Raw genomic sequence first — 72,089 nt, 5'->3', positions numbered from 1 at the left:
ACACACGAGGAATGGGAAGGGGGAAACTTTATAGGCTATGCCACCAACATGGCGGCCATCTTGAAAGCCGCCATTTTGGATTCAACTCCAGAATTTCAAATGGGAATGTGGTCACGTGACGTATCAAACAGAGAATTTCACCAGAAAAACAAAGCCGTTGTTATCTTAAACACAGCTTTGTTCATTCTCGGGTTATAGCCAGTTACATGTGGCAGCGGTGGGACGCTCGGCAGCATGTGTGTTATGTGCCGAAGAGACATTATGCCGAAGTTACACAGTCCCGAGAGACCACCATCAGCCATAGGAATGGCTCGATATGTTGTCCATTATTTTGGATTGTTAATGCTATCCTCTGAACCCAGTCCTGATGAACTTTGACCAACACATCTGGCTGAATTTGACCACACGCATCAACAATGTGCTGCTTTTGATCATGCAAATCCTGTATTTTCACAGGATAAACCAGTGCTTTGACGTGACCCCAAAGATAAAAATCCAAAGGAGTCAAATCTGGTGAACATGGTGGCCACTCCACAACACCTCTACGACCAAACCATTTTTTAGGGAAGTGCACATCCAGTTATGCTCGCACATTGTGCCCATAATGTGGTGGGGCTCCATCATGCTGGAAGAATTCCAGAAATGTCCCATCCTCCATTAACAACGAGGGAAACACCTCTTCGTCCAATAACCTCAGATAACCGTTGGCTATTAACGTACCATCAATAAAAAAGGTCCAACGACTTTGGTACCCCACACACCACACCAGACCATCATTTTTTGTGAGTCCACCATTTTGGAAGCATCAGTCCAGTGCGGATTTGTGTCGGACCAGTATCTGTGATTCTGCTTGTTCACCTCACCATTGATAAAGAAATTGACTTCATCACTGAACAGCACCTGGTAGGGTAAACATGGATTTATCTGCAGCTGCTGTGTCACCCATTCTGCGAACTGTACCTGCCGGTCTGGGTCATTCTCGTTCAGGTGTTGGAGCGGCTGAATTTTGTACGGGTGCCATTTGTGCTGCGATAAAATTCGCAGTATGGAGGTATGGCTAACCCCACATTCTTGTGGCAGGCGACGAGTACTCCGTTGCAGACTCTTGCTAAATGATGCCAACACACTCACTGTTGTTGCTTCATCGATGGCGGATTTTGGTCTTCCAGCCTTAGGTTTATCTGCGACAGAACCTGTTGCTCGGAATCTGGCCAAAAGCTTGGCAACTGCACTGTAAGTGATGGGCTGTCTGGTTGGGTGACGACTGTTGAAATCTTCAGCAATGGCCCATGTGCTTCTTTCTCCTGATATCAAGATGATTTCAGTGCGTTCTTCATGTGTTAAGGACATTTTGTAACCTGTAAATAAGGAAACAATGATTAAAACATTAGCATGAGTAAATGATACCTAACAGTTGAACACATGTAACATATCAGGCATGGGATAGTCACTTTGCACCGTTTCAGACTCCATTTTATGACTTCTCAGTACGTAATACTCACGCTGCCAATCGTCCCACTGCTGCCGCATGTAACTGGCTATAACCCGAGAATGAATAAAGCTGTGTTTAAAATACGAACGGCATTGTTTTTCTGGTGAAATTCTCTGTTTGATATGTCACATGACCACATTCCCATTTGAAATTTTGGAGTTGAATCCAAGATGGCGGCTTTCAAGATGGCCGCCATGTTGCTGGCATAGCCTATAAAGTTTCCCCCTTCCCGTTCCTCGTGTGTAGAGACTGTGTTTCCTTGTTTGCTACTCCATTTGGATTTTATCAGGGTGTTTCCGGACTTTTGGACCACCCTGTAGTGTCTTAACGGATCGCTAGAGACCTGGACAGTGATACCTGTGTTAGATTCTGCCTACAGTCTTTGTGGATCTCAGGTGACCAGATGTGTGCAAAGTTTGGCCTGTCATGGAAATACTTCAGCACAGCTGGCCGTAGATGAGCTGGGATGATGAGCAACCATTCATGCATGCATGTCCAAAAGAACATTGCATCATAATTCAGAATAACACAGGGACTGCAATATTGTATTTATCCGCTGGCACCAGGCAAGTGACTTTCAAGTAAAAAGTCTCATATATACAGGAATATACATAATGGATGCATGGTCGACGACTTATAGAGGTCTGGGTCTGGCTACGAGTCTGGCATGGACAGCCAAATGATAAGGCAACTGCTCACAATAATGGGGAAATCGGAGTTCAAGTCCCGACCCAGCATGAATTTTCGTTATTGTCGTTTCATAACAGCTGTAGTCGCCATGTGCATGTCTAAAGGAACATCACATCATAGTTCAGAAGAACACAGGCACTGCAACATCATATTGTACAAGCCTGTTGTATCTGGCGACTCAGTCCAATCCTTACAGCCATTTCATTGGGTCCTAACCAGCATCTCCAGAAAATGCTGATCGGTGCCTGATGTGCAGCTGGCTTATTGCCAGTTTGGAATCCTTCTGCCTTCCAAGTACACGGATCTTGGCAATAATGTACCACTTTATACTCCAGTTCCTATCATGTAGGCCATGGTTTCTGTGTTGCATAACTGGAGCAATGGTGAAGATGATGTTTGAAGTACATACCATACTCACTGAAGAATACCACATGGTAGCCAGACTCAAGCCCAAATCCAAGCCACACAGGATAGCCGTGCGGTCTAAGGTGCCTTGTCGCGGCCTATGCGGCTCCCCCCGTCGGAGGTTCGAGTCCTCCCTCAGGCATGGGTGTGTGTGTTGTCCTTAGCTTAAGTTAGATTATGTAGTGTGTAAGCTTATGGACCGATGACCTCAGCAGTTTGGTCCCATAAGGCCTTACCACAAATTTCCAAATTTTCCCAAATCCAAAAGCAGACTCATCACTGAAATACTACACTTAGTACTGAAATAACATACATACAAACACCATCATACAGGCAAGAACAGAACTGTCCTCCATGGTGGAGAGTCTGCTATTTATACAAACATTGGATATTCAAGAATGCTGGCATTTATTCAAATCTTGAATATTCCAGAATATACAAACATTACAAATATATTTCAAGAACCCTCGAAATGATAAATACTTAATGACAGTTTCTGTTGGTCAGGCTTGAAATTGTGACAGACAACACACTAGACAGACATGCTAACCACTACACCACCCTGCATGCACCACAGCCTGTCGCAATGACATTGTTCACAGGTATGTCAGCAAAGAACGTCAAGGTTTCTTGGGAAGAAAAATTTGATCCCTTGTAATCTATCGAGGACAGTGTGACAGACCCAGACATGAAGTGCTTGAATAATGATTACTGAAACCAACAGCTATATTTTAATCCAACGTTGTCTATTCAAATCATGCTACCAGTTTCAGCACCAAAAAGCGTCATCTTCAGGCCCCAATCGTAATTTGCCATCAGCATAAAAATTGCAATGACAAAGACCGACAGTGCCTTCAGACAGAAACAGTACAACTTATTAAGCATGTATGCCTGCATGTATAACCAAGCGGGGCCAAAACCAACTGGTTTTTGTATCAGTAACAAGCCCACCAAGGGTCAGATGAAAACTCCCCTGTCTGTTGGTGGGTTTGTTACTGATACAGAATCCAGCTGTTTTTGGACCCACCGTGCTCAATTTTGTGGGCTGCACGTGTGGGCTTATATACTTAATAATGAGTTTTACCGTTTCCAAGAAATACTAAATGTTGATATTTGTCATTATTGTTCGTATGTTGATGGCAGATTATGCGTGGTGCCTGAAGATGATGCTTTTTGGTGTGGCATGTTTTGAATAAACGGTGTTGGATTACATACAATACGCCTGTTGGTTTCAATTATCATCATCGTAATACTGAAAGGTTTAATGTCTGACATCGTATTCATTGTTGAACATGTGACCCACAAGCTGATTTTCTCCTGATACACAGCTCATCTCCATACGTGGTTTCGCTGTGGTTGATGTCAGTTGTTACTCTTAGTCACTGTTGTTTGTTATTTTTGTCATTTGTAATAAATTGTTTCATTTCGGTACTTATTTTATTCAAATTTATATTTTATAATAATTGATGAAGGATTAATTGATGTGATGCGGCAGCTGTCTGTAATCTAAGACATTAGTGTACTAAATTACTTGTCCTCTATTGTGTGTATAAAATGGATTTTTATACATACCGATACAGTATTTAATATTTTCCAATTAAATGAACTACATATTGTTGCAAGTGAAAAAAGTAATGTGAGTAGAATAAGGTTAAATATTAGTGAAATTTGTTTGTATGTTGTCAGGCATTTGTAATGTTTGATAAAGAAATGGACTGAAACTTTCAGGCATTGCTAAGATAGCAAAATGTCTTGTGAAAGTAATGTATTAGAATTGTTTGTTTAAAAGCGTGTTTGAAGCAGGCTTATTTGTTTTTAAGTAGCTCTCCGGATTGCGTGTGAAAAATTTTTGCAAGCATCAGCGGTCAATATTTTTGTTTGACTATCTATCTCAAGTAGAAATATGGCACTTGAACTATTTAAATCCAAATACGAGATGAAAGGAAAACCTATAAATCTTAAAGGGAAAGGTATTTGGAGAGAGAGATCACAATTGCAAAAAAATTTGCACTGGACTGACAACTAAACTTAAACCAACTGGTAATGGGATGTAAACAGAGCTCATAACACTGTGTTCCTTTTAGTAATTCTGGGTGCAATTTGGCGTAACAAATGAAAAAATTAGGACTTTCGACGTTCTAAAATATTAATAAAACACAGTATTCTTCCTGTAGACCTGTAGGGTGTCAAATTCCCCTACTATACCCAACAGTGTCATATCTCCGACCGATGCTTTTTTTTTGTGTTACGAACTTCTGTTTTCCTTCTCTAATATACAAGCCATTCGTGCACGCTGCAAATCATTTGAGTCTGACAAATGTACTTTCCGCATACTCCAGCATTCACGTACACGAACTTCCGTGTTCCGTATGTGCACTTTGCGTTTATAAACAGTTGAGAATAGTTTTGCGAAGACCACAATTCGCTTGAAAAAACAGTCGTGGACAGCCATGCGAGCTGAGATCACATGAATTGAATTGACTTGATGAGAGGTGCCATGACGTGATGGGCGGTGTGAATACACCCTAATGTGCTGGTGCCGTGTCAGCCAGTGCGAACTGCCCTTAAAGAATAACCCATGAGGATGGGACAAGCACACTGAATCCTGTTTGGTTTTATATCAGACACAGTTTTTCGCTTAACAGGTGGACCTGGATCCAATAATTTTGTCTTGAAACACGGTCACTGCAAGAGCTACAAACCACAGATAATAATAATCACAGTCTAACAAAGTGGGTTTTACACGAGCATGTTTGTATGTGTCAATTGACTTCAACGTGCACTACTGACAATTTTACACCTACATCATACTCCGCAAGCCACTAATGGTGTGTGGCGGAGGGTACTTTCGGTACCACTATCTGATCCCTCCAATCCTGTTCCACTCACGAATAGTGCGTGGAAAGAATGGTTGTCGGTAAGCCTCTGTATTGGCTCTAATTTCTCGAATTTTCTCCCCGTGGTCAATATGCGAGAAGTATGTGGGGGAAGTAATATGTTGACTGACTCTTCCTGAGAAGTGCTGTCCCGAAATTTCAATAGTAAGCCTTTCCGTGGTGCACAACGTCTCTCTTGTAACGTCTGCCAGCGGAGTTTGTTTAGCATCTCCATAACGTTCTCTCGCCAGCTAAACAATCCCATGACGAAACGCACTGCTCTTCGTTGGATCTTCTCTGTCTCCTCTATCAGTCCTACATGATAGGGATCCCAGACAGATGAACAATACTCAAGAATCAGGTGAACAAGCGCCTTATAAGCCACTTCTTTTGTGGATGAGTTACATTTTCTTAAGATTCTTCCAATGAATCTGAGTATGGTGTCTGCTTTTCCCAGTATCTGTTTCATATGGTCATTCCACTAAAGGTCGCTCTGCATAGTTATGCCTAGATATTTTACTGCAGATGCTGTCTCGAGCTGTTTGTCATCAATAGTGTAGCTGTACAGTAGAAGACATCTTTTCCTATGTATGTGCAGTATGTTACATTTATTTATGTTCAGGGTCAGAGTCTGCACAATTCATTAATTCTCTGCAGGTCGTTCTGCAAATTCTTACTATTTTCTGGCGTTGCTACTTTCGTATAGACAGCAGCATCATCTGCAAATAGCCTTAAAGAGCATCCGACGCCTTCTACTAGGTCATTTATAAATATTGTAAACAGCAACGGTGCTCTCACACTTCCCTGTGGTACTACGGATATTACCTTTACATCTGTCGATTTAGTTCCGTTAAGAGCGACGTGTTGAGTTCTATCTGCAAGAAAGTCTTGAATCCAATCGTAGGTCTGCTCCGATAATCCATAAGCTCGTACTTTTTTCATCAAATGGCAATGCGAGACGGTGTCAAATGCCTTACTGAAATCAAGGAACACGGCATCAACCTGAGCGCCGTTGTCCACTGCGCTGCGGATCTCATGGAGGAACAGAGCCAGCTGAGTTTCGCAGGATCTCTGTCTGCGGAATCCATGTTGATTTTTATAGAGGAGCTGTTCATTTTCGAAGAACATCATAGTTCTTGAGCATAAAATATGTTGCGTAATTCTACAACAGATTGACGTCAACGATATAGGTTTATAATTTTATGGATCTGTCTTACGGCCTTTCTTAAAGACGGGAATGACCTGTGCTTTTTTCCAGTCGTTAGGTACAGTACCTTTCGTTGCTAAGCGATCTATGATAAATCACTGCTAGAAGGGGAGCAAGTTCTTTCGCATAATCTTTGTAGAATCTTATAGGTATCTCATCTGGTCCTGAAGCCTTTCCACGACTGAGCGATTGTAGCTGCTTTTCAACTCCGCGATCGGTTATCACAATATCAGCCATTTCGATGTTCATACGACAATTAAAAGGAGGGACAGTGTTACGATCTTGCACGGTGAAACAACGTCAGAAGACCGAATTCAGTATTTCGCCCTTCTCTCTGTTATCTTCTGTTTTGGTGTCGGTGTGATCACTGAGAGAATGAATAGATGATTTTGACCTCCTTACTGGTTTTACATACGACCAGAATCTCTTAGAGTTTTTACTCAGATCATTTGACAACGTCTTACTTTCAAAATCAATTATCGCTTCTCTTAATTCTCTTCTTACATTCATTTCCGCTTCATTTGGCTTTTGTTTGTCAGCTAGGTTTTTATTTCTCTTGAATCTGAGATGAAGTGCTCTTTGTTTATGTAGCGCTTTTCTAACGTGGATATTAGACCATGGTGGATCTTTCCCATCCCTTAAAACCTTACTTGGAACATACTTGTATAGGGCATATTGAACGATGCTTTGAATTTTTTCCATTTGTTCTCCACATTTTTGTTCTCATCGCCGAATATTTCATATTGACTGCTGAGATATTGTGAAATTTGCATCCTGTCATCCTTGCTGTTCTCCCTACCTTTCTTAAAATTTCTTGTAGAACCCACTGTCATAGATGTTGTCACAGCCTTATGATCACTGATACCTTCCTCTACATTACCTGATTCGATAAGTCCAGGTCTGTTTGTTGATAGGAGGTCTAAGACGTTATCCTCACGATTTGGTTCTCTAACTACACTCCTGGAAATTGAAATAAGAACACCGTGAATTCATTGTCCCAGGAAGGGGAAACTTTATTGACACATTCCTGGGGTCAGATACATCACATGATCACACTGACAGAACCACAGGTACATAGACACAGGCAACAGAGCATGCACAATGTCGGCACTAGTACAGTGTATATCCACCTTTCGCAGCAATGCAGGCTGCTATTCTCCCATGGAGACGATCGTAGAGATGCTGGATGTAGTCCTGTGGAACGGCTTGCCATGCCATTTCCACCTGGCGCCTCAGTTGGACCAGCGTTCGTGCTGGACGTGCAGACCGCGTGAGACGACGCTTCATCCAGTCCCAAACATGCTCAATGGGGGACAGATCCGGAGATCTTGCTGGCCAGGGTAGTTGACTTACACCTTCTAGAGCACGTTGGGTGGCACGGGATACATGCGGACGTGCATTGTCCTGTTGGAACAGCAAGTTCCCTTGCCGGTCTAGGAATGGTAGAACGATGGGTTCGATGACGGTTTGGATGTACCGCGCACTATTCAGTGTCCCCTCGACGATCACCAGTGGTGTACGGCCAGTGTAGGAGATTGCTCCCCACACCATGATGCCGGGTGTTGGCCCTGTGTGCCTCGGTCGTATGCAGTCCTGATTGTGGCGCTCACCTGCACGGCGCCAAACACGCATACGACCATCATTGGCACCAAGGCAGAAGCGACTCTCATCGCTGAAGACGACACGTCTCCATTCGTCCCTCCATTCACGCCTGTCGCGACACCACTGGAGACGGGCTGCACGATGTTGGGGCGTGAGCGGAAGATGGCCTTACGGTGTGCGGGACCGTAGCCCAGCTTCATGGAGACGGTTGCGAATGGTCCTCACCGATACCCCAGGAGCAACAGTGTCGCTAATTTGCTGGGAAGTGGCGGTGCGGTCCCCTACGGCACTGCGTAGGATCCTACGGTCTTGGCGTGCATCCGTGCTTCGCTGCGGTCCGGTCCCAGGTCGACGGGCACGTGCACCTTCCGCCGACCACTGGCGACAACATCGATGTACTGTGGAGACCTCACGCCCCACGTGTTGAGCAATTCGGCGGTACGTCCACCCGGCCTCCCGCATGCCCACTATATGCCCTTGCTCAAAGTCCGTCAACTGCACATACGGTTCATGGCCACGCTGTCGCGGTATGCTACCAGTGTTAAAGACTGCGATGGAGCTCCGTATGCCACGGCAAACTGGCTGACACTGACGGCGGCGGTGCACAAATGCTGCGCAGCTAGCGCCATTCGACGGCCAACACCGCGGTTCCTGGTGTGTCCGCTGTGCCGTGCGTGTGATCATTGCTTGTACAGCCCTCTCACAGTGTCCGGAGCAAGTATGGTGGGTCTGACACACCGGTTTCAATGTGTTCTTTTTTCCATTTCCAGGAGTGTATTTGCTCAAGTTAATTTTTGGACAAGACATCCGGAACAATGTCACACGATTCCCTATCCCTGGCACCAGTTTTGATGGCATAACACTCCCAATCTATACCTTAGAAGTTGCAATCACCCCCTATTACAACGGCATGATCAGGAAAATTGCTAATGATATTCTGTAAGTTCTGTCTGAAGCGCACTACAACTACAGATCTTGAACCAGGTGGTCTATAAAATCATCCAATCAACATTTTTGACCGTTCTTTGATGCTCAGTTTCACCCAGATTAACTCACATTCGGAATCCGTGATAACTTCACTATATTTTATCGACTTTTTTACTGCAATATACACGCCGCCACCACTGGCGACTAACCTATCCTTACGATAAACATTCCAGTCTGAACTTAGGATTTCGTTATCACTGACATCTGGTTTCAACTAGCTTTCTGTTCCCAGTACTATCTGCGCCTTTTAACCATCAGTAAGCGATACTAGGACCTTTCCTTGGATGCTCCTGTAGTTTACTAAAATCATATTAATCTTTTCTATCTCTGATGTACGAGGACCAAGATTCTCTGAGGTCGCTGTGGCTGATTTAACAGACAAATTTTCTTTGCTCCCAAGGGAGAGGTTCTCTAACTTAAAAAAGCCCCAATTGCACGCCACACATACTCCGCTACCCTAGTAGCCGCTTTCTGTGTGTAATGCATGCCTGACCTATTAAGGAGAGCCCTACAGTTCTGCACCCAATAGCGGAGGTCGAGAAATTCGCATCCGATACTGTCGAAGAGCCATCTGAGCCTCTGATTTAGTCCTTCCACTCTGCTCCAAGCCAGAGGACCGCGATCAACCCTGGGTACAATGCTACAAATAGACAGCTTAGCCTGCACCCTGCGTGTGTTCCTAGTTGCCTTCACCAAATCAGCCAGCTGCCAAAAGGAGCCGAGCATGGCCTCAGAACCTAAGCAGCAGACGTCATTCGTGCTGATATGTGCCACTTCATGCAGCCAGTTGCACCCAGTGCACTCGATAGTCGCCAGCAGGGCCTCCTCCACGTCACAGATGAGACCTCCCAGCAAACATGTGCACTGGAATTCTTTCCTGCCTTGCCTGCTATGTCCCTGAGGGGCTCCATCACCACCTAACTTTGGAGCTCCTAATGACTAGCATACCCACCCTCTGTACTTTTCCGGACTGAGCAGGAAAATCGACTGCTGGCCCAGCAGGAGAGTCATCCCGTGCTGGCTCAGAGTTATCGTCAACACTGGGTAGCACCTCGTACCTGTTTTAGACGCAGTGAGCCAGCTGCACTGCCTGTTCCCTCTTTCGTCTTCCGCCCAGTGACTCGTGAACCCACCTCTGCCTGCCACCCACCATGGAGTGAGGATGAACCGGTCAGATGTTGTGTATTGGAAGCCACAGCGATGTTCGGGTCACCAGGGGATTCCAGTGGCACCAAAGGTGTCAGAGGTCTCGTCATTGGGACCCCGACGTCACCTCAACTCTGAGCATTAGCTAGAAGCTTGTTGACGGTAGCCAACGTAGCTACCAGCTGTTTATGGACAGCAGCCAACTGCTCACAACAAGCATAGTCCCTAGCCTTATCGTACTGTGTATAAAACAGATATAAGGTCTCAAATGGCGCTACTGAGTTTGAAAATATACCAAAGGAGAATAAAGAAACACTAAAAATTGCTATGCAGATTTCTCACCGTACTCTGAGACCGCAATCTATTAAACAGAAATTAATTTCTCTATTGAAGTTGATGTATTTACAGATACCTGTTATTAGAAATCCTGTTTGCCGAAAAGTTACTGCACGAGACAAATATTCAAATTATAGTGCACTGATCTAAACTGAGTGCTGCCTACTAGCACAAAATTAAAATCTAGTGGAGTGACGGAGTTTCTGGCGAAGGGAAAATTTACACTAGGAAGCCGCCCTACACAAGGATATTCACAAGACTTATGCAACAAGGAAACTACGATTAATTTTCTAACCTCTAGTATACACTAAAATACACATGTACAGTTAACTTCTTTGCAGAAGCACGTGAACAAAAAACAAAACCATTCACACAGGCTTGGAAATTTTCAATCCAGTCGGGCTCAGTTTAGCTTTTCATCATGGCGACACCTGGATTAATATGTGCCGACTTTCGAGTCGTGGCTTTCATTATAATTCAAAAAGCTATAGGATGGTTTAATAGAAAAAAGAGAAGACGCGGACGTTGGGTTCTACAGTGGATCGCGAAGATAAATGAATTGGGAGAGACTAGAATAGTAATTAGGAAGCTGGAAATTGAGGATAAAGCTTCCTTCGAAAACCATTTTCCAATTTACAGACGTCGTTTTGGACATTTCTAGAGTCTCGTAGGCACTTCAATTAAAAAAATGGCTCTGAGCACTATGGGACTTAACATCTGAGGTCATCACTGTCCCCTAGAACTACTTAAACTTAACTAACCTAAGGATATCACACACACCCATGCCCGAGGCAGATTCTAACCTGGGACCGTAGCGGCCACACCAGCCAGCACTTCAATTTAGAGAAAAGTCGTATCAGGGTATCTTGTTCAGGCGATTCATTTACCTCACTGCTATATATACGTACCGCATCCCTAAGTCTACAATTTCCAAGTTTATGCCCGCACTTCTGGATGAAATATACGTTTCTGTTGCTACTATTATGTTCTTCAAAAGCCGATCAGTAATAGAAAACCACAGCAACGTTGGCTTATAATCTGCGTTTGCTAAAGAACCATTCCCCACTGAACCCTAACCTTGCTGTTCTGTCATTTACGTATTTTGTAAACTTGGGATTTTCGTTTTTACTCCATTTTCATCAATATGTGGTACATTTTCCCACATTCCGTTTACAGTGTCTCCTTTTGCTTCAGCCTTCATATTTCTAAGTATCAAGCTTAATGTTCCACGAACACGAGTGTTCCTCGTAGAGTTCCATAAATTGCATTATATACAATAACGTACACATTTTTGTCACTGTCATTATATTTCAGGCCTCTGAAACAAAACTTGCACGATATCAATTCTTGAACGGACAAAAAAAAGACTGTAAGCAAGAAGCGCCATCTCGCGAAGACGAAGAAAATATGGGGGGGGGGGGGGGGGGGCAACGTGCGCAAGTATGCAGACCCGGCTTCAGATTTAATTTCTACGTTCGCCAGTTGCGACGACGTGAGATTTTGGGTGTTTCACGCACGTCTTTACGTATGTAAGTCTACGTGCTCAAGCGACACGGGCCGTTGTAGATCCCACGATATATAAACTGGCAGTGTTTGATGACAATAGTAAATATCTCAATTGATCGATCTATCGATACTAGCATTATATGTTTGTTGTAGTATCTTTGCAGTAGAGCTTTTAATTGGTTTATTTGGAATGTATGGTGATATTGTTTGTATTTGAATGAGTATAGATTTTTTTTTTTTAGTTAGAGTAAAATTTATAGCTGAAAGTAAGGCATTCTATGAAGGACATCAGCAACACTTCATTTTTCCGTTGTAAGCGTTAAATGCATTATATTTTGACAGCTGCTGTAGCTCGAAGAACGTCGTTGCGGTTTAGAATAGGTAAATAGTAGATCTGTATATAATCTTACGCTATGGAAAGGAATGTGTTAAGTGCATTTATTCAAGCATCGGAAAAAGCAGCTAATATAGCAAGAGCATGTCGACAGAATGCACATTTATTTGAGCTCCTTGTGCAAGAGAAGGTAGACGACGAGAAAAACCCTAGATTTGTACACGATTTCAAGACTTTGGCTGACGTTCTTATACAAGAAACAATAAAACATGATATCGGCGAACAGGTAAACAATATGTGAAATTTGTAAACACACGAAAACATTTGGTTCAGTGTCCGGACATGTCAGCAAATGACAAGCCGGCTTGTCTCTCTTGCAGTTTCCGGAATTAGCGCAGCATATAAAGGGAGAAGAGAGTAATAAATTTCAAAACACTCTGGGTGAAAGTATAACAGTTGAAGTAAAAGCTGACAAAGATTCTACAGCAGCGCTGTTGAGTAAGGTAATGTCAGTACATATTTAATGTTAGTGCCTTTTATTGATAACCAAGCCTTAGGCGAACATATTTAAGTGATTATGAATCAGTTTGTAATGAGTTCTTCAATATAAAGTTTTAAGAAAGTCGTCTGTAATATATGTAAGTTTCATTACTACATTTTACACTCCTCCATGGAATTCATGTAACTTAAATATTTAAATGTAGTTTATTTATAATGTTATTTGTACTATAAGCTGAAGTTGTTAAAATTTGCAATGAAGGTGTACAGAAGTCTACCGAGTCATTCCGTGTCAAATCAACAGACCTATTTTACCTCACCCTCTTAGATTTTGCTGAAAGCTGGTATACTTATAGTGGGCACTGAGACTAAGAAAAATGCTAAATTTCAATTTTTTATCTCAAACCATTCCTGAAATATGCCTATGTAAACTTTTCAAAAACCAGCCAAAAATGTGTGAAGGGACTTTTTTTAAATTGTCCTAGGAGCTGCCGTAATTGAGCTAGAGAACTGGGAAAGGTGTCATTTTGCATGCTCTTTCCAGGGATGTACAACAAAACATAGCTTCTAATTAATAACCTTTTTCAAAATATTAATTAATATTTTGATTTAATTTTTTTACAAAAGTACATAATTGAAAATTTTCAAAATATTTCCATAACTACTTCATACTATTGTAAATCACATGGCAAAATATAAATCTGGGATGATGATGGGTTCATTGTTAAAAAAAAATATTCCGGACCGTTATTTTTCACTAACAGCCCTAGTTTGACCAAACTGACTTTTAACAAACAGGAATTTCTTTAAAATATACTGAAAGGTAAGTAAAAAAAGTATTAGAAATATCAAAACATCACTTTATTAAACCAAAACTAATCAGCATATTTTATAATTAAGTTGATTGCTTATTTTAATTTCATACAACTTCACTAACAGTATATTAACCGATGTAAGTAAAATAAGAAATTGAGCATTTAACTACAAACTGAAATAAAGTATGAATAAGTACAAGTATTTACATAAGAGTTCTGGTCCATGATGTTTGAAATGTAACTATTAAACAAATTAAATACGTAATGCTTGTTTTTGAGTAACAGGTATCTGTACATAGCTAAATTTAACACAATAGGTACTAATAATAATTTTGAAACAACTTTCTATAAAATATACATTAACACTAACCTGAGACAAAAATTAAGTTTTGAGTTGAAAGCAGTTTCCCAATAAATTGTCTTGGAACTTCACATATTACATTTTAATAAAGCTGACTGGGTTTGATTTACATCACTTTCATTAAGAATGTATGTTCTCCCTGTCGGAGTAAATGGATTCACTTTTGTGTGAACATCCACAACTGACACCCACAGGACATCTGCATGTGCAGGGTAAGAGAATGACTTAGCTGGTCCACATGGATGAAGAAAAGTTATTTTCACTTCATCAAGTTCTTCGTTTTTTTCTAAAATGTACCCAAGCCACCAGTTTCTGCCATATACAGTGGTGATATAGTCTGATACATCTTGTAACTTCAGTTTGTCTGGTGATGTAGTTACTTCCCTCTCCCAACTCTGCATATCACCTGAGAAGTATTTGACTATTAATTTTGATGTAGTGTTGGGAATGAAAGCGTGAAATTGCTATGTTCCTTTGATTGTCAATGTCTGTTCAAGTCGGCTTTTTAAGAATATTTCTGAAGCAGTGTAGTCTTCTTGAGTGGAATATGCAAAATCAACATTTGTAATATTATCCACAGCCCACTCAAATAGATCTCGTGCGGTTTGGATCTGATTCTGGTATGGCCTTTGCAAACTTGCATGAGCTGCCAGTCTCTTTACTGAACCCCCTACTCCATCATAAGGCCCTTTCCCATGTGCTGTGGCTGAAAAGTGCCACTCAGCTTTTATGTTGAAGTCTTCCTCATGAAGGCAAAGGTTCAGGAAGTTTTTCTTATTTTTATACTGAGCGGCAGAACCGTCAGAATAATAGTATATCGTTTTTGGAATCTTTTGAAATTTATTTGTTAAGTGTAAACCGCAGTTGTATTGTGCTCCAGGCAATCAGAAAAAATGACAAAGCTCATATGCTCAATTTTATTTTCCTGTTTGTAATATATTACAAAAGGATGAATGGTAATCTGTTGTCTTGTCCAGTGGAAACTCTGAGCTTCATCCTGTAGAACTATACTATAATTTTCTGAAAAATCACATATGACAACAAATTCAGATTCCATAAGGTTTTCTCTTGTTGAGTTAAGGAATGTTCGTTGTTGCTTGGCAATGAAGTCATCCCGAATCAAAGTCGACATCTTACTACAAAATAAATCTATGAATTCTTCAGAAGTTTTCTGAACAATTTCCAGATTACATCGGTCAACTGACATCCACTGTCAGAACTGAACTTGTTCAATTAAGTTTTCATGAAAAGAGTCTTAAAATTTTACGTATGACAGTTTCTCCTGGGCAGTATTCACAGTTTCTCATGTTGCAATCAACTGATTATGGGTTGCAAAGCATTTTTGCAATGCACTCCTTATAATTGTCTAAGCTGCTGTTTGTTACTGTATTTAGTTTGGCATTTTCTATCATTAATTTTATGTTTTGGTGAGTTGTGCACATGCAGACAGTGTGTGTATGCCACTCCGGCCAGCTAATACACAATGTTTTGGTCTCAACTTAGCAAATTTAGAGAAACCTATTTTTATGTTAGGAAACTTGTCTTTAAAATGTTTGTAAGCTTCTTTAAGTTTGCACAAAATAAGTCATTTTGATATTTTTGTTTTACTTCCACAATCTTTAATACTTGGCATTGCCCTGCTAACTTCATCATTTTCATAAAATGAATGTACAGCTTTGACTGTTACTGTTGGTAAACACTTCCCTGGTTTTGGGTTTGGACCTTCTATGAATCCTCTTTCTTTCAAAATTTTTTTGGGCTGCTGAACAATGTAATTAGGAGCATTAAATTCCCTCATTATTTTCCTGACACTCCACTTTTCAGGTAAACTTGTAAGAATCATTAGTTTTTTTGCTCTACTTATAGAATTTTTATAGTTTCTTTTAAGATTTTCAAGAACGGATTCATCAGTATCTGACGAAGAGGTTTCAGGAGCAACAAAAAGTTTACATGTCATTGATGAGATTTTCTTCACTTTCGATTTGGTGCAATGCCTAGATGCTAGTTTTCTCTTGTCATTTGGGGACTCACCTAGTTCTTGAAGTGTTGTGTTAAATGTTTTAACAGCTACTGAAGTTGGAGTGAAGTCAGGGTCTTGGTCTCGGATGATTGTCTCTGATCCAGAAGATTCTTCTTCAACACTTTCATCACTGCTGGGCTCTGGTGTATTTTTCAATTTGGTTACATCTTTTCTACATTTATCACAAATCTTGGCACCACTTGGTATTTGAGGAAATAATTTGGGCATCCATGTTGTGACATTTCTCAGTTTTTTTCTGTCTCTAATAAAATGATTTGACTTCTTCAATGGATTACAACACTGCACTCTTACAGCACTGCACTTTTTACTTGATTCCATATTTATACAAAAACCACTTATAAACTGTCCTTCAATGTATAGATTTACTTGAAAATGAACTATTAAATATAATACAGGGTGATTCAAAAAGAATACCACAACTTTAAAAATGTGTATTTAATGAAAGAAACATAATATAACCTTCTGTTATACATCATTACAAAGAGTATTTAAAAAGGTTTTTTTTTTTCACTCAAAAACAAGTTCAGAGATGTTCAATATGGCCCCCTCCAGACACTCGAGCAATATCAACCCGATACTCCAACTCGTTCCATACTCTCTGTAGCATATCAGGCGTAACAGTTTGGATAGCTGCTGTTATTTCTCGTTTCAAATCATCAATGGTGGCTGGTAGAGGTGGCCGAAACACCATATCCTTAACATACCCCCATAAGAAAAAATCGCAGGAGGTAAGATCAGGGCTTCTTGGAGGCCAGTGATGAAGTGCTCTGTCACGGGCTGCCTGGCGGCCGATCCATCGCCTCGGGTAGTTGACGTTCAGGTTTCATAACTAACCTTTTTCGTAGGACTCTCCATACAGTTGATTGTGGAATTTGCAGCTCTCTGCTAGCTCTGCGAGTCGATTTTCCTGGGCTGTGAACAAATGCTTGCTGGATGCGTGCTACATTTTCATCACTCGTTCTCGGCCGTCCAGAACTTTTCCCTTTGCACAAACACCCATTCTCTGTAAACTGTTTATACCAACGTTTAATACACCACCTATCAGGAGGTTCAACACCATACTTCGTTCGAAATGCACGCTGAACAACTGTCGTCGATTCACTTCTGCTGTACTCAATAACACAAAAAGCTTTCTGTTGAGCGGTCGCCATCTTAGCGTCAACTGACGCTGACACCTAGTCAACAGCGCCTCAAGTGAACAAATGTACAACTAAATGAAGCTTTATAGCTCCCTTAATTTGCCGACAGATAGTGCTTAGCTCTGCCTTTTGTCGTTGCAGAGTTTTAAATTCCTAAAGTTGTGGTATTCTTTTTGAATCACCCTGCAGATGCAGACTGGTCAACACAGAGGTAACAATTGATTTGCACTAAAACCACAGTGCACAATAATGCTGTAGGCACACAAAGCCCTAGAAGGTAACAATGCAGACATCATCATCTCAACAATGGCTCCAGTCTCTGAATTATTGTACAGCCATCAAGCCCTATGTATACAATCCTCTAATGACGTACTACCTTAAAGGTCAGTTTGGTCAAAGTAGTTAGTGAAAAACTGGAGTCTGGAATATTTTTTTTTAACAATGAACCCATCATCATCCCACATTTATATTTTTCCATGTGGTTTACAACAGTATGAAGTAGTTATGGAAATATTTTGAAAATTTTCAATTATGTACTTTTTGTAAAAAAAATTAAATTGAAATATTCATTACCGTTTTGAAAAAGGTTATGAATTGGAAGCTATGTTTTTTTGTCTATCACTGGAAAGAGCATGAAAAATGCTGCAAAATGACACCTTTCCCAGTTCTCTAGCTCAATTAGGGCTGCTCCTAGGGCAGTTTAAAAAAAAGTCCATTCACACATTTTTGGCCAGTTTTTGAAAGGTTTACATGACCATAATTCAGGAATGGTTTGAGGTAAAAAATTGAAATTTGGTATTTTCTTAGTTTCAGCGCCCACTGTAAGTATACCAACTTCCAGCAAAATCTAAGAGGGTGAGGTAAAATTTTTATTTGAAGTGTGTTGATTTGACATGGAATATCTGTACCAGTGCATGCTGCTGATAGGAATTTTTCTGTTTGTCTTAGCAAATTGGGTGATAGCATAGCTAGTCAATGAGAATTGCTGAATCTAATCATATTTCTTTTGCTGCAGTTCGGGGTTTGATTTGTTTCTGAGACGTGGAAGAAAATTAGATTTGCTGACAGATGAACCTGTGGTGAAAGTCAAAGTCTACTTTAGGTTGGAATTTGACAAGTTTGTTGCCAACAGTGTTGATATAAGACATCTATATGTGCTGACAGACAGACCTGTAGCATGCTTGAGACATAGTTTAGGTTGGAATATGTCAGTTTGGCTGTGAATTGCTGAAGCGCAAAAATCTCAGCATGAAAATACATCTGCATACATACTCTGGAAGCCACCACACAGTGTGTGGCGGAGGGTGTGCTGTACAACTACTACTTGATTCCTTTCGTGTTCCACTCGTAGATATAACAAGGGAAAAACGACCGTCTATATGCCTCTGTATGATCCCTAATTCCTCGTATGCAATTGTCATCATAGATTGATGTGTGTCATAGCCCAAGGTAGAGATTCGTCATTGCAAGAATGTACTTGTATCTCTTATGTATGATTTTGCTGAAATCTGAGAGTGTGCCTAAATTCTGACCTAACTAGACAAAATACCAGCTAACTTTATTTATGAACCATATGAAATTATAACCACCCATTCTGATTGGCTACCAACAACTGACTCAAAATTTGTCACACTTACTTCCCTTCACTTATCTTACTAAGAATTACCGTCAGCAGCATGCAACGGAAAGGCCACAGTACACTATAAATGCATTTACCTATGTTTTCAACTCTTGCACTACAGATCAGTTTGTCATCACCTCCTGGCATTTCTACAACTGTAGAAATTAAATCATGGTCAACGTGTCATCTCCCATTAGGGTGTTACAAAAAGATACGGCCAAACTTTCAGGAAACATTCCTCACACACAAAGAAAGAAAATATGTTATGTGGACATGTGTCTGGAAACGCTTACTTTCCATGCTAGAGCTCATTTTATTACTTCTCTTCAAATCACATTAATCATGGAATGGAAACACACAGCAACAGAACGTACCAGCGTGATTTCAAACACTTTGTTACAGGAAATGTTCAAAATGTCCTCCGTTAGCGAGGATACATGCATCCACACTCCATTGCATGGAATCCCTAATGCGCTGATGCAGCCTTGAAGAATGGTGTATTGTGTCACAGCCGTCCACAATACGAGCACGAAGAGTCTCTACATTTGATACCGGGGTTGCGTAGACAAGAGCTTTCAAATGTCCCCATAAATGAAAGTCAAGAGGGTTGAGGTCAGGAGAGCGTGGAGGCCATGGAATCGGTTTGCCTCTACCGATCCATCGGTCACCGAATCTGTTGTTGAGAAGCGTACGAACACTTCGACTTAAATGTGCAGGAGCTCCATCGTGCATGAACCACATGTTGTGTCATACTTGTAAAGGCACATGTTCTAGCAGCACAGGTAGAGTATCCCATATGATATCATGATAACATGCTCCATTGAGCGTAGGTGGAAGAACATGGGGCCCAATCAAGACATCACCAACAATGCCTGCCCAAACGTTCACAGAAAATCTGTGTTGATGACGTGATTGCACAATTGCGTGCGGTTTCTCGTCAGCCCATACATGTTGATTGTGAAAATTTACAATTTTATCACGTTGGAATGAAGCCTCATCCGGAAAGAGAACATTTGCACTGAAATGAGGATTGACATATTGTTGGATGAACCATTTGCAGAAGTGTACCCGTGGAGGCCAATCAGCTGCTGATAGTTCCTGCACACACTGTATATGGTACGGAAACAACTGGTTCTCCCGTAGCACTCTCCATACAGTGACGTGGTCAATGTTACCTTGTACAGCAGCAACTTCTCTGACGCTGACATTAGGGTTATCGTCAACTGCACGAAGAATTGCCTCGTCCGTTGCAGGTGTCCTCGTCGCTCTAGGTCTTCCCCAGTCGCGAGTCGTAGGCTGGAATGTTCCATGCTCCCTAAGACGCCGATCAATTGCTTTGAACGTCTTCTTGTCGGGACACCTTCGTTCTGGAAATCTGTCTCGATACAAACGTACCGCGCCACAGCTATTGCCCCATGCTAATCCATACATCAAATGGGCATCTGCCAACTCCGCATTTGTAAACATTGCACTGACTGCAAAACCACGTTTGTGATGAACACTAACCTGTTGATGTTATGTACTGATGTGCTTGATGCTAGTACTGTAGAGCAATGAGTCGCATGTCAACACAAGCACCGAAGTCAACATTACCTTCCTTCAATTAGGCCAACTGGTGGTGAATCGAGGAAGTATAGTACATACTAACGAAACTAAAATGAGCTCTAACATGGAAATTAAGCGTTTCCGGACACATGTCCACATAACATCTTTTCTTTATATAAAAACAAAGATGATGTGACTTACCAAACAAAAGCGCTGGCAGGTCGATAGACACACAAACATACACACAAAATTCAAGCTTTCGCAACCAACGGTTGCTTCGTCAGGAAAGAGGGAAGGAGAGGGAAAGACGAAAGGATGAGGGGTTTTAAGGGAGAGGGTAAGGAGTCATTCCAATCCCGGGAGCGGAAAGACTTACCTTAGGGGGAAAAAAGGACAGATATACACTCGCGCGCACACACACATATCCATCCCCACATACACAGACACAAGCAGACATTTGGAACTCTTATCCACCACGACCGTAGTACTTGATTGTCGGGAGTATGTGACTGAGGGACTGCGTCAGCTTTCAGACAACACCACGTACAAAGTTTGCCAAGGTAATCCCATTCCTGATGTCCAGGCGGAGCTTCAAGGAATCCTCAGAACCTTAGGCCCCCTACAAAACCTTTCACCTGACCCCACCGACACCCTGCACCCCTACCTTCAGCCTTCTTCCTAAAATTCACAAACCCAATCATCCTGACTTCCCCATTGTAGCTGGTTACCAAGCCCCCACAGAACGTATCCTAAAATTCACAAACCCAATCATCTCGACCGCCCCATTGTAGCTGGTTACCAAGCCTCTACAGAACGTATCTCTGCCTACATAGATCAACACCTTCAACTCATTACATGCAGTCTCCCATCCTTCATCAAAGACACCAACCACTTTCTCGAACGCCTGGAATTCTTACCCAATCTGTTACCCCGGAAACCATCCTTGTAACCATTGATGCCACTTCCTTATACACAAATATTCCGCATGTCCAGGGCCTCGCTGCGATGGAGCACTTCCTTTCACGCCGATCACCTGCCACCCTACCTAAAACCTCTTTCCTCATTACCTTAGCCAGCTTCATCCTGACCCATAACTTCTTCACTTTTGAAGGCCAGACATACCAACAATTAAAGGGAACAGCCATGGGCGCTAGGATGGCCCCCTCGTACGCCAACCTATTCATGGGTCGCTTAGAGGAAGCCTTCTGGGTTACCCAGGCCTGCCAACCCAAAGTTTGGTACAGATTTATTGATGACATCTTCATGATCTGGACTCACAGTGAAGAAGAACTCCAGAATTTCCTCTCCAACCTCAACTCCTTTGGTTCCATCAGATTCACCTGGTCCTACTCCAAATCCCATGCCACTTTCCTTGATGTTGACCTCCATCTGTCCAATGGCCAGCTTCACACATCCGTCCACATCAAACCCACCAACAAGCAACAGTACCTCCATTATGACAGCTGCCACCCATTCCACATCAAACGGTCCCTTCCCTACAGTCTAGGTCTTCGTGGCAAACGAATCTGCTCCAGTCCGGAATCTCTGAACCGTTACACCAACAACCTGAAAACAGCTTTCGCATCCCGCAATTACCCTCCCGACCTGGTACAGAAGCAAATAACCAGAGCCACTTCCTCATCCCCTCAAACGCTCATCCCCTCAAACCCAGAACCTCCCACAGAAGAACCACAAAAGTGCCCCACTTGTGACAGGATACTTTCTGGGACTGGATCAGACTGTGAATGTGGCTCTCCAGCAGGGATATGACTTCCTCAAATCCTGCCCTGAAATGAGATCCATCCTTCATGAAATCCTCCCCACTTCACCAAGAGTGTCTTTCTGCCGTGCACCTAACCTTAGTAACCTCTTAGTTCATCCCTATGAAATCCCCAAACCACCTTCCCTACCCTCTGGCTCCTACCCTTGTAACCGCCCCCGGTATAAAACCTGTCCCATGCACCATCCCACCACCACCTACTCCAGTCCTGTAACCCGGAAGGTGTACACGATCAAAGGCAGAGCCACGTGTGAAAGCACCCACATGATTTACCAACTGACCTGCCTACACTGTGAAGCTCTCTATGTGGGAATGACCAGCAACAAACTGTCCATTCGCATGAATGGACACAGGCAGACAGTGTTTGTTGGTAATGAGGATCACCCTGTGGCTAAACATGCCTTGGTGCACGGCCAGCACATCTTGGCACAGTGTTACACCGTCCGGGTTATCTGGATACTTCCCACTAACACCAACCTGTCAGAACTTCGGAGATGGGAACTTGCCCTTCAGTATATCCTCTCTTCTCGTTACCCGCCAGGCCTCAACCTCCGCTAATTTCAAGTTGCTGCTGCTCATACCTCACCTGTCATTCAATAACATCTTTGCCTATGTACTTCCGCCTCGACTGACATCTCTGCCCAAACTCTTTGCCTTTACAAATGTCTGCTTGTGTCTGTGTATGTGCGGATGGATGTGTGTGTGTGTGTGTGTGTGTGTGTGTGTGTGTGTGTGTGTGTGTATACCTGTCCTTTTTTCCCCCTAAGGTAAATCTTTCCGCTCCTGGGATTGGAATGACTCCTTACCCTCTCCCTTAAAACCCCTCATCCTTTCGTCTTTCCCTCTCCTTCCCTCTTTCCTGACAAAGCAACCGTTGGTTGCGAATGTTTGAATTTTGTGTGTGTGTTTGTGTGTCTATCGACCTGCCAGCGCTTTTGTTGGGTAAGTCACATCATCTTTGTTTTTAGATATATTTTTCCCATGTGGAATGTTTCCATCTATTTTTGTATATATATAAACACCCACACACCTACAGCACATAGTTAGACCTTAAAAAATTCCTCTATGTAGTAGTAAGTGTTGCCAAGTAGATATTGTTTCAGTTTGTGCTCAGAAGTAATTTTACCATGCACTGAATTCTTCATGCCAGTAGTTAGGTGATCAAGATTTTTATGGCTGAATATGTCACTCCTTTTTGTCCCACACTGAGCGAAGGCTGGTGTAAGATATTTCTCATTCTAGTACAGGGCTTCGCAGCAAACAGGCTCCACAGGCAAATGGTGAGTGAAAGCCTGCAAACAGCATCTACTGTACCGCCTTCATCATTATAGGGAATAGAATGGGGAGCAATGTAGAGACTTGTGCAGACAAGGAAATCAACCCTGAAGGAAATGCTTGGAAAAATCTATGTTGCCTTTGTAATCCATCACATTACAAGTAAATTCCTTCAACCTCCAGATGAGTGCAACTTGAATACTGGAAGCTTTTTTATTTTCCCATTCAGATGCACTGAGAGTCCTGAGTTATTTCCCTACATGGCTGGCACTCAATATATAGACACACAAACTAATAAATTCCATGGGAAACCTAAATTTTCTATACTTTCTTCAAAGTTGTTATGAATTTCACATACAGCTGTAGAGCTGTGATATCTACACGTTCATAGATTGCTAAATAATGCACAAGAAACTCTTTGCATAGATTTTACAAGCTGGCTCTGAATGGTGTCTGCCATAATCTGTGTGGGACATGTGATTGGTTGGTTGGCTGGCTGATTTGGCGGGAGAGGACCAAATAATGAGGTTAGAGAATGATGGGGAAGGAAGTTGGCCGTGCCATTTCAGGCATTTGCCTGAAGTGATTCAGGGAAATCACTGAAAATCTAAATCAAGATGGCCAGACACAGGTTTGAACCATCATTGACCTGAATGCGAGTCCAGTGTCTTAACTACTGAGCCATCACGTTCGAGGACACATGATTTTCATGTTTGATAACTGCACCGTGTGAAACTGTTCTACCAAAATGTTCAGCTGCATCTACCAAGCATTCATTTATAACCTCATCTGCAGATGATTTCATGCTGTTAGCAAAGTATTCACATTGGTTGGCTGCTGCCATAGCGCATTAATGCCAAATTTTGCTGCACTGTCCTAGTGGATTACATTTGTCGTATATCTCACATTGGTTTCTGTGGCTACTTCACGGAGTGTTGGTTATCTGTTAGAACTAATAACTCTATGCAAACGCTGCTGCTCTTCGTCAGTGAGTGAGAATTGTCAGCCACTGTGTTTTCCATGGTGAGAGGTAATGCCTGAAATTTGGTATTTTCAGCACACTCTTGACTCTGTGGATATCGGAATATTGAATTCCCTAATGATTTCCAACAAGAGATGTACCATGAATCTAGCTCCCAACTACCATTCTACATCTACATCTACATTGATACTCCGCAAGCCACCCAACGGTGTGTGGCGGAGGGCACCTTACGTGCCACTGTCATTACCTCCCTTTCCTGTTCCAGTCGCGTATGGTTCGCGGGAAGAACGACTGTCTGAAAGCCTCCGTGCGCGCTCTAATCTCTCTAATTTTACATTCGTGATCTCCTCGGGAAGTATAAGTAGGGGGAAGCAATATATTCGATACCTCATCCAGAAACGCATCCTCTCGAAACCTGGCGAGCAAGCTACACCGCGATGCAGAGCGCCTCTCTTGCAGAGTCTGCCACTTGAGTTTATTAAACATCTCCGTAACGCTATCACGGTTACCAAATAATCCAGTGACGAAACGCGCCGCTCTTCTTTGGATCTTCTCTATCTCCTCCGTCAACCCGACCTGGTACGGATCCCACACTGATGAGCAATACTCAAGTATAGGTCGAACGAGTGTTTTGTAAGCCACCTCCTTTGTTGATGGACTACATTTTCTAAGCACTCTCCCAATGAATCTCAACCTGGTACCCGCCTTACCAACAATTAGTTTTATATGATCATTCCACTTCAAATCGTTCCGTACGCATACTCCCAGATATTTTACAGAAGTAACTGCTACCAGTGTTTGTTCCGCTATCATATAATCATACAATAAAGGATCCTTCTTTCTATGTATTCGCAATACATTACATTTGTCTATGTTAAGGGTCAGTTGCCACTCCCTGCACCAAGTGCCTATCCGCTGCAGATCTTCCTGTATTTCGCTACAATTTTCTAATGCAGCAACTTCTCTGTATACTACAGCATCATCCGCGAAAAGCCGCATGGAACTTCCGACACTATCTACTAAGTCATTTATATATATTGTGAAAAGCAATGGTCCCATAACACTCCCCTGTGGCACGCCAGAGGTTACTTTAACGTCTGTAGACGTCTCTCCATTGATAACAACATGCTGTGTTCTGTTTGCCAAAAACTCCTCAATCCAGCCACACAGCTGGTGTGATATTCCGTAGGCTCTTACTTTGCTTATCAGGCGACAGTGCGGAACTGTATCGAACGCCTTCCGGAAGTCAAGAAAAATAGCATCTACCTGGGAGCCTGTATCTAATATTTTCTGGGTCTCATGAACAAATAAGGCGAGTTGGGTCTCACACGATCGCTGTTTCCGGAATCCATGTTGATTCCTACATAGTAGATTCTGGGTTTCCAGAAATGACATGATACGCGAGCAAAAAACATGTTCTAAAATTCTACAAGAGATCGACGTAAGAGATATAGGTCTATAGTTTTGCGCATCTGCTCGACGACCCTTCTTGAAGACTGGGACTATCTGTGCTCTTTTCCAATCATTTGGAACCCTCCGTTCCTCTAGAGACTTGCGGTACACGGCTGTTAGAAGGGGGGCAAGTTCTTTCGCGTACTCTGTGTAGAATCGAATTGGTATCCCGTCAGGTCCAGTGGACTTTCCTCTATTGAGTGATTCCAGTTGCTTTTCTATTCCTTGGACACTTATTTCGATGTCAGCCATTTTTTCGTTTGTGCGAGGATTTAGAGAAGGAACTGCAGTGCGGTCTTCCTCTGTGAAACAGCTTTGGAAAAAGGTGTTTAGTATTTCAGCTTTACGCGTGTCATCCTCTGTTTCAATGCCATCATCATCCCGTAGTGTCTGGATATGCTGTTTCGAGCCACTTACTGATTTAACGTAAGACCAGAACTTCCTAGGATTTTCTGTCAAGTCGGTACATAGAATTTTACTTTCGAATTCAATGAACGCTCCACGCATAGCCCTCCTTACGCTAACTTTGACATCGTTTAGCTTCTGTTTGTCTGAGAGGTTTTGGCTGCGTTTAAACTTGGAGTGGAGCTCTCTTTGCTTTCGCAGTAGTTTCCTAACTTTGTTGTTGTACCACGGTGGGTTTTTCCCGTCCCTCACAGTTTTATTCCGTGTTCAAAGTCCATTAATTCCCCTCATGTGGCCATAATCATGTTGGAAACCTTTTCTCATGAATTGCCTGAGTATAAATGACAGATCCACCAATGCACTGCCCTTTTATACCTTCCAGAATGGGAATTTCATTCTGCAGCGGAGTGTGCACTGATATGAAACTTCCTGGCAGGTTAAAACTGTGTTCCGGACCGAGACCCGAACTCGGGACCTTTGCCTTTTGCGAGCAAGTGCTCTACCATCTGAGCTACCCAAGCACAACTCACGACCCGTCCTCACAGCTTCAATTCTGCCAATACCTGGGCTCGTACCTTCCAAACTTCACAGAAGTTCTTGTTTGAAAAGCACTTGCACTTGCGCGTGAAAAGCAAAGGTCCCCAGTTCGGTCCAGCACACAGTTTTAATCTGCCAGGAATGTTTATACCTTATTTATGGAATACTACCTCCACCTGTATATGTACATATACAGTCCAAAGACTGGTTTGATGCAGGTCTCCACGTTACTCTATCCTGTGCAAGCCTTTTCATCCGTGAATGACTACTATATCCCATATCTATTTGAACCTGCATTCTGTATTCCTCTCTTGGACTCCTTTCGCAGTTTTTACCCCCCCCCCCCCCTCCCTCCCATATTTCCGTCCAATACTAAATTGACAATTTGTTTCGTAATGTGTCCTATCAACCGATCCCTTCTTTCAGTCAAGTTTAGTTTTTTCCCCAATTCCATTCAGTACCACCTCATTAGTTTTGTGATATACCCTCTAATGTTATGCTATTTATATTTTTGTTGTGCTGTTATAACAATGGTGGCTCTCATTTGTCAATAAAAAATTGGACACTAGCATCTCTATACTGAAGAGAAGAGGATGAATCTTACAGAACTGCTGCTTAACACGTTCCAATTTGAATCTGATGATTACCTACAACAGATCTCCACCCCTTCCCACTTTAGTAATCTGGAATCGTTTCACTTTGTTTCTTCTCCTCCTCCTCCTCCTCCTCCTCCTCTTCTTCCTGTTTTTCTTCTGACCTCTCCTACTTTACCCTCCTTCTTTGCTTCTTCTTTTACCATTTCTCATGGTTTTCGCTTGTCAGAAAACTGTGCCCTCATGGAAATGGTGTCCAGGGCACATAACCCACCTATTGTCTGATTAAAATTACTTGATAGTTGACTCTTCATGCATTGTAGCTGGTTCCCATCAACCTGGGTGCTCAGCATCACATCTGAACCGTTCGCCATTGCCAAACTGCCAGAACAATTGGTTACCTTCTAATCCCTTGTCTGTCTGTCTTTCTTGATGTTTTTGGATCCTGAATCATGGGTCTGACCCTTTTATTTCATATTTCGTCTGTCTGTCTCTCTCTCTCTCTCTCTCTCTCTCTCACACACAACGTTGCATGAAGCCAAATTTTCAAAAGCTGTCAATTAATTGTTGTGACTGGGACGTCAGAGTCGCAAACACAACAGCCCTTTGTAGCATAGTGGTTAGCGTATAAACTTGATGTGTAGAAGGTTGAAGCTTCAAATCTCATCAAATGCAGCACCTTTTTTTATTTTTCTAAATCTGATCAAAAGACTTCATCATTTTCATTCAACTGACTGGTTCAAATTTAATTTTTTAATTTCTAATATGTAACTGCATCGTTTTCATCATCGTATTGACTTTTTTTATTTGCTCTTATTTTTCTTCCTTTCATTCTTTTTTCACTTGGAATCTGCTTGTGTCGCCTATAATCTGTAACCAAGTGCCAACCAGGACTGCTCATTGGTTTGTAGTGCAGCATCTCGTGTAGCAAGTGTGAGGATAGTTTCAGGTAACCAAAGACAGCGAGAAATAAGTTTGCTTTTACCACTAAAGCTGAAATTTTGCTGTTGAAGGCAGCTATGCAAACAAATAAATTATGAAATTTTCTTGTCTTGAGTTTGCTGGTAGAAGTTAGCCTTCAATGCTGTGAAGAAAGTGATTGTGATTTTAATTCTGATGCAATTGATTGATCACTGTTTTCAAGGATACATTGCACATCACGAGGTTGTAGTTAGGTTAGGACATCAGTTTAAATTCAGGCTACAAAACCCATCATGTGCCACACTTCAGTCATTCAGTCACTTAAAATCAGTTGTTAACAGAGCATCTCCCATTTCCGTCCCACCTCTCAGCGGCTGCTTCCGACATTGCTCCGCACTGCACATTAACAGCATTTGTGAAGTGACCCCTTTTGTGTATGTGTTGGCTATATCAGAGCAGCAGCCGGCAGCAATTGTGGCAACACAGTAGCAGCAAGTGACAGACGTCAGCTATGATGTAATTTTAATCGGACTGTAGTAACGCCTGTGCCTTGATGCCTCAGTATGTGTCCTATCAACGTATCATTCGTTTCGGGCAATTTATCTCATGAAGCTCTTTTCTTCTTCTTCTTCTTCTTCTTCAGTTCAAGTATTAAGCCTTTGCATCTTAGGGAGCCAAATCTTCATTGAGCTTCCCAGATTTCTTTGGCCTGCTGGATTATAATTCCTGACGTTGTAAGATATCCTGCGACTGTTCATTCTGTCAAGATGTTCACTCCCTTTTTTGTGTTGTCTTCAATTTTGTTTCTTATTTTAAATATGTTTAATTCCTTCATAATGTCCCCATTTTTTAATCTGTTTCCTCTGGTACATCCTTTTACAGCACTAAGAAATCTAATTTCTCTTGCCTGGATATTACTTGTTGTTTTTAAACAACCCACAACTCATTTCCATAGAACAGTGTGGAAACGGCTATTACTTTATTAGACTTCATTTGTGTTTCGCAGGAGAGCTTCTGTGAAGTTTGGAAGGTATGAGACGAGGTACTGGCGGAATTAAAGCTGTGAGGACGGGACATGAGTTGTGCTTGGGTAGCTCAGTCGGTAGAGCACTTTCCTGCGAAAGGCAAAGGTCCTGAGTTCGAGTCGCGGTCTGGCACACAGTTTTAATCTGCCAGGAAGTTTCATTTGTGTTATTTTGTGTGTTTAGTTTATAATCACGTGTTTATTGTTCCACGTATGTTTCCAGACTTGTCTACTTTCTTGTCTATATCTTTATTGTACTTGTATGTGGTGATACCATATCCCAGATAATGAAACTGGCTGACATGTTCTACTACTGGATTGTTCACCACTGTGTTTTGTTCTTGTGGGGTCATATCGTATAATACACATTATTATTATTATTTAAATTTTCTTTGTGGGTATAGTTGTATTATAGTTTTTGGCTTTTTGTTTAGAAGGTAATTTGCTTTTTGCAGGTTGTACTCATTCTCTGCTGAAATTGTGACACCCTCTGCATATAAAACACAATTCAGATCAGTCAGTTTGTCTTTTCTGATACCTGCATAAAACTTGGTTTACCACATGGGCAAAATGCTCTTCACCCTTGTCTGACTCCTCCCGCCTAGTACTGATGGATGGTGCTGCCAGCTGTCCATTTATAATTAATGTGATTGTTGTGTTTTTGTATAAACTCCTTATGGTGTGTATTAAATGAAGTGGGCATTCTGTTTTCTTTGTTGTGCTGCACCATTTATTGTAATTAACTTTGTCAAAAGCTTTTCTAGATCAGCAAATGCTAAGTAAGTCCCTTGATTAAATTCGGTATGTTTTTCAGTGATCTGTTTCATCACAATGCATTTGTTCTTCACTTAATAAAAACTCGGATACTACTTTTAATCTTTTGTTCCGGTTCCTAGCATAAAGCCTTCCTCACAAGGGTTGAGGTAGCTAAGATTGATGTGGATTTGGATGGAACATCTTACCTCACGAGAGACAGCCACATCGGCACATGGGTTGAGCTGTTTAATGCGACATTTACTGTTGTGGTGACTGTAGAAGAAGAGCAGAGAAAATTGCGAAGAAGTTTATGAACTTTTTGATGGTTTGAAGTGTGTGTTGTTTGTAGAGGAGCACTAAATAAAGCTGTACAATGATCTGGGATACATATTAGTAGAAATTATTTGTTAGTTCATCTGCATTTTCATCTCAAGTTCACATTCGTCCATTTGAACATGCATGATACCTATATTCTCAGCGTTACACTGACTGCCAACACTCTTGAAATAATGTACTTCATCACATACATTTCAAGATCGAGATTAGTTTCATAATTTAATTTGAATGGAAGAAGAGATTTTTCTGAAGCTGTGCACCATCATTGAAGAAGATATTAATACTTATATCAAATGAATAAGAAAGACCTAGAACCTTTTGGAAAGTGAAGGATAGAAGAAAACTGGAAAGAAGTGGACGTGAACCCACTGCTTTATTCTTCACAGCTCAGGAGCTCACAGCGCAACCAACTACGCTACAGCTTTGATGCAGCAGTCACCTCTACATATGTCTAAAGACTGTATCTTTGGATGTCTTTATTTGATACGTAATATGCAAACTGTTCCAAACAGATGAACGTTTGACAGATCATTATCATGCCATAGCTTTGAAATGGTATACTTTCATAGCTCACAAGTTATAACATAAAACATCAGCTACAGGAAGCCTTTACCTGCTGGTGTGTAGTTCCCTGTCATTTTATTATAATGAATTTTAGCTAAAAAGGACTCTGGTGCTTTGAAACTGCTTATATTCATACCTCTTACCCTATGAGAATGAAAACCCACAAAATATGATCCTTAACACTATATAATATGACAGATCCCATGTTCTGCTTGTTCTGTAAAAGATGCCATGTTGAATTGGATATGTTCCTCTCCACGAAGCAAAAATCTGATATGCCAGGTCGTCGTCTATGCTGTAGCCTTCCTCTTTTTCAAGAGTGTCATAGTGTCCACTGACACCTCTTTGCAGAAATTATCCAGACCTCATGAATTTATATATTCCATTTGCCTGTGTTCTGTCTGCCTGTCTGCATATCAAAGGGATATCTTGTGTTTGACTCATTGTCATTAGCTTTTTTCTCCGCAGTTTAGTTTAGTGCCTCTTCATTACTTACATAGACTATATCTTGTCTGCACAGGAAAATAATAATAGTTTGTGTGGTAGGTTCTGAATGGGGACACAGTGGCTGCAGGTTTGCTGGCTGAAGAAGTTCATAAGGTGGTGCCACTGGAGGACGTGAACCTCGCCAACTCCACACTGCCTCACAAAGTTGAGCTGCCTGTTGAGCATTTGGGTGTCTGGATAGACCCTATTGGTATGTTGGCTTAATGTTCCATTTTAATCAGCTACAGTGTGAACATATTTATGAGTGTTTGTTTTAATCATATGTTGTACTGATTCTTATCTCTCTTTATCGCATCACCTGATTGAACTACATGATTGAAGTGTGTTGCTTTTTTGCAGTACAGTCCTTTCTCAAGTGTAATTTTGTTTTATTTGATTCTAAGAGGTTACAAGTAAACCTTTAATGAGAATAAAAAGGTAATTGAATGTAGTTGAATAATGTCAGGAGATAGTGGAGGAATTAGATGCTGAAAGTACACTGCTTGACAATTGCTAAGGAACAGCTGACACATGCTGAATAACAACTGCTGATTGCTATGGAACAACCAACAGTTGGAAGGGATACCTGACCAAAGACAGCAAAAGGAAAGGTAGAGGATGCGATGTGTTAACTGGAGTGAAGCCTTTTGACAAACGCTCTGTACGCATTCGACAGTTCGTGCAGTGCGGTGTGTAACGAATGTTGTTGTTGAACCAATTAGTGCAACATTCTGTGTGGTAAGGCAACACATCTGCAAGACATCACTTACTGCTTATGGATTGTGAATGAGCAGTTGGGTGGCTGGAAGCCAGCCAAATTAACACTACTGTGGCCACAGTAATGGGTGTGTCCAAAAGTCTCATAATTAAAAACCGCTACTGGAAATGGAAATGCTATACAAAAGCATGCCAGTGGCTGTAGATGGACCACCACATCCCAAGAGGATCAATATGTGTAGCCCCAGCGGTGAAAATGAACAGACATCTCACTCCTAGGCAGATGACTGTTGACCTTGCAGCTACTACCACTACATGTGTCTCTGCCAGAATCATTTTGCAGCAGTTAAATCAGGCTCATTTGTATGATCGGAAGCCTATTAAATTCATTCTACTTCAACCACACCATCATCGAGAAAGCGTTCGTTGGTGTAGTGAGCGTGTCTATTGGTGTCAGCCACTGTGGCCCAGAGGGGTGCTCTCTGATGAATCTTGCTTCACACAGGCAAGTGATTTTGGCCACCAGCTAGTGTGGAGAGAGAGGGGAACACATTACACACCACAGAATGTTCATGAATGTCATCAGTATGGCCTAGCCCTTATGGTGTTGGTAGCCATTATGCACAATGGCCAAATACTGCCACATATCTTTGTGCGAGGTACTGTTACGTGACATCAGTGTTGCAGGGAGATTATTCTGGATCACTTTCACCTGTTTAGGGGTGCAGTAGGTCCCAACGTTCTATTTATGGACAATAATTCCCACCTATGCAGGACTGTTGAGATGTTAAATACACTGGAAAGTGAAGATGTTGCATGTATGGAATGGCCTGCATACTCCCCAGACCTGAACTCTAAAGAACATGCCTGGAATGTCTTTGGCAGATGTGTTTCTCCACAAACACCCCCTCCCAGAACCGTGCAAGAACTGAAAACTGCTTTGAAAGAAGAGTGGACAATATCCCCAAAGGACTCCACAACAGTTTGTTAGACAAAATGAATAACAGGTGCAAAATGTGCATTAGTGCCCAAGAATGGCATATTCCGTACTGAAAGGACCTTTATTACATGTGTATTGTTTTTCAAGTCGTCCATCATTGTCTGCGACTTTTCCTGTCCAACAGTGACTCTGTCCCTTAGCAATTGTCCAGCAGTAATAGCTGAGTTTTGCTACTTAGTCAGCAAAAGTAAAGGGAATATAAAAAGTGGAAATGTAGTACAAAGGAAAGCGTTTTGAAAAAAAAAAGGAAAGAAAAGAAAAAATAATAAGTATGTTCACATCAAATACAAATTTAAATTTTAGGGAGCCTTATTTGAAAATTTTCCTTTGTGGTGTAGCCTTATAAATAACTGAACTGTAAATGATAAACATTACGTATAAGAAGAGAATAGAAGTTTTTGGTATGAGCTGTTCTGAAAGGTTAGATGTGTAGATGGGGGAACTAAGGAAGATACATTGCATCAAATTGGAGAGAAAGGAAATTTATGGCAGAACTTGTCTAAAAGTAGGGATAAACTGAAGAAAACACATCCTGGGCGTTAGGTACCCCTTGTTTGCAGATGAGAGTGCATTTTACAGTGTTTCCAATTTTGATCTTCCACATACCTGAAGAGGCAGATAGGATTTGCGAGAGAGAGAACGAGAATTAGAGAGGAGATGGATTACGGAGCTAGAAGAAGAATATAATGATCAAGAAGTAAGAAAATTTACAAGAGAGTTCAGGAACTGTAGAAAGGCTTCCAACCACATACAGTATTCTGCAGAGATAAAGAGGGAAATTTTATAGGAGGAGAAAAACAGTTTCTGGACCGATGGGCCGAATATTTCAGTGAGCTGCTGAATATCACTACAGAAAGAGAAGTTCTGGAAGAAAATGAAACAGAGGGTCACCAACTGTGGCAGAATGCTAGGATGAAGGACCTGTACCTTCACCAACAATGGAGGAAGTTAGGAAAGCAATTAAAAGCTTAAGGAATAATAAGGCTCCAGGTAACAATAACATTTCAGCATAGATGACCAAGGGTGGAGGTGAACGTCTAACAAGATTGATCGGTACATCAGCTGATAGTGGAAATATGGGGAAAGGAAGAGATGCCAGACCAGTGGACCATGGCCATTATATGTTCGATTCATAAAAAGAAAGACAAAGCAAACTGAAAATTATCATGGTATTGCTTTAGTCAGCGTGGTGTAAAAAGTATTAGCCAAAGTCATTGCTATAAGACTTATACTCAGAGACTACCAGTGTGTTTTTCGATGGGGCAGATCTTCATTATAAGGCAAATAATGGAAAAGTGTTGTGCATGTGGATGTACACCAACTTTTTGTAGACTTTAAATGGGCAAGTGTTAAAAGGAAAAAGCTATATGACACCTTAATGGAGATGGAATTCCCAAGCAAACTTATCAGACCGGTACAAAAGACCCTCACCAGCACAAAATGCCAGGTAAAAGTAGAAGAAAACTTCCTGAAGAATTTGAGATCAACCAAGGATTAAGACAGGGTGATGTATTATCCATGCTACTCTTCAACATAGTGTTGGAGAGAGTGATGCGAAGGGTGGAGATTGATAACTGAGGTGACACTGTGTTTAACCATATGCACCAAAATCTAGCTTATGCTGATGATGTGTGTATGCTGTCTAGAAGTTTGAAAGAAATGGAAGGAGGATTTGACAGACTGGAAAAGGAGGCAGAACAGTTGGGACTTAGTAAACAACACAAAAACACAGTATCTGTTTGCTCCAGGAAAAATGCTGTTGTTAAAGAGAAATACATTCAGTTGAAAACAGGCAATGATGAGAGATGTGAGAAGTTTCAATACCTGGCAGTGCTGGTTACAGAGGATAGCAGAATAAGAGAAGAAATAAAATCTAGGATTGCTGCAGGAAATAGAGCTTACTGAGCCCTGATAAATATCTTTCAGTCACGTAGCCTGAGCAGAAAATCGAAGGTGACTGTCTATCGAACAGTCATAAGACCGGTGGTAATGTATGGCTCAGAAACATGGACAATGACTGTAACAGAAGAAGAGCTCTTGAGAAGACGAGAGATAGACGAGCGGTTTAAGGCGCTGCAGTCATGAACTGTGCGGCTGGTCCCGGCGGAGGTTCGAATCCTCCCTCGGGCATGGATGTGTGTGTTTGTCCTTAGGATAATTTAGGTTAAGTAGTGTGTAAGCTTAGGGACTGATGACCTTAGCAGTTAAGTCCCATAAGATTTCACACACATTTGAACATTTTTTGAGAAGACGAGAGAGGAAAATATTAAGAAAGGTTTTTGGAGCTGTGTGTGAGGCGGGGCAATGGAGGATAACGAGAAACAAGGAATTAGAAGAACTGTATAGAAATCCTGATTTGGTGACTGAAATTAAGTGTAACAGATTAAGTTGCTGGGCCATGTAGAGCGAATGTCGGAGGATCGAGCTGTCAAAAAAGGTTTACACAGGAAATCCAGATGGCAAAAGGAGCAAAGGGAGACACCGGAAATGATGGCTGGAGGATGTGGAAAATGATTTGAGAAAGATTGGAGTCAGGGGATGGAGGAAACGAGCAAAAAATTGTCAGGATTGGGCTGTGATCATCAGAGGGACCAAGGCCCTACATGGGCTGTAGCGCCAAGGAGTAAGTGAGTAAGTACATACCTGAAGTGAATGTATCAGTGCTGCAGTACATGTGGAGTATGGAGCGAGTGGTAGTTTCCCATGCTGACTAGTGGAGGCGGTTGGCCACCTGGCACTTTCACAGCCAAGATGAGGTGCCAATCCAGAAATTGCTCGTGATGTCAGCAAAGACATACGTAGGGAAAATACATTTATTCTGAAGCAATTCAAGTAATTGTTATTAATACACTGAAGTACCAAAGAAACTGGCATAGGCATGCGTATTCAAATACAGAGATATGTAAACAGACAGAATACGGTTCTGTTTCATGAGTCTACTGTGAATATCAGGAATCCGCTGAAACATCAAATCTCCAAAATTGCTGCAGCCAGAAAAAAATATTGGTAAGAAAGGGACCAACGCCGACTGAAGAGAATTGTTCAACGTGTCAGAAGCGCAACCCTTCCGCACTTGCTGCAGATTTCAATGCTGGGCCATCAACAAATGTCACCATGTGAACCATTCAACGAAACATCATCAGTATGGGCTTTTGGAGTCGAAGGCCCACTCGTATACTCTTGATGACTGCTTGACACAATGCTTTACGCCTCACCTGGGCCCGTCAACACCGACATTGGACTGTTGATGACTGCTCAGGCAAGTCTCATTTTAAATTGTATAGAGAAGATGGATGTGTACAGGTATGGAGACAACCTCATGAATCCATGGATCATACATGTCAGCAGGGGACTGTTCAAGCTGGTGGAGGCTCTTTAATGATGTGGGGTGTGTGCAGTTGAAGTGATATGGGACCACTGATACATATAGATAAGACTCTGACAGGTGACACGTACGTAGACATCCTGTCTGATCACCTGCATCCATTCATGTCCATTGTGCATTCCGACAGACCTGGGCAGTTCAAGCAGGATAATGCAACAACCCACATGTCCAGATAATACGACACCCCACATGTTCAGAATTGCTTCAAAGTGTTTTTAAGCATATCTGGGATGCCTTGTAACGTGCTGTTCAGAAGAGATCTTCACTACCTCATGCTCGTACGGATTTATGGACAGCCCTGCAGGATTCATAGAGTTCAGTTCGCTTCAGCACTACTTCAGACATTAGTTGAGTCCATGCCACGTCGTGTTGCAGCACTTCTGCATGCTTACATGATATTAGGCAGGTGCACCAGTTTCTTTGGCTCTTCAGTGTATTTGCTAAAAAAACTTGCCTTTTGTCACTCGGACATTAGGAAGGGTCTACAGGCTGATTTTACAATGCCAGGGAATGTTGAAGTTAATAAATAAATGAATAACTTTGGCATAATCAATAGATCATGCTCTCGTGCCATTGATAGTTAGCTTACAATCTGTGTGAACAAGTTCATTTTATGGTTTTTCTTAAATAAATGCTCCATAATGGCATCCAGTGTAAAAATTATTTGAACAAAGAAAACTTCTTCCCGCTAAAATTTAGGCAGTAGTATTGTACTTTCAGAATCCAATGGCACTGCTATGGCTCTGCAAGGGACCATAAAACTACAAGAGCTTCTCCACATAACAAGTAGAGAGAACTCCTACATGGTGGCTAACTAAGTTCAAGGACAGACTGACTTAATTATCACAAAACTTGGATGGGAAAGCATGGCCATTTATTCTGTGTGCACCTTATACCACCATCTAGGGACTCACCAGCCACCCTGGGATATTTCTGAAAGTTTAGTACGAGTGGGGGGGTTCTTACAAGAGGCATCAAGATTAGTTATTTTGGTAATGGAGGGATAAGTGCCACGTGACAATTTAAGAGGATGTCCAAGGCTTAAATACTCTACAGAATGGATGTAGGCTGCTGCATTTATGAAGAGGTGAACAGATTTGCACTGGATAGACTGTTGTAGAGAACTGCAACAACCCAGTCTTCAAACTGTCTTGAAGTTAAGAATACCTATTTGCTTAAAAATCAAAACGGCAATATATTTATGAAAAATTTTCAAATTCACAGGTGTACATGAAACACCATTTTTCAATGCAGTTCTACTTCCACATACATACACTCAACCTTTTTTGGTCCTCATCTCGTCCAGTATGTCTTCCTTGACCCAGGGTTCTCTGCGACTTTTCCAAACTCTCCCTATTTCCTAAACCTCACCAGTTCTTATCCTTCAACCCCTCTTCCTTCCCCTTCAACCCTCCTGCTGGAAGAAGGAACCACTGGCTCCAAAAGGTTGCAAATTCAAATGCCTTCGTATGTGTCTTCTCCTCCCGCTATTTGATGAGTAGATTTTTTTAGCCATCCAATTGCATTACATTTTCAAAAATGATTATTTTCATTGGTACACATATGTACATACATACTTATGTACGTACTTACCCCACAAGCTACCGTACAGTGTGCGGCGGAGGGTACCACTGCTAGTCATTTCCTTCCCTGTTCCACTCCCAAATGGAGTGAAGGGGAAATGACTGTTACTGTGCGTCCATATGACATCTAATTTCTCATATCTTATCTTTGTGGTCCTTACCGCGAAATGTATGTTGGCGGTAGTAGGATCATTCGGCAGCCACCTTCAAATGCACGCTTTCCTAGGGTACTCTTGACGATAGCTTTGTCTCTGATAAACACTCGACATTGAAGAAAACATGTTGGATTCTATTACTTAAGAAGTCTTCGATCTACTCTCATATCTGGGAACCTATTCCATATGTTTTTACCTTTGTTAACGGTCTGCACTGGGGCACTGTGTCAAATACTTTCTGAAAATCTAAAAACACGGAATCTGCCTGTTGCCCTTCATCCATAGTTCACAATACATCATGCGAGAAAAGGGCAAGCTGAATTTCACACAAACAATGCATTCTAAAACCATGATTATTCATGGAAATAAATTTGTTGGTCTCATGCAAGTTTATTGTATTTGAACTGAGGATATGTTAAAGGATTCTGGAGCAAACTGATGTTAGGGATATTGGTCCATAATTTTGAGGGTTCATTCTTTTACCCTCATTATATACAGAATTCATCTGCATGTCTTCCAGTTACTTGGGACTTTGCACTGGGTAAGACATTCATGGTAGATGCTAACTAAATAAGGGGCCAATGATGTAAGCACTCTTTGTAAAATCGAATTGGGAATCCATCCAGACCTGCAGCTTATTTGTTTTAAACTCTTCCAATTCTTCCTGTACACCAGGGATGCTTATTACTATGTCATCCATACTGTAGTCTGTTCGATGGTCAAATGACAGTGTGTTGTACGATTCTGTTGCATGAAAGATTTCTTAAATGTAAAATTAAAAACTTCAGCTTTTGTTTTGTTTTCTTCAACTGCCACACCAGACTGATCAATGAGTGATTGGATGTAAGTGTTAGACCCACTTAGCGAGCAAAATAACTGATGACGGTCGAAGTAGAGAGGATATAAAATGTAGACTGGTAATGGCAAGGAAAGCATTTCTGAAGAAGAGATATTTGTTAACATCGAGTATAGGTTTAAATGTCAGGAAGTCGTTTCTGAAAGTATTTGTATGGGGTGTAGCCATGTATGGAAGTGAAACATGGACGATAAATAGTTTGGACAAGAAGAGAATGTGGTGCTACAGATGAATGCTGAAGATTAGATGGGTAAATAACATAACTAATGAGGAAGTATTGAATAGGATTGGGGAGAAGAGAAGTTTTGTGCACAACTTGACTAGAAGAAGGGATCGCTTGGTAGGACATGTTCTGAGGCATCAAGGGATCACAAGTTTAGTATTGGAGGGCAGTGTGGAGGGTAAAAATCGTAGAGGGAGACCAAGAGATGAATACACTAAGCAGATTCAGAAGGATGTGGGCTGCAGTAGGTACTGGGAGATGAAGAAGCTTGCACAGGATAGAGTAACATGGAGAGCTGCATCAAACCAGTCTCAGGACTGAAGACCACAACAACAACAACAACAACAACAACAAAAACAGCGATTTTACGTAAGACCATAATTTTCTCAGGTTCTCGGGCAGATATTTGCTAAGTTACAATGGTTCTCATTGTACTTTTCAAGCCGAAGGATGAGCTTCATCAAAAACATCTCCTGCCGCCTCTTTGGCCCATTGTTTAATTGCCCCCCTTCTAACAGCCGTGTACCGCAAGTCTCTAGAGGGACGCAAGGTTCCAAATGATTGAAAAAGAGCACAGGTAGTCCCAGTTTTCAAGAAGGGTCATCGAGCAGATGCGCCAGACTATAGGCTTATATCTCTGACATCGATCTGTTGTAGAATTTTTGAACACGTTTTTTGCTCACGTATCATGTCATTTCTGGAAACCCAGAATCTACTCTGTAGGAATCAACATGGATTCCGGAAACAGCGATCATGTGAGACCCAACTTGCTTTATTTGTTCATGAGACCCAGAAAATATTAGATACAGGCTCCCAGGTAGATGCTATTTTCCTTGACTTCCGGAAGGCGTTCGATACAGTTCCGCACTGTCGCCTGATAAAGAAAGTAAGAGCCTACGGAATATCAGACCAGCTGTGTGGCTGGATTGAAGAGTTTTTAGCAAACAGAACACAGCATGTTGTTCTCAACGGAGAGACGTCTACAGACGTTAAAATAACCTCAGACATACCACAGGGGAGTGTTATGGGACCATTGCTTTTCACAATATATATAAATGACCTAGTAGATAGTGTCGGAAGTTCCATGCGGCTTTTCGCGGATGATGCTGTAGTATACAGAGAAGTTACAGCATTAAAAAATTGCAGCAAAATGCAGGAAGATCTGCAGCGGATAGGCACTTGGTGCAGGGAGTGGCAATTGACCCTTAACATAGACAAATGCAATGTATTGCGAATACATAGAAAGAAGGATCCTTTATTGTATGATTATATGATAGCGGAACAAACACTGGTAGCAGTTACTTCTGTAAAATATGCGGGAGTATGCGTACGGAACGATTTGAAGTGGAATGATCATATAAAATTAATTGTTGGTAAGGCGGGTGCCAGGTTGAGATTCATTGGGAGAGTCCTTAGAAAATGTAGTCCATCAACAAAGGAGGTGGCTTACAAAACACTTGTTCGGCCTATACTTGAGTATTGCTCATCAGTGTGGGATCCGTACCAGGTCGGGCTGACAGAGGAGATAGAGAAGATCCAAAGAAGAGTGGCGCGTTTCATCACAGGGTTATTTGGTAAGCGTGATAGCGTTACGGAGATGTTTAGCAAACTCACGTGGCAGACTCTGCAAGAGAGGCGCTCTGCATCACGGTGTAGCTTGCTGTCCAGGTTTCGAGAGGGTGCATTTCTGGATGAGGTATTGAATATATTGCGTCCCCCTACTTATACCCCCCGAGGAGATCACAAATCTAAAATCAGAGAGATTCGAGGGCGCGCAGAGGCTTTCCAGCGGTCGTTCTTCCCGCGAACCATACGCGAGTGGAACAGGAAAGGGAGGTAATGACAGTGGCACATAGGATGCCCTCTGCCACGCACCGTTGGGTGGCTTGTGGAGTATAAATGTAAATGTAAATGTAATCATTGGTGTAGAACCTTTTTCCACCCGTAAACAACTTCAAAGAGATGAAAAGATGAAAATCAGGGCAGCCATTACCAAAATAACTATTCTTGATGCCTCTTGCAAGAACCCCCCACTCGTGCTAGACCTTCAGAATTATCCCAGTGTGGCTGGTGAGTCCCTAGATGGTGGTATAAGGTACATACAGAATGACCGACCATGCTTTCCCATCCAAGTTTTGTGATAATTAAGTCAGTCTGTCCTTGAACATGACTTAGTTAGCTGACATGTAAGAGTTCTCGCTATTTGTTACGTGGAGATGCTCTTGTAGTTTTATGGTCCCTTGCAGAGCCATAGCAGTGCCACCAGATTCTGAAAGTGCATTACTACTGCCAAAATTTTACGTATTGAAGCGGGAAGAAGTTTTCTTTGTGCAAATAATTTTTACACGGGATGCTATTATGGAGCATTTATTTAAGAAAAACCATAAAATGAACTTGTTCACACAGATTGTAAGCTAATTATCAACGGTATGAGAGCGTGATCTACCACATGATTAGATCGAAAGGTAGCCTGCAGACTACAGTGCCCAGTCTGTAACTTGAGTGAGGGCAGTAGGTAATGACCCAACCGAATGAATCCAAGCGTTGGAGTACGGGGATATGCATTGCCGTGCAGAATGCCCTTCCCTTTGTTAACAGTCCCCTTCTTTTCTTTTGTATTACCCTTCATAGCTTTTTGGGGTTCCGTAGTACCATTCAGTATGAACTGTTTCTCCCAGGAGCAAATTTTCTGCGAGGAGACTCCTTTTACATCCTCAAAAGAATGAATGCATAATTCTTTGAGCCAAAACAATGGTTTCGAATTGTTTACAGATTGTGAGAAAGGATGTGATGGTGATGAGGGATGTCACTACTGCATTGATTGTTTTTTTGCCTCAGGGCTGTAGTGGGGCACCCACGTTCTGTTGCCAGTCACGGCTGAGTCAGCGATAGTCGTCACAAATCATTCCTTCAATCTTGTTCACTGTCTCATCAGTTACAATTGAGAGACCCTCACTTTCTTGTTGATCATGAAAATTTGTTCTGCCAGCTTTGAACTCATGAAACCATTTGCACACGTTAGTATGATTCATCACACCATCCCGATAGACAGCTTTTATTTCATTAAAAATCTGGAATGGCACTTTTCCCTTTGCTAGAAGAAGCTGGATTATGCCCCTTACATTGCATTTCAATATGACAATACAACAAATGTTTTCTGCTGACTGGCACAACTTGGCATTTGTTCTGTTGTCAACACCTTGTCATCAAATGCAGCTGTAAAGAAAAAAAGAAAAGAAAAATATTGCTACGAGCTTCATAGGCTCAGTACTCTTACTTTCTGGAAATGCTTCATATATAAAGTGAGACATCACTAGATTGCTGTAAAGAACTTCTGTGGAGAGCAAAAGGAGAGCACCACTAAAAACTCTTCCCACTTTATTTGAAAATGTAGGGTTTCTTATTCACAGGTTTGTAAAGGAACCTGCAGGACAGTTCACACCCTTGTATACAATGACTTGAATACGCTTTTCAGATGGACAGAGATTTACCAGTTTCTAAATGAAAAGTTCTACAACATTGTCGGCTGCGAGACCTGAGGGGTTCTTTGTACACATTGGTACCTTTCCTTTGGACGTTGTGAGAGCTGTGCGTGAAGTTCATGTGTTGTGTTCAGGTCACTGTAATGGATGTATGTATTGTGAAATGAAATGAAGTGAGATACTATGGAATTAGTATTGTGGTACAAACATCAGGTACCTTTGGCAGCATAATTAAATATTCCATCGAAATAAAGATGTCGGTCAACCTAGTAAACCCAAATGAAAGTTTCAATGTAAATATGGCTCTAGGTCTGTAATTTGATTTCTTAGGGTCTTATGGGCAATATTCTCCACCATAGCTGGGAAATTCTGAGAGAATGTGTGTGATGGTGAGAGCTCTGAAAAACGAATGAGCAAGGGCTTAGCAGGTGCCAGGAGTTGAGCTTGGCTACAAATAGTGGCAATCTGGCTTGAGTCCAGGCAGCGAGTGCACCTGACTCACCTTGCAGTAGTTGAAGATGACGATTGGATCAGTGGTTGAAATATTGTGCAGGGAAAGGCAATCTACAATTGTGGGCCACTGGGGGCAGGTGTGTCAGAATATGTGTGAATTAATTCACGTCTTTTATTAAGGGGCATTCAAATGAAAGCTGAACACATGCCACAATGGGACCCTTTAATGGTTCTATTCAAAAGTAATCACCACAAGTGTTGAGACATTTAACTCACCGGAAGACAAGACCATTAATTCCTATTTCATAGAATACGTTTGGCTACTGACAGATCCACAACTGCACTCACTCTCGGACTTCCTCGTCCGACTGAAACTGACGTCCACGCACATCTTTCTTCAGGTCACCAAAGGTGTGAAAACTACACAGTGAAAGATCCGCGCTGTACGGAGGATGCTGCAGGGTTTCCCAAACAAATCGCTGAAGCGTAGCATTTATACTACAAGCAGTGTGGGGGTGAGCATTAGTGTGGAACAGGATATTCTGTCTGACAGCATTCCTGGGTGTTTTGACTTTATGATGTATCACAGTCTCTGCAAAGTGTCTTCATAGTGCTATGCATTGATTGTGTTTCCATGCACGAGGAACTTGATGCGCAGAGGGCTCCTGGAGTCGAAGTAGAAGGTGGTCATGAGCTTACCGGACCTTGTGTGAACAACTTTGAATTTCTTTGACAGGGGAGATGCAGGAGAGGTGCAGTCATTTTTGCACTGTTGCTTTGCCGTTTGCCTTCAGGCTGTTGTAATGGTGTCGAATGGAATCATCCTTTTGCACCATAACTCTCACCCCCACACTGCCAATCAGACAATGACTACATTTCAGCAGTTTGGTTGGAAAACACTGCAACATCCTCCGTACACCTCTGATCTTTTATCATGTCTTTTTCCTATCTGTGGCGACCTGCAGAAAAATGTGCATTGACATTGGTTTCATTCGGGATGAGGAAGTGCAAGAGTGGGAGTGGTTGTGGATCTGTCTGCAGCTAATCGTGTTCTACAAAACAGGAATTGACCATCTCTTCTCCCAGTGGAAAAAATGTCTTAATGCTTGTGGTGATTACTTTTAAATGAAACCATTTCATAGCCCTATTGTGGCAAGTGTTCATTGTTCGTTCGACTACCCTTGATAGCTTTCACACAGTCATCTTCTGAAACCACATAAGTACTTATTCATGAGTTTTAATATTCCCTTTGCTTTCTGGTTTGTGGTATCTATCCATACATATTCGCTTTCTGATGTATTTGAAATAGTATGATTCACGTTTTTATTTTTGCAGTCATAAGTTTCATGTTGCGTAGCCTTCAGTATTTGGTATTGTCATCCTTTATAATGTGTCTTTCACTCTTCGTACTGGAGATAGTCGAAAATGGATACTCTCTTTACATGTTCCCATACTTTGAAATAAAAGTAAATAATCTGCAGCGCAGGCACAAGAATAATGACGATCTATAAATACGTGTTTTGCGCAATGCCTGGGATATACAAGACTGATTTATTCTACCCCACCACTTTTACAGCAATGAAACTACAAAGTAGTAGTAGGATTATATTTACTATGCTGTGAAATAACTGCAATTGTGAAATATTTGTCTCCGTTCTCTTTTTATGTAGATGCGACTTCTGAATACATCAGGGGCAAGGAGACCCCATCGACAATTAATGGTTTGTACTGTGGTGGCTTGCAGTGTGTCACCGTTCTCTTGGGAGTGTTCGACAGGTCGACCGGTTGTCCAGTGATGGGTGTTGTAAACCAGCCTTTCTTCATTCACGATGATGACAGGTACCATTCCTATGTACCATTTTGTGTGTGTGTGTGTGTGTGTGTGTGTGTGTGTGATGGGGAGACCTTACAGACTGCTGCTGTTCCGCAAAAGTGCTAAAAAAAGTAACTTTGATGATCAAATAATTTCTGAATTAATGTTGTAAAGTACAGAAAGTGAGCTTTCATAGAAAGCCTCTTGCTACAATTCAGTTCTCACTACCCACAGCTTTGTCCTTTTATTTCACGTATGAGATGTTGATTACAAAATATTGGACCATAATTTAAGACTTGGGTTGAAGCAATAGCAAGGGACATGTTGGATGTTCTGAGAAATTGCTCAGTAAAGTTTTAATAAATGCTCATAAATAAAATATTTCAAGGACATCCATTGTTTTATTCAGATAAGCCATTATTGTCAAATATTTCTAGAGTAGTGACATACAGTGTACTCCCAATTGTTTGTGTGCATGTTTATCCAGTTTGCAAGTAATTCTTGCAGGGAAACGGATGTGCAATATTTTTATCTAGCAGACTGCAATAAACAACTTGCTGCTTGACAATAAGTGCCATTCCCATTGTTTAAATGACTGCTGCGTGACAACAGAGTACTGTTTCCATTGTTATCGGCCAGCCTGTTCCGCGTAAACTGGAAACAAATTCAGTTTTCTGATTTCGGTTGGTAGGTAAGTGTCAGTGAAGCAAGTTAAAAGAAATTTGTATGAGAGATGATGGAGAAATGAAAGAAACTTGTTGACATTAAAACAAAAATTAGAATTAATTGAAAGATTTGAGATGGGGGAATCTGCTGAAAAACTGCATGCTGATTATGGTACTGGAATGCAGACTGTTTGGGACATTAAAAAGAACATGCAGAAAATGCAGGATTTTGTCAGGAAATGCGATTTCAACTCTGGACCATTTGTACAAAAAAACATGAAAAGATCTACACTGCTCTTTTGCAGTGGTTTAACTAAAAACGAACAGAAGACATCATTGTTTCAGGTGCGATGTTTGCTGAAAAAGCTAAATTTTTTTGTGAAGCTCTGTCTGGCTAGAGAGAGAATTTAATGCCTTATCTGGACAGCTAACTGGATTCAAACGTCGTCACAGTAATCACAAACTTACTATGTGGAGAGCGGCTTAGTTCAAATGTTGTGGCTGCTGAGCCCTTCCAGGAAGAGTTCCAGATATTTGTGGAAGAAAAGAATTTCACACCAAGCCAAATTTATTATGGAGACGAAAGTGATCTGTATTGAAAATGTCAACTAACCAGGAACCTTGCTTTTAAGAGCAAAGCTCGTGCTTTCCGGTGTAAGTTGTTAAAAGAATGCATTACAGTTTTGTGCACCACTAATGCTGCTGTGAACAACAAAGTGAAACTACTAGTAATTGGAAAATCGACAAAACCCAGAGCATTTGAGGATATTGTAGCTAAGGAGCTCCCTGTGCATTATTACAACCAAAAAGGTGCATGGATGGATAGTGAAACTTTCAAAAACTGTTTCCACACACTTGTGCCACATGTTTGGCAATGTATAGAAGAGAAAGGGTTGCAACAAAAGGCTGTTCTATTGCTCGATAATGCCCCTTCACATACCAGTGAGAGGATTCTCGTATCTGATGATGGTCATAACTAAGTTCTTACCTCCTAAAGTGACTGCTGTTGCATAGCCACCGGAACAAGGTATAATTGCATTGGTAAAGTGGTGTTACTGAGCTGGTGTACTGAGAATGCTAATTGATAAGAATGATTTACTGGCATTCTGGGATTTCTGATACCTCGTAGGAAGTCAAGCCAAATGCACTAATTTGATCATGGAGGAAAATACTTCCATGTACAGAAAAAAGAGATTTTCAAGGTTTCAATGATGAAGAAATAACAATTGCACAAATGATGAATCTAGAACCCTGTTTAAATGATTTTGAAGATGTCGATGAAGGAAACTTGAATGAATGAATGGCAGAAGATTGTTGCATGTGGACCTGCTTTCCAGTACATGAATGTCACTGAAGTTGTGGCCGTTGCTTCACAAGAAGAGGACAGTGAATGTGAATGTGAAAGTGCGGATGAAGACAGTGATCCTGTTAGTCATTGTACAGCATTGCAATATGTTGATGCTCTTCTAGATTATATCAGTCAGATGGGCTTTCAGTACAATGACATTATTGATGCAAGAAAAATTGAAAATGCGGTGTGATAAATGTGAACTCCGCTCAGAAGCAGATCAGCATCGCACACTATTTTACAGGCCTACAGTACCTAAGCACAAAACTTGGATAAACTTTTGAAAAAGAGTACGTATTTCAAAATGTCTTGATTATTCAATTTTTCAGTTATTTGTGCATCATCTCCCCCACATTACCTTCAATAATCGGGAATATACCGTATTTTTAAAATTGCGGACTCAATCCAAAATTGTGTTCTTAAAAATATGTTGGTGGATACTTAACATTGTTTACCTGCAAACTGGGTGCATTTTACAAGGGTTAGCATTGGCTTACCACTGTTTACTTGCTGCATAAGTTTACAAAAAATTACTGTGAAACCTATCAGAAATACAGATTTAAAAAGTCTGAATTTTCTCAGTTTGATACTATGATTTGCATTACCAGTTTTTTCAGTAATTACTGTAAAGTATAACAGCCTCAAAAACTAATATGTGATTCAACGCAATACAAAATCAGTTCTATCATCACATTACAGCACATAAACAGTATTAAGTGTGGTCCTTAACATTTCTCCCATCACACTATCATGTAAATTCATGGAAACTATGGTGAGCGATGCAGCTTGACAATGTCTATTTGCTTAAATAAATATGTTTACATGATTAGTGACAAATTTTGAAGTGTATTCAGGATCATTATCTGAGTCTTAGTTACCCAAATTGGACTTGTACAAGTTGTCCGTGAAAGGCATTTTTGTGGCGTGGCCACCACTGACGTTAGTGCTACTGACACCTGTGTTTTTGGCACTTTCACTGTTTATGTGTGCACATCCTAACAAAGTTGCAGTTAGTGAGAATCTGAAATTAGAGACAGAGCTGCAATTTCTTGGATTATAGTGGAAGTACCAACTAATGTTAATAAGTATGTCATGTACCATATTATACATCCAATAACTCTGTTTATCATCTGCTGTGCCTTACCATTGCTTACAGCCAGGATGTTCAGTTTTCATACAAAAATAACATTATTTATTTTTAACTACTAAGCACATAAAAGTGTGAATGTTCATAGTAAATTAAATTCAGTTTACAATAGAAAATAACATCCCCTTTTTTTATTTCTAGAGATAATGAATAAATATGCACATGATATTGGAAACAGCTGATTCAGTACTTGTTAGTTAACATTTAAATTTGATGGTAAATATAGAATACAAATGTGTGTTTATAAAGAATGGTAACACATAGTGAAAACTGAGCCGGCAACCTCGCAATTACAAGATGAGAAATATACCACTGGACAGTTTCAGTGAGACTTAGTAGAGACATATACCTTACTGTCGGTAACAATCGCTTTAGGGTTAAGAAGCCCCTTCCCACCAAAGGGATGGGGAAGAAGCATAGCCTGTGACGCGTGAATTCCCAGACTTACTTCATTCAGTATTTGAGAATGAGAGTAATTGAGAGACTGAGAGATTTATACCAAATAAATCAACAAATTACAGAGCCGATCCTCACTGGTACACTAAACAGGTCAGAACATTGTTGCAGAAACAACAACAAAAAAGTATACCAAATTTAAACAAATGAAAAATCTACATGGTAGGCAATCTTTTATGGAAGTTTGAAATTTAGCACGGACTTTAATCCAAGATGCTTATAATAGTTTCCACAACAAATTTTTGTCTCAAAACCTGGCAAAAAATGCAGAATGAGTTTCGTTGTATGTAAAGTATGCTAGTGGCAAAACACAATCAATGCATTCTCTGCACAATGGCAATGGAAATACTATCAACGACAGTGCTGCTAAGGCAGAGCTACTAAACACAGTCTTCTGAAATTCCTTCACCAAAGAAGACAAAGTAAATATTCCAGAATTTGAATCAAGGGCAGCTGCCACTAAATGTAAATGTCGTGTGAATAAGGCTTCCCATCGAGTAGACCGTTCGCCGAGTGCAAGTCTTTCGATCTGACGTCACTTCGGTGACTTGCGTGTCAATGGGGATGAAAGGATGATGATTAGGACAACACAACATCCAGTCCTTGAGCGGAGAAAATCTCCGACCCAGCCAGGAATCGAAACCGGGCCCTTAGGATTGACATTCTGTCGCGCTGACCTTTCAACTATGGATGCAGACAGCTGTAACTATGAGTAACTTAGAAGTAGATATCCTCGGAGTAGTGAAGCAACTTAAATCACTTAATAAAATCAAGTTTTCTGTATACCAATTAGATGCTTTTCAGAGTACGCTGATACAATAGCTCCATATTTAACAATCATACACAGCCACTCGCTAGACAAAACATCTGTACCCAAAAACTGGAAAGTTCCACACATCACACCAATATTCAAGAACAGTAGTAGGATAACCCACTAAATTACAGGCACATATCATTAATGTCAATATGCAGCAGGATTTTGGAACGTATATTGTGTTCAAGCAATATGAATTACCTCTAAGAGAATGGTCTATTGACACATGGTCAACATGGATTTAGGAAACATCATTCTTGTGGAACACAACTAGCTCTTTACTCATATGAAGTGTTGAGTGCTATTGATAAGGGATTTCAAATTGATTCCGTATTTCTAGATTTCTAGAAGGCTTTTGACACTTTACCACACAAGCGGCTCATAGTGAAATTGCAAGATTATGGAATATCACCTCAGTTATATGGCTGGATTTGTAAATTCCTGTCAGAGTCCATAGTAACTGACAGAAAGTCATCGAGTGATACCTGGCATTCCACAATATGGTGTTATGGGCCCTCTGTTGTTCCTTATCTATATAAACAATTTAGGAGACAATCTCGGCAGCAGCCTTAGCTTATTTGCAGATGATGCTGTCATTTACCACCTAATAAAGTCATCAGAAGATAAAAAAATTGCAAAACGATTTAGAAAAGATAACTGAATGGTCCAAAAATTGGCAGTTGATTCTAAATAATGAAAAGTGTGAGGTCATCCACGTGAGTGCTAAAAGCAATCCATTAAACTTTGGTTGCACGATAAATCAGACAAATCTGAAGGCCGTAAATTCAACTAAATACCCAGGAATTACAATTATGAATTAAATTGGAAAGAACTCACAGAAAATGTTGTGGGGAAGGAAAACCAAAGACGGCGTTTTATTGACATAACACTTAGAAAATGTAACATCTAATAGAGAGACTGCCTATGCTGCACTAGTCTTGTCTCTTTTGGAGTACTGCTGTGTTGTCTGGGTTCCTTACCAGAAAGGTAACAGAGTACATTGAGAAAGTTCAAAAAAAGAGCAGCATGTTTCCTATTATCCTAAAATACAGGAGTGTGTGTCATGGACATGATACGGGATTGGGGGTGTGGGGTGGACATAATTACAGTAAAACAAAGGCATTTGCCACTGTGGCAGAATCTTCTCACGAAATTTCAATCACCAACTTTCTCCTCTGAATGTGAAAATATTTTCTTTATGTCAACCTACATAGTGAGGAACAACAATCGTAATTAAATAAGGGAAATCAGAGCTAGCACGGAAATATATATGTGTTCATTTACTCATATGCTGTTTGAGGTTGGAACAGTAGAGAATTATTGCAAAGGTGGTTTGATGAACCCTCTGCCAGGCACTTACATGTGATTTGCAGAGTATCCATGTAGATGTAGATTTTTGGCTAGTTCATAGGCTGTGCTGGAGAGTATCTAGGACATAGCTTTAGTACAGTATCATAATCATGGAACTGAGTGCTATTACTATGTATGCCGCAGTCCCAATGATCAATTCATGACAAGAGCTGGTGAGCTGGAGTATTTGAAGGGCACTAGCATGAGGTGTGACAAGAAACTCAGTTCATAATGACTGAATGTGTCCTCCTTATTCTGCTACATTCACTTTACAGATCGTTAACTGCTCTGTCGGTCCCTTGCTGTGCGCCCTTACGAAATAGATACAATTCTAGCAACATGCCTTACAAGCTAACGAATATGCTGTCCTCGCTTCCTGTGGTTTTCTGTCCTCTTTTCCATAGAATGCTTATTCCTTACTCACAGAAAGTATCATTGATCTCACCCACTTGCGACATAATGGTTCACTTTCTTCTTCCGCTTCTGTCTCTTTCATGACTTGGGTTTGCCTGGGGCAGTGTGAGTGAGTTTTAATATATATTTTTTTCTAATTTCTATTGCTTACTAATATGTGCTGTAACATTATTCAAAAACATGTGTCCTTTTCTGGTGACATTTTATACTTGGCCATTGGAGCAATAAAGCATTCTAGACAATTGGAAAAAGCCACAGATCATTATTTTTCAAGAAGGGTGAACCCTGGTACTACTCAATTCTTTAGAAAATCAAAAATTACACTCTCACCACAGTTATTTAAAGGAAATAGGAAGCCCGGGATCACTGATGATGGACAAGCTTGTGATTGTTTTACAATTTTAATTTGACTCAAAACAGACTTTATTACAAACTTCAATTTGGACATTTGGCCTCTTACTGATGCAAAATACAAATCTTCACTTTAATTGAATTACATAAACACGAATAAGAATCATATTTTGCTTCCAAATCCAAAATCTTACATAGCATGTACGGTGAATAATCAATCATAAACAATTGTTCTTGTTTAACCATATCTCAAAAGACTAGTAACACTATACACTTCCAACCCAAAGTTACACAGCCACATAATACCACAACTTCATTAAAAAAACAAAGATCTTAAAGCTTAATAAAACTGAACTGCCCACATAAAGATCCACAGTGAAACATGCTTATACTAAAAATGCAAAGTGGGCCAACCAGGATCGCAAAATTGACACACAGGAAAAATAACAAGTTGCACATTCATTAAAGATACACAAATGATTAACATAAGTATTAAATTAGAATGGCTAGTAATAACTCGACCAGTAAAATAACTTACAGAAATGCTAATATTATCAAAGTGGCCTCAATTAACTTTAGAGAACAGCGTTAAGGCCCACAGCAGTATTTGGAATCAATGACGCTATGGCCAGCAGGCAATACGAGTGTTCACTCCCCACGGCTTGTGCACAGGCTCACTGGCAGGCAGTATATATTTATATATAGGCCAAACAGCCTCACAATCAGTAGTCCTGACAAGAATCCATAACCGCACCGACACCAGGAAACGAGCAGACTTAACAAATGGCCTGCAGCACAGATAGGCGGCAATGAAAACAAGGTCAACTCACAGCCACACTGGAATATATAATGAGCACGCCCCCAAATTCTTAAGGAGCAATACTCTAACATTACCCGTCTCCCAGTAAATTAGCAGGAAACTTAAAGATCACTTCCAGTTGCCTTTGGCACTTCCAACATTAAATAAACATACCAAATCGTGCCGTGACAAATGATTAAATCATTAACTATGGCTGCCAGGCATGTACACAATGGCAACCAGTCCCCAAGCAGTCATTATGTCCTAAAACAAGTTAAAACTTGCATGAAAACCACTTAAAACACACACTCCACTAATGATGAGAAACGAAATGAGGAACATCAGCTTCCTTAAAATAGCCACTGTTGAACCAAGTTCAGAACCATCTCTGGCAGCTACCAGTTTAAACAACCTTCTTAGTTAAACACAGAATAAAAGTCATACGTAACTTGGAGCTTGCAAATTATGAGCTGGGAAGCTGTTCAGCATGAGACGATGAACCCACCACAATTTTGCTCATCAAGATGCCCAATGATTGGCACCGTACATCCTGCACAACAAAAGACAAGGGCGGCGAGCACGGCGAGGACACTGGCTTGTTTTCAACATATTGCCAACATAAGAATTACAGAACACATTTTATGCTCACATCCTATTACCTATTTCAAGAACAAAATCTTCCACCATAGGTTTGTAAACTCAGTTTACCCTGCTAGTCCATGAGATCCAGAACCCCATAGACAAAGTTATCTTGATTGACATGGTTTTTGACTTGTGGTTGACATTTGCTGCAGTTCTAAAGCGCCTCACAGTGAACAAAATATGTGGTATCACAATATGTGGTCAGCAATTTGATTGAATTAACCCCTTTGTAGCAGATACAATTCAACCTATCATTCTGAGCAGGTCAAAATTATTACTTCGAGAGCACCTTAGGGAGAATTAGTATATCATCACAGTGTATACAAAAATCTTCTGGATTGTGCCAGAAGCTTAGTGAAGCTGTTCATTTTTTATGCTGTTGTATGGCAGTCACAATAGCAACAAATCGTATGTTGATTTTCCATCAAATTTGAGATTGTAGGGGGACTCAGTTTAAGTTGTTTGAAGAAATTATATTGCAAGAAATTTAGAGTGTTTTGTATGATGTTATATTGCAACCCAAAATAACATAATATTAATTATGTCAGTGTGTTCAAAACACCAATATCAGATACTGAATCAACTGTCTATTGATACATGCATTGAGGTGACAAAAGTCATGGAGCACTTCCTAATATCATGACAGACCTCCTTTTGCCCAGAGTAGTGCAGCATCTTGATGTGGCATGGACTCAACAAGTTGTTGGAAGGCCCCTGCAAAATATTGAGCCATGTGCTGCCTCTGTAGCCATCCGTAATTGTGAAAGTATTGCCGGTGCGGGATTTTCCGCATGAAATGATCTCTCCAAGTATGTCCCATAAATGTTTGATGGGGTTCATGTCGGGTTATATGTGTGGCCAAATTATTTGCTCGAAATGTCCAGAATGTTCTTCAAACCAGTTATGAAAAAAAAATTGTGGTCTGGTGATGTGGCGCATTTTCAGCTATAAAAATTCCATCGTCATTTGCTAACATGAAGTCCATTAATGGCCGCAAATGGTCTCCAAGTAGACAAACATAACTATTTCCAATCAATGGTAAGTTCAGCTGGACCAGAGGACACCGTATCTTGTTGACAACTTGAGGCTATGATTTGTGGGGTCTGCACCACACTTGAATCCTACCGTTAGCTCATCTGACCGGTTCACAGCGTTCCGGTCATCTAGGGTCCAACCAGTATGGTCACGAGCCCACAAGAGGCACTGTAGGCAATGTTGTGCTGTTAGCAAAGGCACTCACATTGATCCTCTACTTCATAGCCCATTAACGCCAGATCTCACCACACTTTCCTAATGTATATGTTGGTCATACATTGCACATTGACTTCTCTGGTTATTTCATGAAGTATTGCTTGTCTGTTTGCACTGACAACTGTGCAAATGCCGCTGCTGTCACTCATTAAGTGAAGGCCATCAGCCACTGCATTGTCCGTGGTGAGAGGTAATGTGTGAAATTTGGTATTATTTACACACTCTTGACACTGTGGATCTGGGAAATAGACTTCCCTAACGATTTCCAAAATAGAATGTCCCGTGTTTCTAGCTCCAACTACCATTCCGCATTCAAAGTCTGTTAATTCCCATGATGTTACCATCATCACATTGACAATATTTTCACCTGAATCGCATGTACAAGTGACAGCTCCGCCAATGCAATGTCGTTTTATACCTTGTGTTCATGATACTACCACCATCTGTATATGTGCATATCACCATCTCATGACCTTTGTCACCTCAGTGTGTAACTATGAAAAATATTTTAAAATTGAGTTGCAGCCTCACTTGCTTGCTATAATTTGGCCACTTTGTTTATTAAATGTGGTGCTGTTTTTATAGTCCGGGAAGTGGGTCCTAGCACGGCGTAAGTTGCTAATTTTGTTTTGTATTTGACTTGCATCTTCTCACTGTTGTTGCAAACGAACCTTGTTTTCTGTTGCAGGTGGATCGGAAGATGTATGTGGGGGATAAGTCACAATGATACAAATCTAAACTGCATTCCCAAACCAGATTTATCACCTAAGGAAAAGGTAACATATCATTTCGAGGTCTTACAAAGATTAAAGTGGTTTGAATTTAATCAGCAAGCTCTTTTAATTTTTAAAAGAACATAATGTTTTGAAAATATTTGTGACAGTGATTCTGGTATTTTATTGATTCCATAATAATTATTAGCAGACTTTATGAAATGCATTGCAATGAAACTTGACCAGAGATGCTTTTTTATATATATTTTTTATCTATTGCTACAGGTTTTGAGGATGTCTCATAAGTGGTAACTAAATACAAACAAGCGGTTATCACTGATATATAAAGCCTTTGCCAAAAGCAGGTGACACACACACACACACACACACACACACACACACAACACACATACACACACATAACTGCAGTCTCAGGCAACTGAGCCACACTGCGAGCAGCAGCACCAGTGCATGATGGGAGTGGTAGCTGGGTGGGGGTAAGGACGAGGCTGGGACGGGGAGGGGGGGGGCGACAGTAGAGTAGGGGTGGGGTAGGATAGGGTAGGGGTGGCGGACAGCGCAGAGCTGCTGGGGAGCACGGAGCACGGAGGGGCAAGGTGGAGAAAGGATAGGGCAGCTGTCTGGAGTCGGGAGGTTAGATGGAGGACTGGGGAGGGGGGTAGCCAAAAAGGGGAGAAGTAAAAGGACTGGATGTGATGGGGGGAATGAGTGCTGTATAGTGCCGGAAAGGGAGCAGGGAGGTCGGATGGATGAGGACGGTGACTAGCGAAGGTTGAGACCAGGAGGATTACAGGGAATGTAAGATACAAAGGCGTTCAATAAGTTTTGCACAGTCATCTCTAATTTTTTTTTTTTTATTTTTTACAGGAGGAGAATGAAATTTTTTTTTAACATACTTGGAACATTTAGCTATACATTGAGCCAGCTCGATGTAGCCTCCATCTGGTCCAACATTCTTTCCATGATGTAAATGCACTTTAATAAAATTCTGGGGATTGACTTTTTGCACCATCGCTTGACACAGGAAATAATGTCTTCCTCATTATCAAATGTTTTACTGCGCAGGTGGGCCTTCAGACGACCAAAGAGGTAAAAATCAGATGGAGCCAAGTCCGAACTGTAGGGAGTATGAGGAACAATTTTCCAACCCATTTTCCTGATTTTCTCCTGCGTCATACAGGCTGTATGGGGTTTGGCATTGTCATGGTGTATGTAGTCTGATGAACTGACCCTGAAGCTGTAGTCTGTGGGTCTTGATGGCACATCACAGCTTGTCTGATGACAAACAGTAACGGTCCCGATTAATTGTGTTGCCAGGTTCCAAAAAGTGAAAATGATACCACACTGATCCCAGAAGAAGGAGGCCATTACCTTTGGGCCAGCTCTTCGTGAAAATCTTGGTTTCTTCTTCCGAGGGAAACCCAGATGACACCACTCCAAGGATTGGGCTTTGCTCTCAGGTTCGAACAAAAACAACCATGTTTCATCCTGGTTAGTGACACTGTCAAAACACTGTTTCCAGTGGTCTTCATGAGAACCTCGCACACATCCTTCCTCATCGTTTTCTTTTCTCTTGTCAATAATCTAGGTACCCAACACACAGATTTTTCTGGACACTAGTTACTGTACCAGTGATACTACACTACACAATGACAAATGAGTCATTTCAGCAAACTGTCGTGTTGTCACACATGTCATCTTGGATTATTTGATCAACGATCTTCTTATTCACATCACTCACTGCCGTTGAGTGTCTACCGCATCGTGGATTTCCAGTAGAGAGAAATGACCTTCTTTAAACCTCTGCAACCACCACTGGATACTGCTGTGATCCACTGTGTCCTCCCCATAAATAGGGAGCAACTTCCTGTGAATCGATGTGTCAGCGCCATCGCCGGTCTTGAAGAGTAACTCCATCACCGACCATTGTTGCAACCTGACATCTATGTCATGGTCCATTATGTCTCACCTGTAAATAAAAGAAAATACTTTTATAGACCAATTATAGCTAAATGTTCCAAGTATGTTCACAAAAAATTTCATTCTCCTCCTTCAAAAAATAAAAAAAAATTGGAGATGACTGTGCAAAACTTTTTGAATGCCCTTTGTATACCACAGGGAAAGTTCCCCCTTGTGCAATTCAGAAAAGTTGGTGTTGGTTGGAAGGATCTATATGGCACAGGCTGTGAAGCAGTTATTGAAATGAGGGATGTCATGTTTAGCAGCATGCTCAGCAACCACGTGGTCCATTTGTTTCTTGGCCACAGTTTGTCGGTGGCCATTCACGTGGACAGACAGCTTGTTGGTTGTCATGCCCACATAGAATGCGGCATAGTATTTGCAGCTTAACTTGTAGATCACATGACGGTTTTCAGAGGTAGCCCTGCCTTTGATGGGATAGGTGATGTTTGTGATCGTGCTGGAGTAGGTGTTGGTGGGTGGATGTATGGGACAGGTCTTTGCATCTAGGTCTATTGCAGGGGTATGAGCCATGAGGTGAGGGGTTGGGAGCATTGGTTGTGTAGGGATGGACGAGTGTATTGTGTAGGTGTGGTGGTGAGCAGAATACCGCTGTGGGAGGGGTGGGAAGGATAGTGGACAGGGCACTTCTCATTTCAGGACACAACGACAGGTAGTCAAAACCTAAGGCCCTAAAGCAAAGACAAAGAAACAAACTTTCACACTTAAAAATGTGTAATAAATGTGTCATGTCCAAGTTCCTCAGAGCAGGTACCTATCATTTTCTGGGTTCTGTTTCTCTTTTTGTAGCCTGACATACACCCCCCCCTCTCAACTTGAATAAATATCTATAAACCCCCAAGGCTATGTCACATTTGTATAAATGGATTATAATATTCAATTCCATTCACTTTTTTAATGAATAAAATAAAATAAATGTCCCTCATTCAGGTGGTGCTGGTAGGCTCCGGCGAGTCGGAGGAGCTGCGAGAGAAGCTGCGAGCGTCGGGGGCAGTGGTGATACGCGGTGTGGCAGGGGCGGGCCACAAACTGGTGGGTGTGGCGTTGGGGCTGGCGGACGCGTACGTGCTGACGCGGCCCACCACCTTCCTGTGGGACACTTGTGGGCCGCACGCGCTGCTGCTCTCGCAGGGCGGCGGTGTCGCCAGCTGTGCCAATCCGGGCACGCAGCTCATCTACACTGGGAATGTTGGCACCTGCAACGAGGGTGGCATCGTCGCGTACCGTGACCGCACCTTCCTGGAGGCTCTGCTTGACCGTGAGCTGCAGGAGTCGGTCCTGCCGCTCGATCCGCAGGCATCTGGCGACCCACAGGCATCTGGCGATCCACCCCAGTGAGACCCCGTGACACCTCGGAAAGTTCTGTCTGGCGACTGCAGACAGTTACATTTTTCCCGCCATTTTAATGTCATTATCCCAAAAGTGAATGAAGTTGTTTCACAGACTACAGTGGAGTCTGCTGTGACAGCAGATGAAAATTATATGCCTTAATACAATTTTAACTGTTGTCTACTCCCGATTGCATTACAATCCCTGGTGGGCCCCTTTGGCCCGATCTCGTATGCCTCACTGCCGAGTGAAAAGTGTTTTAGAGATAGTGAACTGGAGGTGATGCATTTGCAAACGTACCTGTATGTATAAAGATTCAAATTGATGATCTCATGCCTTTTTTTAGTGTGGTGGTGTTTCTTTTTTTTTTTAAATGAATATAGCAATTACAAATGACCATAACTATTTAATGAGTACTGATACATTGATAAGCATTCCAAGAATGTAAAATAAAAAAAAAGTCGAGAATATTTTACGTAATTTATATTAGTTACCTTTGGTCATACAGACAACATTTCAGCAGTAATCAGTTCTGAAGAATTAAGAGTTGTACATTTGAGATCTGGAATTGTTTTTGGCAAAGGCACATATATAATATGTTCAACATAACCCCATAAAAGGAAATCCGTGGGTATCACGTCTGGAGATCTAGGTAGCCGAGAATGAAACGCAGTGTCGTCATGTCCAGTACAACTTATCTGCAATGGTTTGGAAGATGTCGATTTAAAAATGTGTGAACTTCAACAACCATTGGGACACTTCATCTTGCTGAAACGTGGTATCGATATAAGCTATGGAATCAGCCATTGTTAAACCACATCTAGGTAAAGATATCTCAAAATGCATTGTTCTGCACCCAAAAATTGACTTTACAGTTTTTGTACTGACATCATACAGAACACATTAGCCTCCGGTGAATCGCACAGATGTTCTGTTAAGCATGAAGGCTTTTCTGTACCTGTATTTGAATGTTGTCCCAGTTAACCCTACCACTTATGTGGAGGGTTGCCTCATTGCTAAAAATGAGATCTGCAGCAAATGTTCCTTCCTCCATGGCTTCCAACATTACCATTGCATAATTCTGATGGTTATAATCATTTGTAATTACTGTATTTATTTTGAACTGTTCTGTACATGTGTATAGTAGTGTCACATCTACATTGAGGAGGTAGTGTTACCTTGCCAGATGATTAATCAGTCAGTTGTAATACTGAATCCTCATTTCTGTCCTGTCATTTTTTTTCTCTGCAAGTGGAAGATCCTTATGGCAGACAAGGAAGTGCAATAAAGAAGCAGTATATTTAGTACTGCATATAGACTCATCTAAAAGCACATGGCACTATTCTAGCATTGGAGCTCTCCTGTGTCTTGAGTGACCTATCCTCCCTTTTTAACATTTCCCAACCTTATCCCTGTTTTCTCCTTGAGAAAGAAACCAATATTTCCAAAAGCTAGCAACAAGTATGTTCCTTTATGTGCGTCTGTTGGCAGTACTGCATGTTTTGCTACCTGATAATTATGTACTAGAACACTTCTGTCATTAATCTATTTTTTAGTTTTCTCAAGTGAATTTTCTTTTAATATAACAAATGAGTGACATTGTTTTGATGTAATTCAAATGCTAGTCTTATTTGATTGTGAAATTTTACAGATTATGATCAGATACTTGTCACACATATGTAGCTGTTCTATTCTTCATATATTCATTAAACATGTCAGAGGTTCATGTTGATGCACAGTTTCTCTTGAATCAAAATGTTACTGATTTTATTAGCCAGTATCATATGAGAAAGGAGATGTGATTTTTATAACTGAAGTTATCAGTTATTATGTACGCTTTATGGTGACAGATCTTGGCCAATTTACAAGTACATGAGTGTAGAATTTTATTGTTCAGCAAAACAAATTGAATACTTGAACAGGGTGGCTGCACCGTCATGTTTATGGCCAAGAAATGAGGAGGGGAGGCAGAACAGCGTACATTTGGTAATTTTGCAAGTGGAACACTGCCACACGCTACACATCTCTGCTTCAGTGCCCTGCGTAGCACAATGGTCAACCATTGAGTGGCATGTGAATAAACTACTAGCCACTTCAGTTCTGATACTTCATATTTTCATAAAAATTTAATGTAGTTTGTCTTTTTTGAAAAAGTGGAAATGTCATCTAGTTGTAATATAATAACTCGTTTATTCTGGTTCCTTTCAAAAATAAATTTTTTAGACAGAACAAGTTTTCTCACAGGTGGAGAACATTGGATGTGGATGGCGATTAAAGAATGTCTGAATGGTGATGCAGCTTAGGGTACTAGCTGTTTCACACTGAAGCCATCCACGCAGGTGGACCTTCATACGAGAGAGATCATCCTCAGAAACAGGACAAAATCAATTTCTGTATAACCTATTCAAATAGAAACAATGCTGGTAGTGGTTGCGTAGCCAAGTGCCTATCAGTTTGAGCATATTTGAGGGCTTGGGTTCTGTGCTAGTCATGTGAATTTTTTATAATATATACAAATATATAACTGAAACTAAGGGAGAAGACTACTGAATTTATTAGACAGTGCAAAATTAACGTACAACAAACCTATAGTGCCAAATGTTAATGACTTAAGTTTCGCCTGAAATTTATTGAAAATTGAAAGCTGCTTTGGAAAGGTTTGCATACAGTGTCCATTGTGCAGGAATACTTAATGTTAACAGTTCTGTTTTCAAGACCACACTCATTCTGAAAATTATAGATCATTACTTAATAAGTAAATTCGTATGTGTTTGCTGCATCATAATATGAAAGCAATTGCATTTTTTCTCTTTCTAACTGACGTAATGAAGGTGGTTACGATAAGTGAAAATAGAACAAGTAAAAAGAGAAAGAGGGAAGAAAATCAAAACTTACTTCTGACTAGGATAGAAGCTGTATCCCCGCACTGTGTGAGCTTGCAACATTGCACAATATGCTATAGTGCTCTTCCATATATTGTGGTCATTCTCATGGATGGTCCGCTTTCTGAGAACAATATATCCTTAACAAAGGCACACCAGGGTGAACAACTATATATCTGGCACTTCAAACCACATCACCGACAATCCATTATCCGATCTTCACCTTACACCCCACACCCTCCCCTTCTGTGCTAGGTGTGAAGTTCACTTCTGTTCAACTTCAACTGTAAAGGCCTCCAAAAGTTGGTATTTCCATCTGTTATTCATAACACCACAGAAATTGCTACTGCATCATACAGTTAATCATGTTGTTAAACGCACACTTAAATTTGTACTTGGGCTTCCTCAGCTTGAACCCTTTCCTCATAAACTGTTCAGCATATTCCTTTGGATCAAGTACCCAGTCCCATGCAGTGCTAACTGTGTAGTCCTTTTCATTCCATCGAAGTTGTTAACTCCTATCCTAACCTCTGTTGTCTTCTCAAAAAGTGAAATGCATTTTAGGTTAATTTGTATGGATACATACACAAATGGATACACACTGGGCAAAGTGATGCACTCTGTGAAGTGTAGTTGTCAACTAGACACCAATATAACATTGAGGAATGTTCCTCCAAATTTCTGTTGGAAGTATCACATCCTTTATTTCTTTCTTTCTTTTTTTTTCCTTCAATTTGCCATTTTCAAAGTGAACATCTATTTCTATGGTAACAACCACACACATTTCTACTACAGTATTTCACTCAAAAGCAAGAGACCTGGTTGTTGTTGTTGTGGTCTTCAGTCCTGAGACTGGTTTGATGCAGCTCTCCATGCTACTCTGTCCTGTGCAAGGTTCTTCATCTCCCAGTACCTACTGCAACCTACATCCTTCTGTATCTGTTTAGTGTATTCATCTCTTGGTACCCCTCTACGATTTTTATCCTCCACGCTGCCCTCCAACACTAAATTGGTGATCCCTTGATGCCTCAGAACATGTCCTACCAACTGGTCCCTTCTTCTTGTCAAGTTGTGCCACAAACACCTCTTCTCCCCAATTCTATTCAATACCTCCTCATTAGTTATGTGATCTACCCATCTAATCTTCAGCATTCTTCTGTAGCACCACATTTCAAAAGCTTCTATTCTCCTCTTGTCCAAACTATTTATCATCCATGTTTCACTTCCATACATGGCTACATTCGATACAAATACTTTCAGAAACGAGTTCCTGACACTTAAATCTATACTCGATGTTAACAAATTTCTCTTCTTCAGAAACGCTTTCCTTGCCATTGCCAGTTTACATTTTATATCCTCTCTACTTCGACCATCATCAGTTATTTTGCTCCCCAAATAGCAAAACTCCTTTACTACTTTAAGTGTCTCATTTCCTAACGTAATTCCTTCAGCATCACCTGACTTAACTCGACTACATTCCGTTATCCTCATTTTGCTTTTGTTGATGTTCATCTTATATCCTCGTTTCAAGACACTGTCCAGTCCGTTCAACTGCTCTTCCAAGTTCTTTGCTGTCTCTGACAGAATTACAATGTCATCAGCGAATCTTAAAGTTTTTATTTCTTCTCCAGGGATTTTAATACCTACTCCGAATTTCCTTTACTGCTTGCTCAATATACAGACTGAATAACATCGGGGAGAGGCTACAACCCTGTCTCACTCCCTTCCCAACCACTGCTTCCCTTTCATGCCCCTCGACTCTTATAACTGCCATCTGGTTTCTGTACAAATTGTAAATAGCCTTTCGCTCCCTGTATTTTATCCCTGCCATCTTTAGAATTTGAAAGAGAGTATTCCAGTCAACATTGTCGAAAGCTTTCTCTAAGTCTACAAATGCTAGAAATGTAGGTTTGCCTTTCCTTAATCTATCTTCTAAGATAAGTCATAGAGTCAGTATTGCCTCACGTGTTCCAATATTTCTACGGAGTCCAAACTGATCTTCCCCGAGGTCGGCTTCTACTAGTTTTTACATTTGTCTGTAAAGAATTCGTGTTAGTATTTTCCAGCTGTGACTTATTAAACTGAAAGTTTGGTAATTTTCACATCTGCCAACACCTGCTTTCTTTGGGATTGGAATTATTATATTCTTCTTGAAGTCTGAGGGTATTTCGCCTGTTTCACACGTCTTGCTCACCAGATGGTAGAGTTTTGTCAGGACTGGCTCTCCCAAGGCCGCCAGTAATGGAATGTTGTCTACTCCCGGGTTCTTGTTTCGACTCAGGTCCTTCAGTGCTCTGTCAAACTCTTCACGCAGTATCATATCTCCCATTTCATCTTCGTCTACATCCTCTTCCATTTCCATAGAATTGTTCTCAAGTAAATTGCCGTTGTATAGACACTCTACATATTCCTTCCACCTTTCTGCTTTCCCTTCTTTGCTTAGAACTGGGTTTCCATCTGAGCTCTTGATATTCATACAAGTGGTTCTCTTATCTCCAAAGGTCTCTTTAATTTTCCTGTAGGCAGTATCTATCTTACTCCTAGTGAGACAAGCCTCTACATCCTTACATTTGTCCTCTAGCCATCCCTGCTTAGCCATTTTGCACTTCCTGTCAATCTCATTTTTGAGACGTTTGTATTCCTTTTTGCCTGTTTCACTTACTGCATTTTTATATTTTCTCCTTTCATCAATTAAATTCAATATTTCTTCTGTTACCAAAGGATTTCTACTAGCCCTCGTCTTTTTACCTACTTGATCCTCTGCTGCCTTCACTGTTTCATCCCTCAAAGCTACCCATTCTTCTTCTACTGTACTTCTTTCCCCCATTTCTGTCAATTGTTCCCTTATGCTCTCCCTGAAACTCTGTACAACCTCTGGTTTACTCAGTTTATCGAGGTCCCATCTCCTTAAATTCCCACCATTTTGCAGTTTCTTCAGTTTTAATCTACAGTTCATAACCTGGTAGTTCAGACCTGGTAGAAGAATCAAATGACATCTGACGATTCATCCACAAGGGCCATGTGATTATTTTTTCCCCACGAAATCATGTTCATATGGGACACAAGTTACAGCAATTGTTGCAGAAGCAGTTGTCTTGCAAAACAATATTTTTAAAATGTGCATGCACTGCAAATGACAGAGTATACATGTCAGCTTAAAAATAATTTTAAGTGAACTACCACAACTTTCATTTAAGATTATTGCATGACGGACAAAATTAGAGTTTTTGTTGTTGTGGTCTTCAGTCCAGAGACTGGTTTGATGCAGCTCTCCATGCTACTCTATCCTGTGCAAGCCTCATCATCTCCGAGTAACTACAGCAACCTACATTCTTCTGAATCTGCTTAGTGTATTCATCTCTTGGTCTGTTTCTTCGATTTTTATGCTCCACATTGCCCTCCAATACTAAATTGGTGATCCCTTGATGCCTCAGAACATGTCGTACCAACTGATCCCTTCTTCTAGTCAAGTTGTGCCACAAATTCGTCTTCTCCTCAATTCTGCTGACTACCTGCATATTAGTTATGCGATCTACCCATCTAATCTTCAGCATTCTTCTGTAGCACCACATTTAGAAACCTTCTATTCTCTTCTTGTCTAAACTATTTATCATCCGTGTTTCACTTCTATACATGGCTAAACTCCATACAAATACTTTCAGAAACGACTTCCTGACGTTTAAATCTATACTCAATGTTAACAAATTTCTCTTCTTCAGAAACGCTGTTCTTGCCATTGCCAGTCTACATTTTATATCCTCTCTACTTCGACCATCATCAGTTCTTTTGCTTCCCAAACAGCCAAACTCATTTACTATTTTAAGTGTCTCATTTCCTATCCTAATTCCCTCAGCATCACCTGATTTAATTCAACTACATTCCATTATCCTCTTTTTGCTTTTGTTGATGTTCGTCCCTTTCAAGACACTGTCCATTCTGTACAACTGCTCTTCCATGTCCTTTGCTGTCTGACAGAATTATGTCATTGGCAAACCTCAAAGTTTTTATTTTTTCTCCTTGGATTTTAATTCCTACTCCAAATTTTTCTTTTGTTTCCTTTATTGCTTGCTCAATATATAGATTGAATAACATTGAGGATAGGCTATAACCCTGTGTCACTCCTTTCCCAACCACTGCTTCCTTTTCGTGCCCCTCGACTCTTATAACTGCCATCTGGTTTCTGTACAAACTGTAAATAACCTTTCGCTCCCTGTATTTGGCCCCTGCCATCTTCAGAATTTGAAGGAGCATACCGTATGCCAGTCAATATTGTCAAAAACTTTCTCTAAGTCTACAAATGCTAGAAATGTAAATGGATCTCCATAAATTCAGCTACAGAACAAGAACAATGATGGGGTATTTTGCTGGTGCCATTCTTCCTGAATGAGTCATTATCTGTTACTGCGTAAGGTAATTCATTACAAAGCACACTGTCCACGTGCTTCCCAGTCATGGCATAACTCACTCTCTGACTTGGCAGAATGGGTATTTAATGCCTTGAATATTGGTCTCCTAGTATTGTGAAGCAATATTTTCCCCATTACTTTTAAGATTCTTTTCTGAATACTGTAAGATATAATTCAATGCACCAGATCAAAGTAAACTGACTACAGATAATTAAATCACAGCTTTTACATAGTACTCTTAAGGCATATTAAGGCATAACAAAAGCAGCTCACTCTTTTATGTAACGGATCTTTGTGCACATTCCTCTGTGGAGAACTGTCTATCCATATCCCAAGAAACTTCATTTTATTTACCTGCATGTTACTTCATTATGAAGAGGTATCGGCTATATGTTGATTCGACTATTTCGTGAGGACTATTTTGCTCTTATTTAGCAATAGTTTATAGTTACATAGCCAGTACGAAAATCTTCTACTGGTGTGTGGTATGTCAGCTCTAATAGGTTCCAATCGTGTTCTGGAAGGGCGGATTCATATTGTTAGCAGACAGAACAGGAACTGTGGATAGTTAATTTTTTTGTACAACATGAAGAGGAGAGGCACTAGGATGGAGCCTTGTGGGATATGATAGGTTGCTAATGCTTCCTCAACTTTCCTACCTTTTTGAATTGTGAGTACTGCTAATTCCTTCCTGTTGGAAGGACATGAGCAGAACCAGTCATTGCAGACACCTGTAATTCTGTAAGACTCCAGCTTGTGTAACAGGAGAGACCTATAAAGACCCCAGAAGTGAGATTCTCATCAAGTGCACTTATAAACTGAGGTGACAGAAATTACTGGATACCTCCTAACATCATATCGGACCTCCTTTTGCCCATAATATTGCAGCAACTCGGTATGGAATAGACTCAACAAGTCATTAGAAGTCCCATGCTGTAATGTTGAGCCTCTATAGCCATTCATAATGTGTTGCCATGCAAGATTTTGTGCATGAACTGACCTCTCAATTACATCCCACAAATGTTTGATTGGATTCCTGCCAGGTGATCTGGATAGCCAAACCATTCACTCAAATTGTCCAAAACGTTCTTCAAACCAATTGTGAACAATTGTGGCCCAGTGATAAGATGCATTGTCATCGATAAAAAATCTGTTGTTGTTTGGCTGCAGATAATCTCCAAGTACCCGAACGTAACTCTTTCCAGACAATGATCAGTTCACTTGGGTCAAAGGAGCCATTCCATTCAATGTAAACACAGCTCACACGATTATGGAGCCGCAGTCAGCTTGAACAGTATCTAGTTGACAACTTGGGTCTATGGTTTCATGGGGTCTGTGACACACTCGAACCATACTATCAACTATTACCAACTGAAATTGAGTCTCATGTGACTAGGCCATGGTTTTCCAGTCATCGAGGGTCCAACTGATATGGTTACAAGACCAGGAGAGGCCCTGAGGGTGATGTCGTGTTGTTAGCAAAGGCACTAGTGTCAGTTGTTTGCTGCCACAGCCCATTAACTCCAAAGTTTGTCATGCTGTCCTGCCAGATATGTTTGTCATATGCCCCACATTGATTTCTGCAGTTATTTCACACAGTGTTGCTTGTTTGTTAGCACTGGCAACTCTACACAAATGCCACTGCTCGCGTGACAAGGTGGGTCACAGAATATGGAATTCTAAGGATTTCCAAAATAGAATGTCCCATGCATCAAGCTGTGACTGTCAGACCGCATTCAAAGCCTGTTAATGCCCATCATGTGGCCGTTATCATGTAGGAGACTTTTTCAATTAATCACATGAGTGCAAATGACAGCTCTGCCAACACATTGCTCGTTTATACCTTGTGTATGTGATACTAACCCCATCCATATATGTGCATATCGCTATCCCATGAGTTCTGTCACTTGTGTAATATAATATGTGAGGGGGGAAATTGATCCACTGATTGACTTGTTTTTTCAAAAGCAACTTGTATTCTGATAATAAATTGTGGCTTTCAAGCAAAGTGGTTAGACATGGGTACACAGCCTTTCCAAGCATTTTAGAGAAACTTGATAGGATGGAGATAGTCAAGTTGGTGTTGAACTCATGCTTGCCTTTCTCGAAGACTGAAACTGTCTTAGCCACCTTGTAAGCTTCAGGGAAACTGGCAGTAAACAGCCAATAAAGTAACATAGTAGTGTATCAATTTAGAGATCAACATTTCTCACAATCAGTTTTGAGTTTACTTCAAAATACACTCATTGCTCATTTCTCCTACAGAAATAGGTTTCTTTTTATTTTAAGACACAGTAAGGGAATGAAATTTTTCTCAGTATTTATGAAGACACATTTTATTAGTGCTCTGTAAGAGATGAATAATAAGTATATTCTGAAAGTTAAGTTCCAGTGTGAGCATTGAAAGAATTAAACAAGCACTGGGCTATACATTTACTAATCAGTTTCCTGTGTGAAGTCTTCACACACAGTGCTGTCATGTAACTATTAATATTCTCTCTCTCTCTCTCTCTCTCTCTCTCTCTCTCTCTCTCCCCTCTCCCCCTCCTCTCCCCCCCTCCCTCTCCACCCCCTCCCTCTCTCCCCTTCCCTCTTTTAATATACAAATATTACCTAAAGTTAAAATGCCAGTTTTTGGGAATAAACATCAAGTGATTCCCACACCTTTTTTCCACATGTCTGATAGACTGTTCAAATTAGCTTGGTTTGGTGTGTTCCCTAATTCTGTTCCATAACTAATGTTTGAGGATAATAATGAATGTCGTGCAGTCTTTGGTGTAACAGTGTCTTTAAAGTATGTGGATAATATCTTTAATTCCAAAATATTTCGAAGGTTTAGGGTGTATTATAATCGATAGTGAAAGCTGACAGGTGAAAGTATACAATAACAGAGGCAAAAACATTCCAGTAAACACAGGACTGCAAATAAATCATTAGTGAGAATTGCAATTTCACATTGTGTTAACATAATAAGAACACGACCTTGACTGATTGTGCATACAGAGTTGGTCATGTTAATGCCACTTCTGTGGTATGTTAGAATAGCAAGTGAAATTATCATGTAGATGGCACACTTCCACTTGGTATGTACCATTTAAATGCCATTAACATGACTATTCCTGTATGTCCTCTACATTTAATACAACATGAAATGTAACTATTTTCAAAAGGACAATAATGAATCTGTTGACAGTGGCTACAATGCCGAAATTCCAGTAATGTATTCAGAAGGAAATAAAAGGAAAATGGTGAAAGCTTTGCCATTTAGACAATTCTACATGGCTGACTTCCAATATTAGAAAATCATAGTAGATGTACATTAATTAATAACTGAACAGTTTATGTAGATAGATAAAACATATTATTACACAGAAGTAAGTTCGTAGTTAATTCAGCAAATCCTTGCAATACAGAAATGTATTTGCAGTTGCAAATACAAACAACCATCGACTGTACAAGGGAATGGTGACAATTAAAATTTTTGCATCACCAAGACTCACACCCAGATTTCCTGTTTTATGCAAGTGGTTGCCTCATCTGCTTTGGCTATCCATGTACGACTCATGGCCAGACCCACAGTTTTCGTCATTCCTGCATCACAACTTGTATTGTACACACATTATGTAATTCTCCATACATGAGAGGAGATTTTAATTGAAAGTCGCTGCCTGGTATCAGTGGATAAATATGTTGTTATTGCTAGGAAGAGTGATGCAATGCGGGTCATGCACAGATATTCAAAGAGGTTACGGTGATCACTAGTGTAAAGCAGGAAATTAAGATCCAAGTTCTTGTCTGGCACAAATTTTCATTGTCGTCAATCCATTATACAGCTGTTGGCTTGCAACTATGAATACATTTCATGTATTTCGTAACAGCTGTAGCTGCTGCAGTGCCTGTTCCTTTGGGCAATATCATATCATCAAATCTTAGCATATATTAATAAATGTAAAATTCTGCACCTCACAAGTTGCAGAAACATGGTATTCTATGACTAAAATATCAATGAATCACAAGTAGAATCTGGGGACTCATGCATATTCCTGGGTGTAACAAATTGTGTGATTGAGTGGATGTGATGTAGAATGATCACATACACTCAGTCACACATAAAGTACGCATCAGACTTCATTACAGTGCTAGGATAGTGGCGAAAATGCAACTAGTCTATAAAGGAGACTGCTTTTATACTACTCTTGTGCTACTCGTCCTAGAAAATGCTCAGTTGTGTGGGAGCATGCCAAATAGGACTTACAGGTGATGCTGAATGTACACAAAGAAGATTAGTCTGAATGGAACAGGTTAGTTTGATTGATGGGAGAACATCACACAGATGCTGCAAAACCTAAACTGGTAGACACTGCCCCACAGAAACTTACTTATATAGCTCCAAATTCCATAACTGTGTAAATATACCGCAGCATGCTACATATTCAGGGTTACCACAGGTTCTGGAAATCAGGAAAATATGGAAAAAAAACACTGGAAAAATCTTGTTTTGGTCTCAGCAGGTGAAATGGTTTGTTTACTGAGGTGTCATGCATCATCATCGGCTGGGTGCAGCTGAGTGTGTGTGCCACTTCCCTACTCCCTCATTACTAGTTTATCTCTTCTCCCTACCTCTCCTCTCAGCTTGCAGTCAGTGCTGCCACGACTTGTTCCCACTAGCCTAGCAGCTGCCGACAAGAGGCAGGGAGGCACAAGGAGTGGTTTGTTTGGCACTGATTCTCGGAGACTGTAGATGCAGTGGCTGGAGACAGTGGTCACGTGTGCATGAGTTGTGCCTGAGTGATTGTGTGAATGTGTATGTGCTCTCATTTTTTGACAACAGCTATGGCTGAAAATTTAGTTGTGAGAGTGTAACTGTCTTTTTTACATGCCTGCCTGTCTCTCAGCAATCATCTTTATTGTGAATTGATGCCTATCCCCATTATTATTGATTCTCAGAGTATTTGAACAAGTTATTTGTCGCTTGGATTGATCACCGTAGTCTCATTTCATAATCGTGTTGTCTGTGGCTCACGAATAGCTTGCCACATGAGTGGATTTCCACAACGGGCCAAAACCACAGGCCATTTCTGCATATATCTGTAATGGGTCGGGGCCACCAATCTGAAGCCATTTGGTTCCCACTAATGTGCAGGCCCTGCCATCAGATCTAGCCCATTTGTGAGTGGCATAAAGCAGCAGATTTTCATCATTTATCCGTGGACCCAGAACTGCAGTGCTCGTCTTCAGGCCAGAGGCCACAGGTGATGGATTTCAGGAATTGCAACTGTCTTACCGCAAGTATGTTTTACCGTGTGGCATTTTGTAGACATTTTATCTGTTCTAGTACATTTTGGCACTTCAAAAGTAGTTTATATATTGGAAAGTATGGACGATAAGAAGAAGAAAATTGTGTCAGTCACTGACAGTTTGTACGCTATGTACTCATAGATTTCTCAAAAGAAAATCCCAAAATAGCTGTAAAATAATAGATATAACACACTGGGTAATAACTGACAATAATGAATGGAGTAGAACCAACATTTTATTGCAGTCACCTACAGTGTTTGTTTACACAATTCTTCCCCATCTAATACTCTTCTTTCAAGAGGTCTACTTTTTTTCTGAAATCAGTGAAGGTATTTTAAATGTCTTGCGACTCCAAGGAAATCCATATTTTTGTCACCAAATGTGTTTTGTTTTATTGGTTTGCTTTCCCCATCTAAAAACAGTTCATTACAAAAGATTTTGATGTTAGTCCTTAATATTTTTGCTCATATCAGGAAACGCCATCTGCTTGCAAGTTTTTGTTCGATATTTCCTCATTTGAGCTATCATTTCTGGTACCGTAGCTGCAAAGACAGATTGTCAATTTATGTCTTAACTTACCCTTGAGACGTCAAAATTTGTAAGGGAAAAATGCTAAAACTTGTCTGGAAATCAGAGAAATATCAAGGAATTTCACTCGGGGAATCTTATGGCAACCCTGATATTGCTTCCCCTAGCAACCACAAAAATACATGTGGAATGGAAAGTAGAAAGCAAAATTTTGTCAGAAATTTAAAATTTTCTGTACAAGTAAAAACGCATTTTAGTTTTTTTGCGTATTATTCAGTGCATACTCATACCAGTTTGGATGTTGTTTGAATCCAGC

General features: G+C 40.9%; 1 protein-coding gene across 1 annotated transcript; it reads left to right on the top strand.

Annotated features, from left to right (window-relative positions):
• Nucleotides 1–12,432: 12,432 nt before the first annotated feature.
• LOC126428255 (inositol polyphosphate 1-phosphatase) lies at nt 12,433–58,984 on the top strand. The gene is made up of 6 exons (XM_050090168.1): nt 12,433–12,867; nt 12,962–13,084; nt 31,773–31,923; nt 45,237–45,405; nt 55,305–55,392; nt 58,261–58,984. Exons 1-6 carry the CDS (start codon nt 12,661–12,663, stop codon nt 58,666–58,668), a joined length of 1,146 nt encoding a protein of 381 aa, XP_049946125.1. The 5' UTR covers nt 12,433–12,660; the 3' UTR covers nt 58,669–58,984.
• Nucleotides 58,985–72,089: the final 13,105 nt, after the last annotated feature.

Source organism: Schistocerca serialis, chromosome 12 (assembly GCF_023864345.2).
Source record: "Schistocerca serialis cubense isolate TAMUIC-IGC-003099 chromosome 12, iqSchSeri2.2, whole genome shotgun sequence".
Taxonomy (NCBI): Eukaryota; Metazoa; Arthropoda; class Insecta; order Orthoptera; family Acrididae; genus Schistocerca; species Schistocerca serialis.
This window is presented reverse-complemented; position numbering and strand designations above follow the sequence as displayed.

Coding starts and splice junctions, on each gene's coding strand:
- LOC126428255 (XM_050090168.1), top strand. CDS start 12,661: ATGGAAAGGAATGTGTTAAGTGCATTTATTCAAGCATCGGAAAAAGCA. Junction 13,085..31,772: donor CAGCAGCGCTGTTGAGTAAG/GTAATGTCAGTA, acceptor TTTGTGTGGTAG/GTTCTGAATGGGGACACAGT. Junction 55,393..58,260: donor ATTTATCACCTAAGGAAAAG/GTAACATATCAT, acceptor TCCCTCATTCAG/GTGGTGCTGGTAGGCTCCGG.